The sequence below is a fragment of the Glycine max genome, chromosome 13, assembly GCF_000004515.6.
Source record: "Glycine max cultivar Williams 82 chromosome 13, Glycine_max_v4.0, whole genome shotgun sequence".
Lineage (NCBI taxonomy): Eukaryota > Viridiplantae > Streptophyta > Magnoliopsida > Fabales > Fabaceae > Glycine > Glycine max.
This window is the reverse complement of record NC_038249.2, coordinates 24886729-24958817: the sequence shown is the minus strand read 5'-3', so window position 1 is coordinate 24958817 and position 72089 is coordinate 24886729. Positions and strand designations below refer to the sequence as shown.

Here is a 72089-nt window from a genome sequence, read left to right as displayed (position 1 = left end):
TAACAAGCAACATAGCAAATCTAAACCCACAACAACACCATCATCATAAACATAGTAACCATCCACGAACCTGAAAGTGAGAGCTATTGAGGCAGCGTGAAATCTGTCTAAAAAGCGGAATCATGCATCGTTGAAACTCCGCGGCTTGCGTGGCCTCCAGCACCTCCTCAAGTTCTCCAAGGAAGAGAACCTCCTTCTGGCAATTGGTAACCGGCCAATACTTCAACAAACCCCTAATCACGGTATCGGCGAGCTTGAAATCCTTCTCCACAAACTGAGTAATGCAGTAAGACAACTGCTGATGGTACATCCCCACCGATTTCGGCTTATGCAGAGGCAGAAGCGCCCTCACAAGAAACAGCTTGTGCTCCTCCTTCATGGGCAAGGCAAACCCATTAATAATGCTGCCCAGAATCTCCAGAAGCTCCCCAATACCAGAGTGCCTCTCAGTCTCATATATAAAGCGGTAAAAAATGTTGTTAATAGCTTTCCTAATAAAGGGCCTATGCACCATGAATTTCCCGTATATACGATGCAGTATGGTTTTCAAATACTCCCTCTCCCGTGGGTCCTCAGAGTCAAACAAATCGAGCAACTTGAGAACAAAGGAGTGGTCGATGTACCGTTTCGCGATTTTCGTATCGGTGTCGGAGGAAACCACGTATCTGAGGAGAAGCTCGTAGACGAGCTGAAGGTGGGGCCAAGAAGGGTCCAAGGAAGGTTCCTCCTCTTCGGGATCGGTGGGTTCTTGGCCTGTGTTTTCGTGCGACGCCGGCGGGAGGCACCGAAAAATGTTGACGGAGATCATTCTGATCATCTCTTCTTGGCAGTTCTCGCTTATCTTGCCGGAGCCGGATTGGATGAAGTCCACGAGGTCCATGAGCGCCTGGCGCTTGATTTCTTTCTCCCTAACGTTCTTCAGCGTGTCGGAGAAGTCGAGGATGTAGCAGCACACGTGGAGCTTCCGGAGGAAGAGGTTCTGCCGTTCCGCGACGGGCGCGTCGCGGAACGGAGGCACCGGCTCGACGGAGCCGCCGGAGGAGAGCGTGAGGGGGGTCAAGGAGACGAAATTCACGACGACATTGGCGGAGGGCGCCGCCGGAGCGCTGAAGTTGGCGGCGGCGTACGGCTGCGGAGCCGGATCACTGGCGTCGGACTTGGAGGGCTTCTTGTGCCCGCCTTTCATGATTTTCTTGAACATCCTGTCGCGGTGAGAAAAAAACCCTAACCCTAGGATTGGACGATGATGATTTTGTGGGAGAGGAAAACGAATCGTTTCGTGAGGCGCGTGTGGAAGAGGTTTTCATCGAGGTGATGCTAATCCATGTAGTATCAACGGTTCGTTCGTTCTCTCTCCCGATTTTCGCGTCGGGATTCGGATCTGGAAAGCAAGGAACAAGAAGAAAAAAAAAGTGGCCCGGAGACTGTGAGAGCTATGGATCCGAGTGAGGAATCATCGGAGTCAATGCCGGAAAATTGATAGTTGGATCGGTCGGAGAAGTGTTCCGGCGAAGGAGAAGCTGCGAACAACGGAATGGCGCACACAGAGAGAAAGTGAGAGAAAGAACGATAATTAAGGGATGTGATTAAGAGAGTGTGGAAAGTGAGTGATTATAGATTACAATAATCGCTTTTGGAAAAAGTCAGTTTTTGAATTATGATCTATTTATTTATCTGCTGTCTATTTATATTTATTTATCTGCTATCTATTTTATATATATATATATATATATATATATATATATATATATATATATATATATATTGAATAATAATTGAAGTTGGTTTTGTTTTCTACTTTTTGGAGTGCTTTACACTTCATATAACTATTTTTTGTGGGTTTTTTTTTTTTTAGATGGCTGAGTTTGAACTTTGAAATGGATAAAGGAGGAAAATGGATTAAGTGAGTGAGATGATTGAAAGGCACAGGAGTGTAAAGAAGTGTAGTTGTTGGGGGTATAATATTATATTATACGTGGCTTATAAGTTAAGAATGAGGGATTGTGAGCTCGCCACGTGGCATGTTAATGTCGTATACAGTACTCTTTGTGGTTAACTGCCACATGTTTCTGTTGTTTGCTGCCATGTGAATTCCTGGTGTGAGAGGTAATAAAAGGTTCATTTCAAAAACAGCATCATCAAGAGAAACCCTATAAAGTGGTAGTAGTAAGATTCTTCATGGGGGTATCTATGGTGAAACCAAAAAGTCTATATTTGAAAGGTTCATTTCAAAAATGTTGGATGGATTTAAACTAATCGTTCAATTGTGTAACGGGTGTTTTAATTTACATACAAGAGTTTTATTTTATGAAATATGATACAAAAAAGTAGTATCATAATATGCAATTATGAATGAGGTGGGTCACCATTAATGTGCTCAAAGCTCATAGAGCTATGGATGATTGTTTCTACAAGTCTATGTTTAGCAAATCATCAATTTCGGCACTACTCATGTTACAGCATGTCCGCATCACAAGGGATGTAGATCAAGTGGCACACTTCTTGGATGCCATGTTTTTGGACATTAAAATATAAAAAATTGATATTGTTTGGATGACTTTGTGTTCAAACTGCAATATTTATATTGTTGTAATGTTATGTGTTTTATATTATACTGAAATTCATTTAAATAGTTTATCTCTCAATATTTTTTTTTATATAAACGATTCGAAGATTAAATTTATGATTATATACTTAAAAAATATGATTATCTATCAATTATATTATATCATGTTGATATATTTTTATAGTATTTTATAGTGTTATGTATATGATTTTTATATAGTGTATTTTACTTTTTTCATACTATTTTCACAATATATGTTTGGTTTGAAATTGAGAAAATTTGGAAGATTTTTGTTTTAGAATATTTAGCATATTAATTAGTTTTATAGATTGTTATTAACAATTTTTTAATGTGATTTGACATAAAAGATAAAAAAAAGATAGTAAAAAAATTCTAATAAAATAAATATTTTAATAAAAATTGCAAAAACCAAATCAAACAGTAAAAAAATATTTTGTTGGTTTGATTTGGATTTGAAATTAAATTAAAATCAAAACAAATCAAACCACTTATGATTTTTATGTTTAATTATCGTAACTTTTTAATAAAAAAAATTGAACCAACCACACGGCTAACATTCCAAGTGGAGAGTTGTGCTAATTAGCCTACTTCTTCCTTCTAAAATTTTGGATGATTGATTTTATTTCTTCTAATTGTTTTCCTTCTATTTTTCATCTCTCTAATTTAAAAATATATCATTTTTCTTATCCTCAAAATAATTTAGATAACATTTTATAAAAGAATAAAAAGTAATTTAGACAATGCTAAGAGATAAAAAGTGGCACATTTTAAAATTAGATGGCACATTTTAGTCAATAATCAAAACTTATTAAATATGTAAGTGTGAATATATAACTCTTCTTAAAATAGATTTGAGTATCAAGAAGAAGAGAAAAATGTATAGTAAAAAAATCAGTAGTCATTGAATTCTAATGTACTTTTTGGTTAGTTTAAGTTAGAGGATAACATCTTATTACAGAATGTTATCTAAAAGAAATTACCTGTTACCGAAGTTGACAGATTTTGAAAGGATTGAGTATCTCTTATACTCTTCGTTCTCTCTTAATGAAATTATTTTTTGTTGATTAAAAAAATTAATATTTAGAATTCAATCTAAAACTTAAATAGAAAGTAGCATATATCATTTTATTCTAAATAGGACAACTTAATATGAAAGGACTTAATTGAGTACTAAATAAAAGACTCATTTACTTAAATAATATCTAAAAAAAATTAGCTTTACTTAAGAGCATCTCCAATTAGTGTAATTTAAGCTACTCATTTTGAGTTCATTACTTTATGTTAATCAATTCCTATAATATCATATCATAGTTAAGCATTTCATATATATTTTGTTTTAATAATATAATTTTAAATAAATCTTAAATTATTTCTTTAAATGATCTTTAAATGATAAGAAAATATTTTTGATTCATACGCAATCAGAACTTAATTTTAAGTAATTAAATATGACATATAAGTGATATAACACAGATAATTTTCAATAATAAAAAAAATTAAGAAACAATATCTAAAACTAAGTAATTCATTAGGCAAACGAGCAAAGCCAAAAGCTGTAGTTTCATTAAACATTTATTAGCATCAATTTAATTGCTAACTATGTTAAACACACTTTTCTGATATCCCCGCCCCCATTTATTAGAAGTAGGGTTATAAATTTATTACATAAATATAGTCATTTTCTGATATCCCGCGCCCTCAATATTAGCAATTCGCTGGTGATTTTGATATGAGAAGGGTGGGATTTAGGGTTTGTGTGGAGATTAAAATAATAAAAGGAGATCAAATGGGATAAGATAAAAGAGTTTGGATAAGAATGTGATAAAATATGAGTATGAAAAGTTTTTATATCATTCAATATTTGATACCGTAAAATAATATATAAGAGAATTATTTAAAAAATGCTAGAGGATAATTTAAAATTATTCCTTTTTTAATGTTAAATAATGGGCTATCACTATCCGATCATTTGGTGATAAATAATTTAATAATTATCATACTTTCTATCATGGATATTAGATAGTCAAAGACTCAAGGTTCAGGGTTGCTGCAATTGCAAATTATAATTGGTAACTTCCCTATGATAGAGTCTCTAGTTATCGTGGATTGGGTCTTGACCTAGCAAACGTATTATTTTGGACTTGAGATATTTTTCTAGTCGGCTGTTACTTCCTACACCATAAAATTCCCCCTGCACCTCCTTATTTTTCAAAATTTCAAAATTACCCCCTCCTCAGATTCTCCGCTTTGTGACTCCTCTACTTTCTAAATTTTGGATCCCTTCAATCCGTTCAATTTGTCGTGCACTGTTTACATTCACTTGGATGTCATTGTTTCCTTCTGCATTCAACTTTGTGTCGACAACTTGACATATATTTTTATTCAATTTTGGAACACATTTTTACAAGCACCCAATAATATGTCAATTCCAAAATACATTTTTTTAATTCCATAATGGTGTTCCAGAACACATTTTTACATTTCCGGAAATGTATTTAGGAGCAACCAATCCAAAACGTTGAAAAAACCTTCTGGAATATACTATATATTTTGAAATAACTATTTCAAAATGTATAAAATAAGGTGTGATTTTTTGGATTGAGTAATCCACAACAAGAAAATCATTATTCCGGATTATGTTTTCTGGCTTGCAATTTGTGTATTCCAAGATGAAAATAAAAACATATAAACGAAGGAGGACAATTAAGAGATTTTGAAAATTATAAAATTATAAGAGGGTGTAAGATGAAATTTGTAGGGTGCATAAAATAACAGCCTTTCTAGCCTTGTTTTCTCTCGGACCACATTGTCTTTGTCTTTTGGGCTTCTTTTTACCATTATTAGTGTGAAATATTTACCAATTTGACTGATGACTAATCTATGCCGAGGATATTGACTGACTATCTTTGGTGGGATCTTTCTTCCCAATCATGTTTTTCTTCATCCACGAGACTCAAACTCAAGACCTTATCGAGTCCAAAATCACACCGACCAAGACTTTTTGATCACATTAGTTCAACAAGGAAAAAAAACAATTGAAAATCAAATTGGTGTCCCGAGGGAAGAAAAAACAAACAGAAGAAAAGTGTTGAAAGTTAAAACATTTTCACTTTGTCAAATACGAATCAGTCACTTTAGTATTAAAGATATTATCAATATCCATTAGCTCAAATCCGGAATCATAAATTTTATATTTAAATGATTTGTGTAAAAGGTTTTACTAAAAGATATTTAGAGTTGTTTTAATAAGTCAAACAAAAAAGAGACACTTAGTTGAAAGAAAGAAACATTAAGTTGACATTAATCACAATAGTATATATATATCATAGGTCTAAGTCTATAGATATTTTCAAATCTACTAAGTCAGACATTAATTTTGCTCACAATGTGTGATTATTACTAATTCAATAAAATTTTGCACATGTAAATAATTAAACATGAATTTTCTTGTTACATAGATTGTTTCCTCGCACGTGAGCATAATGAGTCTTACACCAATGTGTGAACCCTACAAATTAGAATAGCACATATAGATTATGTATATTGCACAAAAATTTCATCCAACATAAGTTACATCTTATGTATATTGGAAATAATAGTTATTTTCAATATGTTTCTATTCTATCATGAATATAAAACAAATACAATGCAACAGTGAAAACAATCAAATTTAATTAATAGTGAACAATGTTAGTAACATACTTTCTAGCACACTCAAATTGATTAATAGTTTTAAGCGTGACTAAGTCTCACATCGAAAACTAATTTCATAATTGACTCAAAGAACCAAAGCTGCATGTGAGGATACCTAAAGGTTCCATCGAAAAGCTAAGGACCCTAATTACAATGGTTACAAAAAAAATCTCCATAATACATTCTATTATTAGTTAAAATTGATTAATAACTAAAAAATCATGAATGAAAATCATTGAAGAGTTTACCAAGTTATGCATTATCAATTTAAATTCAATCAATAAAAAATGACCATTGATGTAAGACTCACTACGCATTATCAATTTAACAATAATTGCTTTTAAAGTAATTATTGTTAAAGTCAATAAATTTATAATACACAATAATTTGTGATTGAATGTTAGTATAAAATTATTTTACGATGTAAGTGTATAACTTATTTTCTCTTCATAATAAAAAAGTGAGTCGCAAAAATTTATAATTCTAATATATTTAATTTATAAAACAAAATGTGTTTGTCAAAGTGTATTAGAAAATTTTTTGCTAGCATTTCTTGACTATGATTATTAACAAGTCACAACTAATGAAATAACAATGATAGAATACAACTTTAGTATGGATCCCTTAGGAGCTACATAAACATATTTTTGTCAATGGTATTTTTCAATGTTTCTTTTTAGAAAAGTTGGGATTGAACTTAGCAATAATAGGGTGGGAATAGCAATGCCCATGACAAGATTACAAGTTTACCCTAAGATTCACTACACCTACATCTATTCACATTTTATCCACTAACACTATAAAATATTTTACATCGTCATTTAATTATAAATCATCATTTGAATTAGTTTAAGATAATTATTTTAAAAATCAATAAATTTTTCATAAATTATATGACTATAAAATTTTTACATGATGAATACATAACTTTTTTCTCTTCTTTACTTTGGGAGTGAACTTAGCTTAATTGATCCAAACATTTATTTTACTATATACAATCATTTTGATTGAAACAAACCAATGAGGAATGAGGTATCTGTCACTTTTTATTCTTTACGAATTAAACAATTACAAGAATGAAGGACATAATCTCAAAAAATGTTAACCAAAAAAGACTGAATATCTCTAGTTCTCTACTATTATTAGAAAAAAAAAAAAAAAACAAATAAAGCAAGCTGTTAACGGAAGTCCAACTCAAATTCACGTGGTTGATTACAAATCCCAACCCAAATCTAAATAAAAACAAAACGAGGATAAACAAATCTCAATCTAAAAATCTGTCCAATGGTGACAGATCTTGTAAGGGTATGCGTGTATAAGATTTCTGCTACCGCAAACATTAATTTCGACAAAATGAGGAGAAATGTTCTCTTTTTTGCTGAAAAATGATTTGAATCACTTCCTGCTAAAACAAAATGGACATACAGACATCAACCCAAAAGCTAAATAAAAATTAAAGAAAACATGCAAATCTCAATCCAGATTGTGAAAATAAATTCCCAACAAAAATTCAAGGAAAAAAGAAAAAGAAACTGAAATGCTAAGCAAACAAACAAATTTTAAGTTACCAAAAAACAAACAAATTTTAAAATCCAAAATAAACATTAAAACTAACCAAACAAAACTATATAAGGTTGAGTTAAAAGGAAAACAAAAAGGTAGAAAAGGGGCTGAGGATGATAATTAGTGAGAAATTATACTGGAACACAATTACTTCTCAAATAAACAAATGTTGAAATATCGTTTTTTTTTTTACATACCATAATTATTTTCACGAAAATAACATTGCTTGAGTCAGGAAGAATTATTATAATTACTAACATAACTGCATTTTCGAAGTTTAAATTTGAGGGTACTGATCAAATCTGAGACTAAACTTTGATGTCCATAAAAAGCTCAACATTGTTGATGCAAAATAATTGCATGATTGTTTATAGACAAAACTTGTAAGAGGAATATTTTTTTTACTCAAACCAACAAGTTAAACCAAGCAAACATAAAGCATACATTATTTCCTATTGATTTTATCTTGTTCTTCCACGCGGTTTGTGGTAGTGGTGGTGCCACTAGTGCTGCCAAAAGTTGGAAGACTCTCTCCTGTGTCTAGTTCAAGAACTCTGAACTTCTCATAAATGTCACCTTTGTAAAAATTTCTAGTCCTCAACACAAGAATAAAAGAAACAACACATCCAACCAAAGTTGAAGCAGTGATAATGAGAAAAGCCATCCTATAGCATTGCACTCCAACGCAAGTTAGGTCCTTCCCCTTTTGCCTTATGAGTCCCTTCACCCCCAACTGCTTCAAAGCCTCTTTATCATACAAATAACCAGTCACTTTCACATTGAGAATGTAAGAGCCAACAGGGCTTGCCACTGCCCCAAAATTGTACAAAGTGGAGTAGTATTTGAGGCCAAATATTTCAGATATGATGGCAAACATTAAGGGCCATATGGCCCCAAAGCAAAACCCAATAATCACTGAGGAGAAGTAAAGAGAGTTTGGGATACCAAAAGCAATAAGAATGTGGCCAACACAAGAGAGAAGCATGACTAGAGTGAGCAACAAGGGACGAGGGAACTTGTATTTGGTCAATAAGTACTCAGAGGCAAAGCCAGAAGATGCTCGTCCCAAATAGTTCCATATGCTCACAAGGGACACAAAAGTTGTGAGGCTCTTTCTGGGGTACCCCAATGAGTTCCCAATCTGTCCTAAATTGTCAAGTGCTGTCAATGTTCCACCAACACCAAAAACTGTTGCAATGAACAGAATCAGCATGTCAATGCTGAAGAGGGCTTGGAAGATGGTGTAGTCCTCACCCCTTTTTGGAGGCTTGAAAACGTTCTTCAAGCACGAGTTGTTGTTTTTCCTTTCTGAATGAGTTGGTGCTACTGCATGTGCTTCTTCTGGCTGTGGCAATTCAACAACTGAAGCAGCACCTGCATGATTAGTGAATGTTTGGTTTTGGTTTTGGTTCTTCCAAAGTTTGAATTCTTCACTAAACACAACACCAAGTGGGAGAAGAAGTAATAAAAGAACCACCATGCCATCCCCTATGTACTCCACCCTTGTGAAACTCAACTTGTTTTGTATAATAATCAACACCATGAGAAACCCTGCAACCCCAAGTGAGATATAAAGAAGCTGGTAGAAAACCTTGATCTCTTTGGGTTGTGGGGTTATACTCAACACCCTAACCGTTGGAAGGAAAACGAAGGAAATAGCAGCAGGAAGCCACCCAATGAGGAAAATAAGAGCCTTAGAGTCATCACCATAGAAGGCATGGTAAAACTGAGTGAAAATAGCACCACTTAGACCCACATAACCCTTAAGAAGACCAATGACACTTCCACGACTTCTTGGGAAGCTCTTGACACAGTTAACCAAAGCACCAGTGTTGGCAAAAGACTGAGAATTGGCACCAATGTAAAAATACAGACACATTTGCCACACTTGGGGTTTGGCAATGCGTGAAGTGACAGAGAGCCATATCATGAAGTAGCCAATGAAGTTCATGGTGGCTCCCATGGCTAGTATCACCCATGGAGGGCTTATCTCATTGATCAAGCCTGAGAAAATTCCAAGGTTGGCACCAAGGTCCTTGAAGAAGCTTATCAAGTTGAGCGTTGACTGGTCATACCCCAGAGAGGTTTTGACCTCGTTTGAGTACAAACCAAACATGTAGGTTGCTCCAGAAACAGCCATGATGAGACATGATGCGAAGATCATGAACCAACGACCTGTGATAACATGGTGTATGAAAGGCAATGATAGCATGATGTTGTGTATAGATCAAACAAAGTAACAGTCTTTTTGTTGTTGTGGATTTGGAACCACGCTTATGTGATGAGTATGTATGTATGTATTGCGCACGGAGCTTGAACTTTGAGTGTGGGATAAGAACATATATACTTGGAGGATGCAATTAAATGCTATGACAATGAAATCAAACATAAATTAAGGTCACTTTATGATAAGTAGATTCTCCACCAAAAAGTGCATGGAACCAGATTCAAAATCCTTGGGGAAAGAAATTGTGTATGATTTGAGAAAATGACAAGCACTAAAGAGGATGCTTGTTGAACCAGCCGTTGAGTGAAGAGAAGGGATTCTGTGGGAAACTTAGGGAATATGAGGAATTCCAATGAACATGGTCTTCTTCTGCAGTTTATACTCTTTTTGTTTAAAGCAGGGAATATATATATATATATATATATATATATATATATATATATATCTGATAATGGTAGTAAAGCTCTATATTAATTCGTTACTGAAAGGGAAAGCAAGTAGTATTTACTTATTACTTTGTTTGATTGGTTTTCTTTTTGGCATGTGTGTAGTTTGAAATGATTGATTAACTAGCATAAATTAATGAATCTTTAATTGTCATTTATCATATCATTCGGTGGTATCATAATGTGTATCATGCCATATTATTATATATAAGGAGAAGGGTATACATTGTTCTGAAACAAATTACAGCTGAAAATAATTATGGATACAATATATATAATACAAAAAATTGTGAATTAAAAGAACTTTGACCGTCTAACAAGAAATTAACCGAGGAAATAAAAAATCTAATTATTATAAAAAAAACTGATATAGAAATTAAGTCCTAATTAGTCTCATATACACAGAAGTAGAACGGTGGTAACTTACATGAATTGTTGAAATTTTATATTTGATGAGTTAATATTATAAGATAATTATATTAATTATTTATTATTATTAATTTTATTTTATGTGATTAAATTAAATGAATTCGTTAAATTATTAAATAAGATGATGTGAGCTTAAATGAATTATGATATTATTATTATTATTTTATTTTCCTTTAAAGAGTAATGAATATTTCATTGAAGAATAAAGAGATCCCAAATGAAAAAAATCATAATATTACTATTGTTCTTTTATAATGAATTTTCATAACAATCTTACAACAATTGTTACAACAATTGTTTAAGAACACTTAAATCAAACATCAATTATGAATCCATATATTTATTTTAATACTAAATAATCAAATATATTATAGAGGATTTTTAATGAATTATTCTAAGATAAGAATATATAAATTATAGCTTTGAATAAAATATGTAAAAGTAAGGATTAAAAACGAAAGATTTTTAACATGAATTATTAAATAAATTATACGATTAAAGAATATCAAAAGCGTAAGTCAACTTTTAATTTTGTACGTGAACAATAGAAGCGTCAAATTGAATAATATTTACTCAGAAATTTTGTCTCTTCATTAGAGATCCACAGGGTATATATTTGTCGTAACAAAATACAATCATGTGATTGCATTGGTGGCTGTCCTGTTTATGGATTGCCACGACCTATAGCATTCAAGAATCCAATGCGCGCGCGCGCGCATATATATATATATATATATATATATATATATATATATATATATATATATATATATATATATATATATATATATATATTATAATTAATTTTTATTAGAAATTATAAAATAAAAACATATAAGATGAATATTTTTCTCTCAATAAAATTTAGTCTAGACATAAAGATTAATCAAAATTTAAATAAATTTGAGTAAAAAACATAAATTAGTATCACTTATACATACCATTATTAATATCTAATGCCTATATGATTGGTATGTTATCTGCACTTTAATAAATTTATTTTTCAAAATAGAAAACTAAGTACCATACGAGATGAGACAAAGTATCTTCATGTGATCATATATAATAATTAACCAATTGTTCATCATAAAAATATTTCATACATACAATAGTAATAAAACTTATATATATATATATATATATATATATATATATATATATAATATTTTCAGTATCAATAAAGATTAATACAAATGATAATAATTTATATTTTCTAATTAAGTAATTAAGATTAATCATTTTTTTAGACCGGACAACTTTGTATTATTATCAAGGTAAAAAATATTATAATACTATCAGTTTGTTTGTAGCTCTGCAACTAATGGAAAGATAGGAAATAAACATGAGGATTGATAATAAGCGCAGTATCATGTGCATATACTCTTTCTTCTTTCTTTTTCTTTTTTCATCACAAAAGAAAGAACAAAGAAATTGCAGAAATAACTGGAGCCTCACAAAAGCCTATGTATAGTGCATCAATTAGAGAGATGGTTGATGAAAAATAATATTATTTTTTAATAATGATTGGCTGAATTATTTGAAACTCATATTATCTATTAAAACTTGTTTATGAGAATGACTCTTATACAAAGTCGAGATTCAATGGAGAATCTTTTATTTCTTTATAATTAAAATTATATTTTTTTTTAAATCGTTTGTTGTGAAGAAAACCTTACAATAAAATTTATTGATTTACTAACTTCAATGATCAATTGAATATGATTTATTTTTTATGAAAAAATTAAAGGTATTGAAAATTTCTTAAATTTTTATAAATGGACGAAGAATTTACTAATTATCAATTATTTCTTTAAAACTTATACTTTATAATGTTCTCTAAAATTCATAAAATCTTATAAAATCTTGTAAATCCATAAAATTCTTCTAAATTTATTAAATTTTAAAATACAAAATTCAAAATCATAAAAATCTTTCAAGAAAATTTTAAAAGTGATTACATCCTCACAAAATAGGGGAACCACAAGATTTTCTTGAAATATAAAAGAATATTTTGTTGTAATATAAAAGAAATCCACAAGATTTTTTATATTAAAAAAATATTTTAAAATCCTAATCTAAAATTGACTTCCTTTAGCACGCTCCTTATCACATCAATCCACCTATACTTTGTTAAATTTTGGTAAAAGGAAAGAAATAAAAAAGAAAAGAAAATTTGTAATTTAAATTGAGAAAAAAATGTTAAAATAAACCTTTTTCTTTATTTTATATTCAATTGAACGATAAAAACTTTTGAAATATGGATATATCTTTAAATATTGTGATGAGCTACTTTTCAAAAAAAAAAAGTCATGAGCTAAGTAAGCAGTAAGTACACGGGATGTAGATAGAATCTAGAACAAATTATACACAATATCCGTGAGTTTTATCAAACTACACATAACTTCATTCTATTTTATTTTTCACGTGTTTAATTTTATATTAAAAAATTGATTTTATGTTCAAATTTAATTTTAAGTTGAAACAACAATTTTATATAGTTTTAATGTTAAATGAACAATCATATGGAATTTTACGATTTTTTGAAATAAAAAACATATATTCCTTTACTTCAAAATTAATTTGAAACTAAGTTAACTTTAGAGACTAATTCTATTCAAAATTAATTTTGAAGTAGAGTGGGTTTCAGATCTGGTTTCGTAGAGAGGAAGGGAAGCGCGGCGCAAAGGACGGTGAGGAGCGGCGGCGTGGGTCACCATGGCTGCGGTGGTGATGGTGGTAGGGTTCGAAGGATTAAAACAATAGAAGTCAAAAAGTTCCATGATTATTTGGTGAAATTAAGTGTAATGATGTTAATGCAATCATTTTTTTAACATAATTAATGTAATCATTATAATCCAGTGTCTCTTCCAACCAATAATAATCCAGATACAAAGATGTGGGAAATGGCCAACCCCCACATTGTACGGTGAGTAGCAAATTGATGGTGACATAGTGAATTCTTAATTGTTTACTAAGCGAGTAGTATAATAAGTTATGTAATAGTTATCCAATCATAACATAATCATTTTTTTAAACAAATTTATTATATTTTATAATTATATCAAATTATTTTTTAATAAATTAACAGTATAAATTTTTTATACGGAAAATACGTTACCGTTAAACTAAAAAATAAAAGCAATCTGAGAACGTCACCCTAGTTTTGCTCTTCTATGCATTTATTATAGTTTGTTAAAAGTGTTGTACTCTTTTTTTTTTTGGGAGAAGTGTTATACTCTTAAACACTAAGGTAATAATGGAATATTTGAATGAAATTAATTCTTTTTTTTTTTATGGAGAATGAAATTAATTCTAAACCCTTTTATAATGACTTGTTATTATTCTACCTACCATATAAAATAAGTATTTGGTGTGATTTATGTATCTAAACTATTAAGTATATTCATTTTTATATAATACTTGGTGGTTCATGGGTGTCAAACAAAAATAAATAAATCTTATTCTTTTATAAAATAATATTGAGTAAAGTAGTGAATAAGATCAAATATACATAAATGCCAAAAAAAAGATCAAATCTGCATATACAACTTTACTTTCTTTATGCGGTTTGTGTGGAAAATAAAAGAAAGAGGATTTTGAGTAGGAAAAAATTGAAAAATAAACAACAAACCAAATGATAAAATGATTAAAAACAATTATAAGAAAATTCTAACCCAATGTTTAATCACAATTGTAGTTATTAAGATATTGTTTTAACTTTTAAAGATGTGTCTTCTTCTTCAAAAAAAAAAAAACTTTTCTTGGAAGGAAATTTATTTATTTTTGAATTAAACTAAAAACCTTTCTATAATGTTTATTATTTATTATTCTACTTAATATAAGTAATCGTATTTAGTATTTTTTATGTTTTTAAAATATTTAATTTATTCATTTTTATTCAAAAAAAAATTATAAAAAATATTGAAATATTATTAATAAAACGATATTATAAAAAATATACAACACTAGTATGTTATGTTATACGTTATATAAGATAATTGATCGTTTTTATATAACTAAATTTCTTAATAAATAAATATTTTGAATATATAGAATATATTTGAATTAAAATCCTTAATAAATAATTCTTGATGATTTTTTTAAATAGTTACAGAAGTAGTATGTAAAACACATTTTAAGAAAAGAATAAACAGGAGAGAAAATATATAATTGATAATAAGTTGTTGCTTTTTAATATTTTGCATAATGAATAGATGAAAAGTGCTAACAACATATTTTTTATATGATCTATTGAAAATCATAATTTTATTAGGTTTTATTTTTTATTTAACATCTTTCTTAATTTTATAATTTTCAATAATTCTAATAAAATTTTCAATAATTCTAATAAAATGATGAGAATGTGTTAGGAGGAATGTGTTTTAGTATTTCTCATGAAGAGATACTCTTAGTTTTTTATTGGAAAGGATATGTTTAAGAGTCAACTTAATCAAATGACTTAAAAATTTAAATATATTTTTTAGTTTTTTTGAATTTGGAATAAGTTTGTTTTTTATTTTCAAAATTTAAAATTAATTTTTTTATTTTCTGTAATTTGAAGAAAATAAACTTGTTTGAGTCTTTATGGCTAGATGACCTCTATCCAAACACCATCTACATAAACAGCAAAGTACACATGTGACGTGCGGTAGTGTTTGATAATATCAAAGTGAAATCAAAATATTTTAATGCGTAATTGACACATAATTTGTTAGTCACATCAGGAATATCTTCAACGATGCTTAGGTTTGACGGATTAAAGCTTTTTTTTTTTCAGAAAATAAAAAGTTTAGTTTAAAATTTAGGGAAAAAAAACTTACCTCAAATTTAAAAAATTAAAAACACATTTAAAATTAACTTCAATAAACGTTTATATACTTTTATTATATAAATATATCACAAATATTAGAATAAACTAAAATAATAATAAATTATATGAAAGCCAATTAATATACATTGAAAGCATGACATTCATAAGTTATCTTTATAATTTCAAGTAAAATTTGCGTAAATTCTTTTAAATGTTCTTGGTTTGATAATACTCCAACACTGCATTAGGACAATGACTGCTCCAAAGTTATTATATTAAATTATAATTTTGATCCTTCAAATTTAAATACTTTTGTGATTTTGACCCCTCAGGTTTGAGTTTTTCATAATTTTGATCCTTTTGTTAAGTTGCTTGAGTTGACCGTTTAAAAAAAATTGACCACTCATTTAATACATGTATTTAGTCTTTAATCCGTGATTAACAGAATAATTAATGGATTTTTTTATTAATTAAAAATTTCACTTTTTTTTTATAAAAAAAATACAATGGTATCAAAACACCCCAACAACGGGTTTCCACAGAACCTCCGTGGCTCAAAACACCCCAACGTCATCAACAAGCTTTTCCTCTACCGCGACGACGTCAACGCCACCGTCTGCAATGGCTTCGTTGCCGCCGCAGATACAAACAACACCTTTAACAACATAGTTCCTTGATTTTCCTTAAATGACGAAGGACCTGTCGTGAATGGCTCAGGTGATGTGGGCCTCGCGAGTTCAGAGACGTTGTACGGAATGGCTCAGTCTTTTGAAGCTGTATTGCTAGTCTTTCATGCGTGCTGCACTGGAAGTGAATGAGCCAAGGTTCTGGTTTAAGCATGAGAATGCGGTGATGAAGGTTGGGGACAAGGTGAATCTTGAGGTGGGTGATGGGACGAGCAAGGGTTATGGAAACAACCCAATCAGGTCTCACCCACTTTGAAGCCAACGCCTGTCAATTCATTTTAAACAAATTATTTAGGTTCAATTTCATAATTTTAATTTTTTATATAATTTTAAATTCATTATTTTATTTTTCTTATTTTTAAATTAAGACTTTCTATTTATTTTGTTTTTAAAATGATTGAAAAGCAGTTTAAAATTAGTTTTAAAAATGGATTTAAAACCACTTTCAGTTAAAAATTAGTTTTAAAAGCAAAAGTGGTTTGCAAGTGTTATCTACTATGGGCGTTGGATAGTGACTTTGGTGGGAGTAGTAAAGCTTCAATATCCTCCATTGGGGCTGAGAATCTGAGTGAATGTAAGGATAGACTTGGAATAAGAGAAAATATTTAAAAAGTTAAAATAGGTCAATCAATTAATGTTTTATAATTTATTTAATTGACAGGTGTCGACTTTTAAGTGGATCGACACCTTATTCGTCTGTTTCCTTTCGGTGTTTATAGCATTTCTCAAAAGAAAGAAAAAATCAACGAATCCTGCTTTTGACTGCACAATCCCCTCAACCTTTTTCTTTGAAAAATATGTTGTTTTGTTTATTCCTTATTTTTATATGAAAGTTGCAGAATAAAAGTGGGACCATTCTCTCCCATATTAATAAATTATCCATTTTTAATAGATTTTAAACACCATATTATCCAACTTTTGAGTGACATGTTGATGTTGGGATCCTAATATTATTGTAGTAGGCTCTCCCAAATAACTAAATTCATCTAGGAAAATATCTCTTCGTTGGTCTAAATAAACACAAGATAAACAAATTCAAGTTTAACTTGATTGGGAATTATCTTATATCCGAAGTATATTCTTTGAATGAGTTTTGGAATTACTTTGGATTAAGTATGTTCTTTATTGATTGAGATTTGAATTATGTACATAGTAATAACTCATCAGTGATGTTATTGTGCAGTAGATGAGAGTCTACTCCTAAACGAAAAAAATGTCCAACTTTACTCTCGGTGAATCAATACAACATTATAACAATCAATAATAACTGACTCATTTATGAATGAACATCACTAATCATGACTTGTTACTGCTTCATTATTAACATACAAAAAAAAAATGATTAGCTCAACCAAATGTTCTTTTGTGTCAAGTAGTTGAGCATATTAAATGCGACGTTACTAAAATTAACAAATCAAATCATCACAAATTATAGCTAAAGATTCCTCACTCTTATCTAACACAGTTGCAATTTTCTGGTAACCGCAATTTCTGTATGATCTAACATTAACAGGTCAATGATATATTCATGCAACTTGTTAGGAAATTTATTTATACTAGTAGACATATTCATCGCATTTCATCAACTTTATTAGAGGTTGCATTTCAGTTCTCAAACCCCTTTGTTAACAATGATGTTACCTTTCGGTTCTCAAACCCTTTTGTTGATGATGATATTTTTTCGTGCATTATATATATGATTTTGATGGTACTGACATTGTTCTTATGTTAACATTTGATTGTCAATAACACATTTTTGTATGGTTTATACTTTCCCTCACTTTCACAAGACAATCACACAAATAGATACATAACAGAATTGAGATTTCACTATGTCCTTCAACCTAATGGATTCGTGTTTTTGTTGAATCTAAATGAGGAAAGAACTCACTGGTGTCAAAGACAACAACGAACACATAAATATGAATAAAAATGGCGAGATGAAAAATGAACGCAATGCCACAAAGCTACAGCAAATGGTGAGGATTGAGTTGAGTTTGGTGGGAGGAGAAGCTGCTAGTATAAGGGAAGATCTGTGGGTGGAAGAAGAGGGTGAGAGGAAAGCTGTGGGTGAGCAAAATGGAGGAGGTTGAGGAGGTGTTGGAAACATAGCAAGGGAAAAAACGTCTTTTTCTTAGTTTTGGTAAAAGAATGAGGTGGGAAGAGCATTAAATAGGTGAGAATAGCAACACCCGTTTTGAGATTCCAACACTAACACTAGTTGTTGACAAAAAAAAAAAAATTCAACACTAAGATTGGACCCAAAAAATAAACTCACGTAAGAGAAATTCCGCTCTTGATAAAGTACGAACATATCAAACAAAAATGTTGCGAAATTTTGGTAAAAAAGACAGAAAGAGGGATTTTTGTTCTGAACAATTATCAATTAGATTGCGTACTTACACGGTTACAGCAATTCTGGTTTCTGGACCAAGAAAAAGAAACAAAATATTGGCTGCACTGATTAACATGATGCACCCACCATCTTGTTAGCTGCTACTTGCTACTATTATTTTTTTGTTGTTGTTTAAAACGTTTATGATTCAACTATTTTATCTAGAAATTTTGGCACAAAACTATTGTCTAGTTAAAATAAATGCAATCTAGACACCCACCTGAAATAACATGACAAAATTAAGGCATGTGTTTCACGCACATTTTACAAAATAAATTGATTTTACTTAGACTTGATTAATTATGTTGAGAAACCAAGGCGAAATGGAATCATTTATGATTTTATGTTTTATAGATTCTTCTACCAAAATATATACTCAATTATTTTAAGTGTATACTCATCCTTGATCATGAGAATAAGAAGTGAGAAGTGAGAAATGAGAAAAGTATGAGTATTTTATATTCTTAGAAATCAATAATGCCCGAGAATATATTTTTAAAACTTAAAACAAATATGAAAATGTGATATTCCCATATTTATATTCTCGGAAATAATTGGTGATGCCTTGAAACAAATACAACCTTAGAAGACTCCAAAGGAGATTTTTTAAGTTAATAAATGATAAGAATTTCTCAGTCAAATGAATGTGGATCCATTCTCTGTCTTTCTCTCCAAGGACCTTTTTTCTGTCTCGTGTGGGACGTGTGTGTATATATGTGCATATATATATATATATGTGTGTGTGTGTCCTACACCTTTGTGTATTGATAACAAGGTTATATAGTTTGGTTCCACCATAAGAGAAAAAAGGGCTGGAATTGTGAATATTCAGCCATGGATGAAGCCAAGAGAATGGAAGAAGGGCTAAACACACCCCATAATGATTACCATAAGGGCGAATTGAAACAGGAAATTGAAAAAATCAATGGTGAGGGAGATTCCATTGAGCATGACAGAGACACAAGGACTACACAAGAGGGTGAGTCCGTTCAGCAAATAGTGGAGCAAGAGCAACCATTGGTGAAGCAAAAGACAAGGAGAGTTGCAACCCTCGATGCATTCAGGGGCCTCACCATTGTGGTTAGTGTACTACTAAGATAGTTTTGCAAACTTTTCTACATAGCTCTTAATTTCTTGAATAATCTATGACTTTAAAATAATTATTATAAAAGTTAATAAATTTATCATATTAGATGACACCGTAATACTTTTTTTTTTTATCGTAATCTATATACATTTTGAATAGGAAACAAGACTAAAAGCTGTTGTATATAACTGTAATCGAGTTACCTATATGTGCAGTTGATGGTACTAGTAGACGATGCTGGTGGAGCTTATCCACGCATTGATCACTCCCCGTGGAATGGATGTACATTGGCTGATTTCGTTATGCCCTTCTTTCTTTTCATTGTTGGGGTTGCAATAGCCCTGGCACTAAAGGTACTACGGATTACTAATTAAGAGTTATATTCTGTGTTTTATGTAAAGTTTCCATTTGTCTAGTTAACATAGTCCTGTTATAAAATGTTACTCCAAACTGTTTTACTTTTGAATAAATTGTACAAAGGTTTAATGATCATTAGTTAATACTTATTGCTAGGATCTTTCTCTCACTTCGTTACATACTCTGTCATTAATGTATTAATTTTTCATTCTGCGTATATTAATTTATAGTATTTCTGAATTATTTATTTATTCCATAGTATAGCAAAGCACTTTAGATAGTCAACATATCATGTAAGTTGGATAAATAATTATTTTTGTCTCTTAACATATAGAGTGTTGATAAATTCATTCCTGAAAGATAAAAATTTAAATTTTAGTCTTTAAAAATAAAAAAATGCAACAATTTCATCTCTCCATTAACTTTAGTCCATTACGGTTAATGAAAGAGTTTATTTGATACAAAAAGACGAAAATATCACAGAAATAAGTGTCAACATAACTGCCGAATAGTAAATGGATTTGTTATAACTTATGTTTATTAATCAATACATAGATTTTTGTTATAACTTATGTTTGTTTCCCTATTTTTTTATGTGTTTCTTGTAATATTATGTTTGCAAGAATAAAAAAAAAGAAAAGATGAAGATTAAATTAAATTTTATCCTTAAATAAAATAAAATTTGGGATATGAAAAATTAGTCAAATGAAAACTTACTATCATTTTGGTCAAATGGAAATTTGTTGACATTTTGGTCCAATCTATTGAGCAACCTTGTTGGCAATTATTTTTGTGATATTTTGGTTCTTCTGTACCACTTAAGCTCTTCACTTAAGCTCTTTCATTAACGCTAATATACAGAAATTAATGAATTTGTCACACATTTTTTACTTTTGGAGATTAATAGTTGAATTTTCATCTTTCGGAGATCAATTTGTTAACATTCTACACATTCAGGAATGAAAATGACTATTTACCCTATAATGTAATGATCATTTATAATGTTTTGGTTGTAATTTGTGACAACACAGAGAATCCCCAAGGTTAAGTATGCTGTGAAGAAGATAATCCTTAGGACATTGAAGCTTCTCTTTTGGGGCATACTTTTGCAAGGTAAACAAGTCTCCTCTAGCTCACTGTTTTAATGTACATATTGTAGAAGATCAAACTCAAACTTGGCAACATAGATTATAAGCTTCTAGAGATACTAGACCATTTGCCAATAAATGAAACTTCGAAGGATTTTGTTATGGTTGCATATATTTAAATGTGTACGATTAATGTCACTTGGAAATTTCAGTAGGATGGTCTGATGGTCAATGTATATCATGCAAACCCAAGTATGATATATATATATATATATATATATATATATATATATGTGTGTGTGTGTAAGTAAGAGCACTGATAAATTTGATTTGCAGGTGGATACTCTCATGCCCCTGATGATCTATCATATGGAGTTGACATGAGATTTATCCGATGGTGTGGCATTCTCCAGGTTTGGATAGAGTAATACATGCTGATCAAAATTACATTATTAAATTCTTTAGTAACCATGATTCTTTATATTAAATGTGTGTTTATGCAGAGAATAGCCCTTGTATACTGTGTTGTAGCTCTAATAGAGACATACACCACCAAGCTTAGACCCTCTACCTTGAAGCCAGGACACCTGTCCATTTTCACTGCCTATCGATGGCAATGGTGAGAAAAACAACACATTTCATTCTCATAACTCAACTAAAAATATGAAAAAAGTTTAACTATATTCTTGGTGCTTAAAAATGATTTTTTTTTTTTTTTACTAAAGAAGCGAGTCTCATATCCTCAAAGTGGTGCAAATAAATTACTTCATCTCGAAAACTTAAGTGTATAGTTTGTTTGTAGACAAAGCAATCGAGTTGTTCATTGCTTAACAAGGGCATCTAGATCTTTTGTTCCTCAATATGTTTTTTATTCAAGTCCTATTTGTATTGAATCTCTCATTTTACATGAAATAATATAAGTTTGTTATGCTAAAAAAATATTTTCTATTTTAGTCTCTTATGACTCTATTTAATTTTTTTATTTTTATTCTTTAAAAAAAAACACCCACTTTTAGTTTTTATTGAAATGCTAAAAAGTACTTCAATATCAAGACTAAAATAATTTAAATAAGAACTAAAAAAAACATATTTTGTTAGACTAAAACAATATAAAATATAACAATAGAGATTGTGAATTTGCTTTGACAATGGCATGCATATATTATGTGTTACATAGGTTGGGGGGCTTTGTGGCATTTGTCATTTACATGGTCACAATCTTCAGCCTCTACGTTCCAGATTGGAGTTTCGTGGATTATAACAGCGACAAACCTAAGAGATACACGGTACATAATCTCTCCCTCACTCTCTCTATATATATTTAAATATGTCTTTTAGTCATTTAAATTTAAAGTTATTTTTTTAATCTTTAAAATTCATAAAATATTTTTTTTTTTTTACTTTCTACAAAGTCTAAATCAAACAAGAAATAAAAAATTCCCAATTTTTTATTGTTAGAGTTTAATTTTTTTATTTTATATTTTAAAGTATGATTTTTTAGTAGTCAATAAAAAAATTAAAGTAATTTTTAAAGTGATTAATAAGTTTTTAATTTTTTACCGACTTAATTAAAATAATTTTTAACTACCAAAAGTGTACTTTAAAATAAAAAATAAAAAATTATAGCTTAACAGTCAAAAATTATAAATTTCTTATATGACTTGTGTCATTAAAAAAGATTAAAAAAATATTTTATGAATTTTAAAGATAAAAAAAAGTTACTTTAGATTTGGAGAACTTTAAAATATATATATATATATATATATATATATATATATATATATATATATATATATTATTGTTATGTAGCTCCGTTCTAATTAATTGTCAGATTTTGACTTGAACACTGAGGTTTGCGATGGTTGTTTTGCTGAAGTGACTTGCTCTTAATTACTAGGTGGAATGTGGGATGCGAGGACACCTAGGTCCTGCATGTAACGCTGTTGGATATGTTGATAGACAAGTTTGGGGCGTTAATCATCTTTATTCCCAACCTGTTTGGACACGCTTGAAGGTCACAATATATTTTTAGTGCTGCTCACTATTTTTTTAAAAGTTTATATAATTATATTGAATTTTTGAATTTAATTTGTTAAATAGGTAGACCTAACAAGTTTTATTTGTAGACTCATGCATTATCAGTTTAATCCATCTAAGTATGCAATTATTATTAGTTTGTTATGTTAAGATTTTGATCTTTAGATTGATAGTTATTTTGTTATGTTTAAAATGTTGATATATTTTAGTATGATAAATTTTAGTTTAAAAATGAAATCAATTTTTTTCTTTAAATTTTATACATTTTTTACTTTGAAAAAAATATTTTTTAAAATTAATATTTGAACTCAGGGACAAAATCTGTTTATGGGTGAGATTTTACAGGTCAGATATGAACTTTCAAAAATTCATTTATTTCAAGGATCAAACTTATCCAAATCATCTAAAATGTAAACTTGAGGAGCTTAAACAAATCACATCAATCCCAGTAGCATTCCTAGTTTAATCGTCCCTCACTAGTATCAGTGACTACTAAACAATGTGTTTTAACTTACAATAACATTATATGTGATCCTTAATTTTTTCAATTATTTATCAAATCATTGATTTTAAATTGTTTCTATGTTGTTATTATTATTCTGACTAAAGTGACTTTAATATTGTCCTTTTTTTTCATTTTTTTTTTCCAAAATGATTTGCAGGCATGCACACTCAGTTCTCCAGCTGAAGGCCCTCTTCGTAAAAATGCTCCAGCTTGGTGTCGCGCTCCCTTTGAACCTGAAGGCTTTTTGAGGTTTTATTTCGAAATAGAAATTCGTTAACTAATTAATAAAAAGAAAACTTGCAGAGGTTTATATATATATATATATATATATATATATATATATATATATATATATATATATATATATATATATATATAATTTATCATTTTATAGTTTATATCAAATGTTGATTATATGAAAACCCTGTTTCTATAATGAATTAGACAACTATTATTAGAAAGTTTTTTAATAATCAGTCATTCGGTCTAAACTTTCAATATATGTTTAAATTGTCCTTTGTTTCTTTTTATCTAGTTCCGTATTAGCTATCCTCTCTGGCACCATTGGCATCCACTATGGGCATGTCTTGATTCACTTCAAGGTTACAAACTTTACCCATTAAGCTCCCATGTCTAGTGCTTGTGTGCACACACTAAAATTTTACTTTATAAATGCAAGTTAGTGAAGGAATGCAACATTTTTTACAGGGTCACTTTGAAAGGCTCAAGCAATGGCTCTCAATGGGGTTTGTGTTATTGACCCTAGGCCTCATCCTTCATTTTACAGATGGTAAGCTAGTAAAAAACTAATTAATGTACCATTTGTTAAGAGTTAAAGACATATACATTAGTGTAAGATATATGTTACAAATTAAATTTCCATGGAATAATGCAGCTATCCCGATTAACAAGCAACTCTACAGCTTCAGCTATGTTTGTTTCACAGCTGGGGCAGCTGGAATTGTCTTCTCTGTGTTCTACCTACTGGTAAATGGAATATTAAGTGATTAAAGTGGAAGAATAATGTATTGGTCATTAATTGTATTTTATTCTTATTTAATTTTCCTCAAAAATCATACAGATCGATGTTTGGGGGCTTCGTACTCCATTCTTATTCTTGGAATGGATAGGAATGAATGCAATGCTAGTGTTTGTTATGGCAGCACAGGGCATCTTCGCAGCATTTGTAAATGGATGGTATTACAAAGACCCAGATAACTCACTAGTAAGAATCTTACCCTTTGATTTATTTAAAATTTAAAGAATTACTAATAGACTTTGACTATTTCAAAGACCATTTAGAAAAGAGAGGAATACTTTAAAGATCAAAATTGAGGGTTTATTCTTTTAAAAATAGTTGTTTTATTCCTCGTATTTTTAAAATGTGGTGAATTTCGTTTATGACGCTTCAATTGACTTAATTAGGATTTTAAAGTTACAAAGACTAAAACTATCATTTTTAAAATATAGGAACTAAAATCAAATTTACCTAAATTTGGAGAGACATAACCATATCTTAACCTTTTTTTCTTCAGTTTTATTTTAAGTAGTTAGGACTAAGGTCATGTTTGGTCACCAAAAAAAGTACAGATGAAAATAAATTTTGTTTGAAAGCTCAGTTTTATAGAAGTAAAGCTTAAGTTGCTTTTGCAAACTCAATTTGTAAACTTAAGTTTGATTCAAACTTAAGTTTGCAACCTTTAGTTCAAACATACACTAAGAAGCTAACCATTTTTATGTGGCATATCATTAATCAGGTATACTGGATTCAGAATCATGTGTTTACCAATGTTTGGCACTCAGAGAGGTTGGGAACTCTGTTATATGTCATCTTTGCAGAAATCACCTTCTGGGGTGTTGTTGCTGGCATCTTGCACAAATTAGGAATATACTGGAAACTATAAGCTAATTACAGAATCAACCATGTTAATTTAATAGAAGACCTACAATAGTGTAATATATATCAATTCTTCTATGCAATGATTGGTGGTTTTAATTGGTTACTCTATAATCTATACAATCAAAAAATTGTCCTAATCAGTTTTTTTTCTGAATTTTCTCTCCCCCAACTTGTCAAAAAGAGTTTCCACAAAGCTCCGTATGATGGTCCAAATTCTAAAAGCAAAGGGAAATCAAAACTCAAAAGAACACGTTGCATTGCAACCTGTCGTTGTTTTTCTTTTTGGTATCATTCAGCTAACCGTGGATGGACCCGTGCAATAATTCACAAGTTCTTTTGTACTATTTGACAAACAAACTCTAAACAATGGTTAATTGGTAATTAGCCAACTTTACAAATGAACCAATAATGCAAGCAAAATATGAACGTAGAGCACCAAAATATCTTAGACAAACATGAAAAGAATCATGTGATTTGTACCGTTGCACATCACGGAGCCACTATATGATCCTGACATTTGGGAATGAAAACAATTTTTTTTTTTGAAAAATAGCAGTTTCACATAATTTTTTATATTTTCATTTTTTATCAACAATTTGAACATTTTTTTTATATTTCCTTCTCTCATCTTTGTCATTGATGATTTTTTTTATCTAAATTACCAATTCAACTATTAATATACATTTAAGTTTGCTTTCTCGAATAGGAGGCATATAAAAAAAATCCATGCAGTCACCTTTATAACATAATAGTCATAAGTCATACAAATAAATTTGATATACAATAATTTATTTAGTTTAACAATGATGTATTGACTATCTAAAACAATTTTACACTGGTATTCAATTACAATCACTATTAACATACTTTTTAAGATAATAGAAGGTAGGTTTTCTGAGAAATATCCGTCGGCAAACAAATGACTAAGAACAGTTGGAAGCGTATAACAACAAATTAATGAATTATCACAGATTTAAGATCTCTGAATGTATGGACCGGGAAAAAAAGATATTTGAATATGACTTGATTCTTTCTTTGATATCCCTGTAGGGGACAGCTGATGAACTCCAAGTTAAGACCCGCCAAAAACTTAATATCACAATCCAAATCCAACCAACTTTACCCTTCAATCACTATAGTCCCATATTAGAAGGAAAAAAAATGAATAGATGTTGTCATGTTATTTTTTGTTTACCGGTTTTTTTCACTATAAATTTTACGATTATTATTTTAAATTAATCATAAAATTTAAAGATTTTTTATGCATTTAATACTCATAAAAAACAATATGCAAAACTTCACGTTATTTAGTTATCATTAAGGGGTATGCAGGGCGAAAATTTTACATAATTAAATCGTATAGAAAAGCAACATAAAATGTTTCTCTCTAACAAGTAAAGGAACAAATTCTCGAGTCAATTCAAATAATTAAGTTACGAAATATAAATTATAAATATATAAATTCAATCTCATAATATATTGTCTCTTTTTTATTGGCAGTGGCAATCACACACTGTCAACTGAAAGTGGGTGAAAGAAACATATTGAGAAATAACCTATATTTCAAGAAACAAATAACTGAAAATTTCTCTGATAATCCAAATAACTGAAGATTTGATGCTACAAATTTCACTGTAAAATATGTGATGCATATCTTCTATTAAAAGCCTTGTGTTAAAAACGAAGTACACTTCTAAGCTTTGATGGCATATCCTATATTAAAAATTTAAAAACAAAGTATGCGTGTACGCTTTTATTTTATTTCTTGATCCTAAGCCATAGTGTATTAAAAACTCATAATGAATTCTAATTTCAGGCACTTATCCATTCATTTTATGCAAAATTATGCTAATGAATCTTCAAATAATTTGTTCTGTCGCAAAATTTCCTTGAACCACTGGCAGTCACACATCGCAAGTAGGATTAATCTCTAACCCAGTAAGTTGAGAGACACCCATGATTTCTGACTTAGGAAAAAAAATTTGCTCTACTGCTTTTATTTGTTGGTACATACTACAAGTATTTTTTACAACAATCAATCATATTTAAGTCAGATAATATCTCTATAAGTTGTCACTCTTCATTTTCAACCAAATTGAGTGAGTGCACTATGAAAAATTAAAAATTGAAAAATGCAGGACCAAAAGTGCTGAAGTTAAGGTTAGAGGTTTATTATTGCTACCGGAACAGGAAAGAAGTGGTTATACTAATCACTTTACAATATTTCATTTCATTTATAGTAAAAAAAAGCTCTAAGCAAAACCCCCCTCCTCCATAATGTTCTACTTGTTACTGCTTTCTCATTTATATACATTAAGTTAGAATTACAAAAGCTCAAAAGTATAGCGTGGCAAAGACTACCATTTTTGCACACTACATATTTCACAATTACTCCTAATAACAGTAAACTATATGATATTAGACCATGTTATCTGTACACAGGTAGAGAGGTTCACCTAAAGGGTATGATGCCATGATAGCAACCATGCATTACTCCCAACCCATCAGCATTTTCCAAACTCCCTCCTCAACCTTGTTCCGTGGAACAGATAACCCCTCCCCTTCATCAAGCAAGATTCTATATACCTCCCACTCACGATCTCCGATCAAGTGTCTCCCAATTTTAGCCTGTTACAACAATTAACCACAATATAAACACATTGTCTGTTGAAAAACAAGATAGAGAACAAATTATGAATAGCAAGCGAACACAAATGTATCAAGTTGCTAGAGCAGAAAACAAAAGTATGTGAAATCTGGTAAAACTGTCTTCTGCTAATGAGCAACCAAACATGATTCAAGAAAGTGAGAAGATATGATATTGTGCAAAATCATATTATGACTTCACTAAATAGTAGGAAGCATATTAAGCAGATCTCAGTGATTACCAAAAAGATGCAAGTGTCAAGCATTTTGAGAGCAAGAGTGATATCATAAAAAACAAGAGGCCGGCCCTTGCCAGATAATTCCACCGGATTTGATACCAAAAGCTCGGTATCAGGGCCCCTACTCACAATGGCTACTCTGAGTGGTCGAAGTAATTCCATTCTAAGGCGTGATGACAAAGAATTCTGCTTGTTGGGGTCAACTATCTTCTTGCCATCTGCTTGCATGATGAACAAGTCAATCTCACATTTTCCTCTAGGTTTTGCAGTGAAACGCCCATAAGAAATCTGGGTGAATGACAAATAAGGTTATACCCTTAGGATACTGAAGATGACTAAGTATATGTATGCCAGTGTTCAAGAAGCTTTGAAAAACAAATACAAATCAGCATGAGTAGAAGGAAAGTGATAATTCATTATGAGGTATTCATGTACGAAAACTGCAAATTTGAGATGAAATGAAGTTTATAGGCTTACCAGTTTTAGCTTCTTTTTTTTTCTTTTCTGATGACACTCCAATTTATAGCAGCATAAAATTAACTTTAACAAATATAGTATTATCTAGATTTCAAATTTCAATACCTGAATGTTATAGTCCTTCAGAGTTCTCATGATGTCATAAAGAAGACCTTTGTGGTCCTGGCACATAATTTGGACAAGAGTGTGAGCAGGACTAAGCAAGTTGTCCATCGTGATAGAAACATAATCTGATCTGAGAGTTCCACCTCGAGCCAAATCAGGCAATTCCAAATCAAAGACATCTTCTGTGATTGCAGTTGGAAGGAATGGAGGAGCCTGGGAACAAGCTGTAATTTCAGGGCCAACCAATTCAATGTCAATAGAAATGATGGCATCTCCCATAATCTCGGTTAAGTATTCAATTGTTTCGTCCTTTCGCTTCTTTGTATGTAGAAGTTCCCTGATACAGATGTGAAATAAGGAGTAAACTACATTAGTAAACCCACCAAGGAGATGGAATTGTCATCAAATGGGCATTTGTACATCAGCAAAGCAACTTCCATTCTCATCAAACACATTGCAACATTCTCTAATGAAACATGTCAGCTATTCAAAAAACTTGATCTTGGAGTATTAGCGCATTTCCCTGAACAAACTCAAAAATATTTTTTAACAGAAACAAATAGGATGACCATCAAGATGACAATAGTTCTGCACATAATTTCACAAGTGACTACATGTTTTTTTCAACTCAGACACTGTACATTTCCATTCAAAATCAATTTGCATTCCAATTCATCTGCAGTCTTAATCAATAGATCAAGAAGTTTCAACAGAAATAAACTAAGAATTACAGGAAAGCAAATATAAACCTGGTATCTGTGATGAAAAACAGATCTATCACTTTGCCATCAGGTGTAGTAGATACCTTCACTTTCTTTATAGTAAGTTCTAGCTCACAAAGAACCTCAGTAACATCTGCTACCATTATTAAGACATTCAGTCATTTTGTTCTGTCTACCAAATCCACACAACATCAATGTCACAGAGCAACAATCACATAAAATCAGATAACTTCCAATCAATATATCCATGAAGGGAGGCAAAATGCAGAACAGGTATAGTATATGCATTGTGAATAGTACACAATGAAGCTTTAGAATCAGAATTCAGAATGCATTTTAGAATATGACATCGATGGCTGTTTAAGACAGCCAGTTTCATTTTCCTCTTTGCATGATTTTCACAACAATCAAACCAAACCCTATGGTCCATATACCACTCCCCAAACAAAGTTAAGACAAAGGGGTTTGGGGGAGTAACACTAGAAGTTGGAGAAATTAAAATTTCAAAACCATCATCATATCATGAAGCCCCAAAGTATTGATTCTTAACCTATAAAGAAACAAGAACAAATTACACTAAAACTCGTTCAGGTTTCTTGAGATTGCATATGGGTACATAATGTAATGTGTTTCTTGGGTAAGAGGGGTGTAATGTGAAAACAATTAAGGGAAACTAGTCTAATTTACCCTAGAAGCAATAAAGAAAAGTTATCAAACAATAACATAGTCTTAGACCAACCAATGGTGTTCTTAAAATTCGGACTAAAGCCTAATTCAACCCCAAAAAAATGACTTGTGCAGTGATGATTGCCCAAGCTTTATATGCACTACTTAGCCCTTATCTTTAGTCGACATGGGATCTCAATCCCCTAATAGTCAATATCCCGACAGCTGCGCTTCACTCAAGCATTTAATAGGGTAGTAGGTAGCCCTTTTTGAGACATTGGCAACCAACTCTGATTGGTACCAATTAAGACAGGCTAAGGGTGACTGCAATTTAAACAGCTTTCCATTAAGTGTCTAGACTCTAAATCCTAGAAATATAAGGTGGGTTGGATGGTTAAGGGAGAAGGCAAGAAGGGAAAAGGTCGCAGGTTCAATTCAATCCCCTCTGCTAACAAAAATAAGTTTCTAACAAAAGCTAAAATTTGCCGATAAAAAAAAAAAAAATTCTAAAACCTATCAACAAAAGCAAGCTAACACACACATACAGATTACAGAATGATAATAACTCATGAGTTGGATGATTCGCAAAGTAAAGCATCCAAAATTACCATGCAACAGGCCCTTCCGATCGTGACAACAGAAATTCAAAAGAAAGACATCAGAAGGCTTCGACGGCTGCAGGTCAGATCGATAATAAGAGATTCCAGAGGCAGAGGAGAAAGAAGGGCACGCCTCAATGAGCCTCTTCTTCAACAAACTCCACCTCGTCCTCTGTTTCCCAACCACCCAGAAAACTATGTAGCACCATTTCCCATCCGTCGACACATCTTCATTGTACATGCAGCAAAAAAAAAAAAAAAAAGAATAAGCTTCAAATTCTAATTAAAACAAGAGATGATTAGGTTAAATTGATATGATGATGGGTTGGTTGGTTACCTCCTCTGAGTATGTTGAGGCCGAAGAACAGTATGATGCGACACAAATCGCAACCCAGACCGGTTTTGTCGGGGCAATTGACAGTGAGGAGAGTTGGGTCGCCATCTTTTTCTGGCGGGCTTATGATCACTACGTCGTCGTACAGTATACCCATCAATAATCTTGTTGTTGGGGGTGTGAAAAGAATCGTTTTAGGTGTGTGAGTGAGTCACTGTGGAGAGAAGCAAAGTAAAGCAGAGGCAGAGGTTTGTGTTGTGTGTGTATTTTAACTATGTAGGATGACGATGGTGTTCAATTGTTGTCGAGAAACCCAGAGGAATTCGATTATGAGTGGTCGACTTCGATTATGAGTTGTCGACTGTTTTTATTAACTGTTTTTTTTTTATTTCATTTTTTTTTGGAACGTGCAAGTTTTTTTATTTCCTCGCGTACTTGTTTGTGAAATTTTGGATTTATATAGGAAGGCTTTTTCTATATGTTATCTGAAAAGAGTTTTATTTCTGAAGTATACTGCTATTTTAGTACGTGTAACTTGTAACATTAATATTTTTGTTTTATATATTTAAAATTTATAATGATAAATATTTTTAAACATGTAAATTACATTTTAGATGTATGATAAATAAATTATATTCCAGCATTCGGTTATAAACAAATTTTATAATATAAATTTATATATTTTAAAATAGAATTTGATGTTTATATACTGATAAATGTAAAACAGTTTTACTTTATTATTTAATTATAATTATTATTTAAATTATTTTAAAATAATTATTTTAAAAATAAGTCAATAAATTTATTGGATAGTTATGTAAAATATTTTACACCATCAATATATAACTTTTTTCTGTTTAAAATATTTATGCACTATATACCAAATCAAAATTATATTTCTCATTCTTTCCGTCAGAATATAAACATCATGCCCCATACGATGAATAAGTAAAGTATATAATGTGTTATAATGCAACAATGGCAATGTGGGTTTGAAGAACTGTTTTTATTTTGGTGGGTTGCAAAATGTAAAAAGGAATAAAGTAGGAACACAAAAAAAAACTAAAAATTAAAATATTTTTAAAACAAGATAACTCTTATGATCTTGAAAGTGAAATTTTATTTTAAGACTTAAAATTTTTTACAGAGGTTTTAACAATTGAATCAAAATCAAACTTTATGATATTGAGTTTTTTTTAAGGAATTTAATTATTTTTCTAATGCGTGCATAATTTATAGAATAATTTAATATCTTCATTTCATTCATAACAAGTTATTGATGATTAATAAGAGTAAAATTAATACATTGTAGCATTTTTTTAAAAATCAAATAAAGTTAACTAATATAACTATTTTATTTATTTATGCAATTCTCTTATAAATGTCTTATATTGAGATTCAGATGGAGTAATTGTTTGTTAAAAAGAAATTTCAAGAGTTTTATACTCAAATTAAATACATTATCATAGAGTGCATGCCGGTAAATTCACTTACTGATGAAATGATATGCAACTCATCAATTTAGTTTATGTTTTGAGTTAAATCATATATATTCATTGTTGTGATTATTATTATTAGACTTAAATATGATTTTAATTTATGTAAATATGACAAAAGTTTAGTTTTAGTATTTTTTAAAAATTATAAATTATTATTATTACTATTTAGTAATGACGTGACATAAATTTAAATATATTGTATCAGGGTTCATGTAAAAGTAGTTATTGGCAAAATATGTTTAATAGCACACCATGTCATTATTAAATATTAACAATGGCCGTTTAAAAAATAATAAATTTATGAGGAACAAAACCAACAGTTTTTTAAGTGCTGAAATCCTAATTTGCAACATTTACATTTAGAAACTAAAAACATATGTAATCATCATCATTATAGGTTATGTATTTGATGAGATCAATTTTACTACAATAATTTTAAGATGTTTGGACTATTTGTTAAAATTGCATATTTTTCTTATTTAGTTGTACTTTTATTTTATCTATCTTGTATACAAAATACAAGTTTACTGCATGTAGGTTATTAGTTTATATAAGATATAAATTTTTTTATAATTTTAAGGTTTATTTGGATAATTATAAACTTAATGTGAGTTTTTTTTATCATGATTGATGTATCATTATAGTGGTCATTTTTGTCTCTAATAATTAAATTAATGTTATCCAAATGAGAAAATGTTGAATTTTCTTTTTTTTTTTCAATTAACATTATTGAATTATTAAAAAAATAGATTACTAAATATTAGTAATTATGTAAATCAATATTAGGTATTTAATTATTAGAATAAGTATTTGCTCTTAGAATTTTGATGTGAATGATCCTTGTTACATTATTGTTTGGTTCAAAGGAAGGGAGGAAAAGGAGATGAAGAGTATGAAAGGAAAGTAATGATAAGAATTTTGATTAGATATTTTGTTTGATCAAGAAAAGAAAAGGAGAGATAAATTAATTTTTCTTGTTTAGTTCACAAGAGGTGTTTAAAAATAATTTACTTTTATATTTTATAATTTTAAATTTTAAAATATAAGTATGAATATTTCAGTCATTATGCTTAGTGATTTAATTTTTCTCCTTTCCTTTCTAAATTCTTGAATATTGGAGGGAAACAAAATTTGAATGAAAAGAGACTTTCTTCCTTTCTATTCTCCTTCCTTCTTCAAAATTGAGTCAAACAACACAAATTTATAAATATTCCTCCCCTTCCCTCATTTCTCCCCCAACCAAACTACGTATCAGTGTTCAATGAGGAGTCTTTGCTCATTTGATTGTTTAGTGTTCACAATTATAGGAAAATTATAGTAATTAGATAGAAAATAGTTTTCTCTCATTTGCTGTCCCACAAAATACTATAGAGATTGTATGCAAGGTTCAAACTTTTCACCAAATACATACATTCTAACTAAGTCATTTAATTAAATGATAGAATTAGGAGTGTGTAAAAATTAATTTGATAAAAAAATAAAATTAAACTAATTTTAAATCATTTAATCGGTTCAATTTTAATTTCAAACAATCAAATTATTTAAAAAAATAATAATTCAGGTGAAAATTGATTCGATTATAAATTGATTGGGTCAGAGGATAACATTTTTATGCAAGGTTGGGTACTCCTTGTCCTTGTACCCTTATCTTCTTTCTTAATAAAATACTCTTTTTGCTGATAAAGAAAATGGTGCAACGAGAACATATTATGATTTATCAATATGTTGATCCTTTTTCTCATAAAATTCTAAAGAAAAATAAATTTAGGTGTTAAAAATAAAAGGAGGTTATGCTATTTTACCAAAAAAGGAAAGAAAAAAGGGATTTGTTATTGGCTATTGCAGTCCCACCATCCTTTGAATGCTGTTCCGCTGTCATGATCTAAAGCCATTGGCACCTATTGTTCGCTTTTCGAAATTCATATATAATAATAGAAACCCAATTTCTTTTTTTATTCTTATATTATAGGATAAGAATGTTTGAAAATAGTTCTACATAGAATATTTAACAAATTTGATAAATCATATTCTGTCTGGTGGGTGTCGCCAACTTTCGTTTTATGGTGAAGGTTTGAGGGAGCGTGTTGAGAATAGTCTCACATCTAAGTTTTAACAAATTTGATAATTATATAGTTGGGTAGGTCACTCTCTCATGAACCGATTTTTAAGGGGACCTTTCGGATTTCTTTACATCATTATAAATTTAATAGAATGACTAATTTGCTTCAAATTCAAATTTTAATTAAAAATATATATTTAAAGCAGTGAACCTAAATTGTCTTGAACACATAATACATACTTCCTCCAAGATTCATGAACAAAGGAACCATCTTGTAGTATATCCCATATTGTCTCGTATCTAAGAGCATTTATGTTTATATTATACCATTAGGTATCTATGATCTATCCACCCAGTACCAACTACTTGGACCGAAACCAATCGGCTGGTCAAAGCAACAACACAAAACCACAAAGAGAAAATAATAACAAAAAGAAACAGAAGGGTGAAGCGTGTCATTTTCAAGAAAATAAAAATAAGATCTCCTCACGTGAGAGTATCAGAAGAAAGTGTTAACTGGGGATTCAAGAAATGTTCATTTCTATGGGTACCTACCACTAACAAGGAAAACAGGTAAAAAAAAAAAAAACATTACTTTTATCTTCACTCACGGATCCAGGATCCTGAAGATTGTATCTTGTAAATATCATACTTTAATTTCTGATTTTACAAAAATATTGATATTTTAATCTTCAATATCAATAAAAATATTTCATAAAGATGAACTAAAATAAATTTTACAAACCTTAATATATAAGAATTAGAATAGCTATCTTGAACTTTGAATCAAAACATTTTTAGGAATTATTTTTTAAAGAAAATGTTTTTTAAAAAAATTCTTCGACGAGAATATTTTAATTTTTTTTTACATTTATTTTCTCTTTTAAAATTTATTTATTTTATTTGTAACAATAAAAAAAATTATATCAACTAGTGGTAGGTTTACTCTATTGTTCTTATGCCTCACCACCTCAAAATCACATAGACTAAATTACCGGCCTTTCTGTTTTGTCTTTCATTTTTGTACGAGAAGGTGGAAGAGAAGCAAATTTATTAGTGTTTGTTTTATTTTAATATTTTGTCACTGACACGCTTTTACATGCTCAGTTATTTCTAGCAACTCAAAGCGGCAAAGCATCCTTCAACTTTAAGGCTTCAATTCAATGTTTGCTTGTCACAAACACACAAAAAAAGAAATGAATCTACAAAAATAATTATTCAAAGTACGAATGTCAATCAATATATGAAATAAAAATATTAACATAGTTGTGATCACGACACAAAAATATTTGTTAGAAGAAGTTAATTTCTTAAATAGATTTTAATATTTTAATGATTAGTTCTTGAATTTTGATGGAGAGATATCATAATTTAGAAAAATAGAATAAAAGTTAAATATGTTATTTTTAATAGTTCGTTTAATTCTTTTTTTTAATCAAAATTCACCTTTAATCTAAAAATAATAATTTTTACTATTTTTAATCTTTATAATTTTTTAGTAGTTTTAATTTATTACCTACTATCAAATAATAATATTAATTAATTATGTGGCATTCATATAACTTCTTACGTGATCAAGAGATTGTGTGTAAATTTTATTGGTAAATTATATTTTTAATTTCTTATCTTTTTTATTAGTTGACAACGTCATATTAATTAATATAAAAAAATTACATTTGACACATCATATTCATTAATAATGTGTGAAGAAACATGTCTAATAATAAAAAAAGTTGATATCAATTATAGAAGTAAATCTTCAACAAATTCAATTGATCTTACATTAAAATTGAGTGGAAAAAAAAAACTTACCACAGCATAATTGATTTTTGTTGAAAATCAATACCTTCCATATTGGATGTTCAAAGTCAACCGTCAAATTAGAATTTCAACTGATTAAAACAAACACACACTTACACAATTCAAATAGTAGTACTTCATAATCCAATAAGCAACAATTCATTGATTTAACTGATTTTGGATTCGATCTTATTCTAACAATAACCTAACAATGAATAAATCGAAATGACATTTCGAAGACCCAATCATCGAGAAATTAAGACGACATTCATGGGTACAATACTCGGAATGGGCTTCAAGGATGTTCAATAGCAGAGATAAAAAATTAACGTTTCATATGTGACCCAGAAAGAAGAAGCATACGTCGTAAGCAATAATAGCTAAAGAGCATCACTCACAGCTAAGTAACTTTTTTTTCTACCTAAACATATGGTATAAAAGCATAAAGATCCATTATGTAACTAACTTTAAATCCATTCTTCCCTCCACCTAATTCCTAGAGTGTCGAAGTGATTGCAAGTTCGATATCACCACCAGGATTCTTGTTTGGCGTTGCCATAGTCCACCATTGAAGGAAACCTTCTCAAACCAACTCATCTCATCTCTAGATAAAACTTCTGAACGGGATCTCCATCTCTTAACTAAACAGGTCTTTTAAGTAACACATCGAATTTGAATCTTGTGAATAGAAAAAATATGATAAAAAAGACTCACTAGATATGATCAATCGAATTCTTTGTCAAAAATTATTCATCAATAGAATTAGTTATATTTTATATCAATATCATAATAAAAAAAATTAGTTGTAATTCAGAAATTTTATTAAGCAATGTAATTATTTTAGGCCGGAAACGAAAACAGTAGGTGGTTGTTTTATGAGGGAGACACGCATTTGAGAATCTATCTTTTATCATGTGCATCTGTTTGAAAAGCACGTTGGATAAGTGACTTTTAGATGCTTAAAGCACACAACAAAACCAGACTTTCTTATGTCTGATGGGAACACAACCAAAGTTACCCACCCACGCTACTTATATTATTAGTGAGTCCAATTAGCACGGATCTGTGACCGATTGTCCAAACATTAGGGTGATAAAGACACTTAAAGCACATGTGGTTTACACATTAGAGAATATACTTTAGCTATTAGTAATTTAGTATTACAAATTGTCCTTATCTTTTTTGCATTCTTGATTTACTATAATTACAGTGGTTGACTTTGTCGTCCAAAGTTTTGTTTGTTACGGGCTTGGTTTGTGGGCCACTCCTTATGATAAGATAGGGATGGGCCTGCAAGGAATGGTGGGCCAGCCTCATGAGTTGTAAATGAGAATGGTTGAAGACATGAAGGACGAAATGAAACAGGTTTCTCAAAAGGAATCCAACGTGGGTACAAGAGAATTTATATCAACCCTCCCCTATCATATTTAATTAATTGAGTTGGATTTTTTTTATGTATATATTTATATACATCAATAAGATTTCGGATTTTCTTCTCTTTTTTAACATTTTTTCTTACACAGATTTGTACTTCTTTTAATAATAAAACAGAGAAATATATTTTTAAATCTATATGTTCAAACATATGTATAGGGACAAAAAGTAAGGTGCAAAAAGATATTATGTAAAATAGTAATATTGAATCATTTGAATGATATGAATACAAATTCATAATTTCTGTTCCTCTAATTGTTTTCTTTCACAGCTTAGATTTTTCTGTAAGTGTTATGTAACTCGTGCATTTTATTATTCTTGATAAATAACGCAACCATTTGTAGAATCCATTTATGTTTCCATTATGTAAAATTTTAAATATTTTAATAATATTTATTTTTAGAGATGAGAAAAAAAATCCCTATAGCTGTACGAACAGTTTTTTTGTTAAATTTAGTTTAGTTTTAGACTTTCAGTGCAAAATATAAGTTACTTGAGAAAATCAATTAAAGATTCTTTAATGATATGGATAATATGTAATGCAATGACATTATGAAAACTATACATTGATGATATATTAAAAATATAACTTTTGTACCACGATGAAATTTTATGTAGTATTGAATTTTACTACAAAATTATTTTTAAAAAAATTAAATATAAATTATTCTTTTTTATTTATCCATAAGAAAATCTCAAATATCAGAAAACTTACACTTGGTTAAATATAAATTACTCTACTTCAATTTAATTTAACTAAAATTAATTTTATAAAACTGAATCTATAACTGCTCACCCAAACCATTATAAACCACTCATTATAAAATCTTAAGATCGCATTTCGATTTGGATCAATTGAGATTGAGACTAAAGTACATAAGGACTATCTCTCACCTTATCTAATGTATTAAGAATTAATTCTTCCAAATGCAAGCACAATGTTAACTTTAATCTTAACAATTAGGGCAACCTTTTGAGGTAAGTACAATATTTCTTCTAAAATAACAGAAACATGCATTAATCTGCAATGCACAATTATAATCATAACCAAACTAGCTAGAAAACAAATTAAACGAACGATCATGCATTTCACGAACCTTTCATATAAAGTTCTTGTACGTACGGGTGTTCTTATTTGGTTTGGTATTGAAGAAAAGGGTAACTCTTTAAATATTTAAATTGTATCACACTATGGTCAGAGCTGTATCCGATTTGGATAAGATATAACTACAGTATTAATCTCCTTCCCCCGTGGGAGAGGAAGATTATAAGAACTACCAGAATCATATTAGACAGGTTCATATTCCACTCCTTATTCCACTTGTTTACATTCATTATTTATATTAAAAAAATTAAGTGAGTTGGATCTCAAATTAAAATTAATAAAAATCTAGACTTAACAAATACTTATAATAATATTTACGTATTATTTTTTTAACATCATTAAATCAGCCTATTCTAAAACTAATAACGAATATTCAACTTTAATCCTCCTAGCAAATTCCACTACCCAACTTTGATGGCGTTAGTTTACTATAATAATATACCATTATTGAATTAAATAATGGAATAGAATCTTAGGCCGGTTGCTTTGTCGGTCGTATACCACAGGTGGGGCATGACCACCAAACTGGCCACCGGCGGCGCCGGTGAACACAATTTAGGGCATGGCACTTCAAAACAGCATTAATATTTAAAGGCATCTCCTGTTTTTGTTATTTTTCCTTTTCATTTCCCACCCATTCAATTCGATCAAATCTTTTTGGATTATTTTAAAACACAGAAAAAAGTGGAATTGTTTCTTCCCTCACTGCCCAATGAATATAAAATAATATACTTAGTTAAAGTTAAAGCAACAATATATTATGTGCTATTTAAATTTATAATGATGGGAAGTACTTAGGACCCTCCAAATTAATTAAATAAATAAATAGAAAAAGAAACGGTAGAGTGGTAATATGGATTCCATAGATTCATTTAGATACTCTTACATATTTAGATACTAATATTCAGTGAAATTAAATTATTCGCAATGTAATGTACCAAAAGAATATTCGCAAAGTCATGGCGATGCATGTATACTGCATATGGGGTAGGCTAATGTGGACGTTTGTTCAACTTACATGTCAACAGCAAGCGAATAAATATTCGAAACACTGTATTCTCTTTAAAAGAAACTATTAATATAGGGTGTAGATTAATTATATCTTTTTAGAGACTATAGTTACCCTTCATAAGATAATTTTATTCAAATTGAGAACATCTACAACATCATGAAATTAGCTTTTTCAATAAAAAAAATATTTTTTTATATACCAAACTTGACTCAACACCTTACTTAAAGTGAATTAAGAATCACTCCTGGAACCAATTACTCATTGGTGGTAGACTAAATATATTGTTTGTCTCTTAAAAAAATATTGTTTCTATTGTTTATTCGGTGTAACAGTTGAATGTTCTGCTAGATTTGTTGTCTCGGTCGATAAAGGAGCTAGAGAGAAAAAAAAAATGTGGCCCTATAAAAGAGTTTGGCCCATTTTGTTTGATGGGTTTATTTTCAATTTATGAGCTGAAACAAAGTGAAAGATATTGCGGACTGTCTTTGGAAACTCAAGCTAACTGTTTTATTTTGCTTTTCCAATTAAAGGAAAGAGAAATGTTGTAAAAGAAAAACAAATTTTGTGGATAGCTGAAAGAAAAAAAAAATTGTGGATACATTTTATTGATTGAAATATAAAATCATAAAATTTGGCAAGTCTCTAACACTAGTTATTTAATGAGCGTTCATAATTTTATAATTTTTAATAAATTTTAAGTAATAGTTCAAGGAATGTATGTTAGAAAGACTATGTTGCTAGCTAGCACTCCTCTAAAGGAAAAGCCTCCTTTGAATTGTGCGAATTCGACAATTAGCATGTTTGGAGAAAACCCCTTACCCATAAAAATCAAAATAAAAGAGCAAATATAAAAGGTAAGAATTTGAAGGGGTACACTTTTTAAGGTTTACCTTCATGATTTCACTTAAAAGTTATAAGAGTTAAACATCTTTTTTGATCCCTAAAATATATGATAATATTTGTTCTTAATCTCTCCTTTAACCAATGTTAGTTTTTGGTCCTCGTTGACATCCCTTTTACTAACTCTGATAGTATCACACATTAATGATGCCTAATCACCCAATATTATATGTTCTCATACTATAAGTGGCATCTTGAGGTGAAATGAGAAACCCGCTCTAGTGGTAGTTTGGGAAGGACAAACGTGACAATGCCATAAGTGACAAATCCAAGTATGATTGTAGGTATGATTATCAAACTCTCAAGTTAACTCGTTAATTTTTATGAGTTTACGAGTTCACTTATCTTTTGCGAGTTGACTCTTGAGTAAATTTTTTTTTTTAGTATACTCTAAACTCTAACTAAATTCGATGAACTCTCGAGTTTACTACTGAGTTAATGAGTTAACAAGTTAAAAAAATTAAACCAAAATATAAGTCATTTTTTATTATTTTTTGTTTAGCATTCAACATACCTTCATGTTATTCTCAAATACAAAATCCTCACCTTTAATAATATCAAACTCTTATTCTCTAATAACATCAAACTCTCAATGAGAATGATCTATCACTACTATAACCTCTGCAAGTTATTGTCTAGTAGTGATGTATTATTACTAGACTTGGTTATTTAAATATTTTAAACTTTATGATTTACTGTTTTGTTTTATTATATTGTTGGAATATTTAATTAGTATGTTATTTATAGATATTTTGTTATTGTTTTTATATGAAGTAGACTCTTACGAGTTTATGAGTCAAGTCTATAAAACTCTCACAAGTCTGCGTAAACTCTCGAGTTTGATAACCTTAATTGTAGGAGTATAGATACATCCTCTCGGACTTCGAGAAAAGCCAAGTATATACTTATTGTTCTTATCTTTTTGCTCCTCGTATGTTTATAATTTAAACATGTTGCCTCTATTTTTTCAACATTGTCAAATTTTGTTTTTGTTAGCTAATTTTTTTCTGAAGTTTTGTTCTCTTTTTAACTCACTAGATACTTTTATGATTTAGTTACTTGGACATTTCATTCCCTTTTTAGCTCATTACACTTGATTTTAATATTTATGTCATTTGTTTTCATATGTATGATAATAATAAAACATATTTTTTTAAAATAAATTTTTCTTGCAAACTCAATGTTCTCTGGATCCACCACTGAGCACCATCGTTAGCTGAAGAGAAAATAAAACATGGGGACTTTCATGCATGCAACTATGCTAGTGGAAAGCCATTAACCATGGTGTTCGTTACAAAGCCTATATACTTAAAAACTTTATTCATACATACTTCTTTGACGATGATGAGTGCCTCCAACTTATGTACAACCTTCAAACTTTCCATCATTGGCGTCGGTGTTGATATTGATGGGCTTTTTGTATGAACTGTTTGCAACGCTTTCTTTGTTGATTTATAAATGCTAGATCTTTTCATCATATCTCCTGTTCGATCGAAAACCTAGTTCCACTATTGGGAAAAAAAACCACCCACTTCATTTCTTTAACATGTGGTGATATTTTCCTTCAAATTTGGTAACATTAATTACAAATTTTGAATTATGCAACTAAAATTTATTTTCTTTTCTTAATATTTGTTTCAATAATTATATTTCCTTTTTTTATTACAATTTTCTATGTCGGATTTGTTTGAGCAAAATCCCTTCTGAAAATTTATTTAATTGACAACAAACAATCAAGAAGCAAATTTTAAGTCTTCTACACTTAAGATCCTCAATGGTTGATTTGCTTTGAGTCGTGACTATAAGAACAACCCTTGATCAAGAAGCATGGAAGAAAGTGAAAAGCATCAATCTCAAGTATGTCATATCCCCCAAAAACAACATCTACGCAATCAAAAATAGGTCCACCAAAAGGTAAGCATACATAAATTAATGACCATGCCTTTAGAAGATCAAAGTGCAACATATCAGAAATTGCGTATGATTAAAAGCATTATCCAAAGTGAATTCAATCAAAGATAATATTATGATAAGCTACCACTATTGGAAAAACTATGTTCCATTATGTTTTCTGATACATTTAACAATGATTTTGAACTATTTTTGAAACTAACGTCTTAAAAAATCTTTTCAATTCAAAATCATCTTAGAATGTTTATTTTAAAAAAAATTGAGGATTTTAAGATGATTTTTACAAAAATTATCTTAAAATGTAGACTTTTTAAGACGATTCTTTATAATTTTTCAGAAAATTGTCTTAAAATGTTTTTTTTTAAATTAAAAATTTTAAAATAATGATACAATCAGTTTTATGTTTTTATCAACCACTTATGAAGAAAAAACAGTGCTGAAAATCTCATAACAGAGCGACATTGAAAATTAAAACTTAAAGCAAAACCAAATAAATCAATAGGGTGAATACAACCACGTTCGAAAGTAGCAATTGACTACCAATGTATCATTTTTTCTATCCTCTTTCTATTTCTACATTCAATGCTTCTATTTAAAATTCTTGATAATTGTGTAATTGTAAGGTGACCTATCTTACTCCAAAAAAAAACTACACACACAAGTGTATGTCCAAAAACAACCAAAAAAAATTGCTCTATAAGTAGGCATTGACCGATCACAAACCTCAAATACACCTCCAATCTTTGTGCATTTGTCAATAGTTATATTGTTGACCTTGCCTGCATATTGTTTAGAAATGATTTAGTTACTTTTAGCCTTTTCATCAAGTGCTAAGTAACTGGATAGCAAATAAGAAAAGGAAAGAAAGAAGGACTTACCTTGAATTTTCAAAACAGAGTTTTGGCATCCATAAAGAAGAAAAATGAAAATGAAGATTGAAATTTACCTTGGCCGAGAAGAACCAGAAAATAGTTAATGAAATGGAGAAAAGTAAAACCAGAAAGTCATTACCACAAACCCAGAAGGACAAAGCCTAGCAGAGATACAGAGTATATATCATCAGTTTAGTGATAAAGTGATATTATTATAACCATTAATAATGTTAAAAAAAATCAATAATGTGACGTATCATCAATTAACCAATGATAGAGACTCAACAAAAATTTTAATATATAAAAAATTTAAAACAAAAAAAAAACTTGTTACCAACCCAGTCATTTTATCAAATACCTTAAACATATTTAAGCCTTTTTAAAATCTTAACTTATACTCTATACTAATTATTATTCCTTAGTACACGTTTGGGTTTGCATTCACGAAACGCAGTTTGAAGGCCCCTTCCAGATACTTAAACATGCTTAGTTCTACCTTATTTTAAAGTGAAGACACAGTCAAAGTCAAAACATAACATGTTAATTCAATTTTGTCTAACATGATATTTGAAGAACAGAAGAAAATAAAAGTATAAAAACAATCCGAACACTCTTGCAGCTCATTGGAGAAAGGCACATGAATTTTGCAAAATTCTCAAGGCTGAGAAGTCCAAAAAAACCCGTGACTTATTCTCTCCCTCTACATTCAACAACTAGTGTTTTTATCATAAAAACACTGGTTATTGATATTCAAATAACCCAACCATAAGCAACCCTATTTTTATGTTCTCCATTATATCCACACATCAAATATTCCCCTAAATGAATAGTTGGTTCGGCAACACTACGCTGACGGGTTAAGTAAGCATTAATAAAAAAGGAATGAAAAAAAAAATGCCAATACACACGTATACAATAGAAACCTAGTAGAAGAAAATTTAAAAGGAAAAAAGGAACCCCAGAGACCAAATTGTGACGATACCTCACCGATAACCAAATTCTTGGTTGTATTTACCTTAAGTCCTCAACATAAACTTTTCCACCAAACAATTGAACCAAAAGATAAATCTGTGGTAGATAATTTTCCAGGCACATTGCAATTATAAAATTCTTCCACAACAATGTTGGAACGGGGTAACCAATAAATATTTGAGACATCTACTTCTATAGTGAAAATACGGACTACAAATCAGTTACAAATGACAACAATCAAATTTGGAACATACATTTAAACTTCAAGAGACACTGATATATTCTCCTCTGTCAGATATTGAAACTGTGTGTACATCTAGTCTCAATGCATGTAAGTGTATTTCTTGTCCAAACTGATTGCCAATGACATCTTGCAGCTGTATAACTCCCAAGTCCCAACTACCTGTTAAGGTCAGACATTATCAAAAGCTTAGAACATTTCGCACGATGCATAAATTTATAAGTATATATAAGATGTTATAGCATTAGAAAACACAACATGTATTAAATATGGCAAAGAAATGGTACCGAAATCCTCTCTCGGGTATAGATGAAAAGCTTCAGAACCGCTTGGGCTTGGAATCTGCTAATGAGACTCGTATAGCTCTGCCATTCAAGTCCTGCAGCCAATATCAAATGATCAGATTTTGGTGGTTAAATACAAAATTGAAGATGGTGTCAAAGAGAACAAGGTCTGCACAATTATACATAAACACACAACAGTTTATTTATGACACACATATTTTCATTGATTGAATTCCAAAATGTAGATTTTCAAACACTGATGAAAGCATAACGGAAGATTTTTATAAAACAGCAATTATATGAAATGCTTCTTATCAATTATTTCCTGCCCAGATAACTAGGACATGTGAATTTTGAGAAAAGAACAAGTCCTGCCTCATTTACATGTGCTTACCACACCATCTAAGGACTGAATTGCACTTTTGACCTCATCAGGGCTACCGAAAGTCACGAATCCAAAGCCTCTAGATCGTCCACTTTCCCTGTCATAGATTACCCTAGCTTCCAAGACCTTCTTCCCTTGTTCACGGAACAAAGACTCAAGTGCTACATCGTCAACACCCCAAGCAAGATTACCTACATGAACACGGTTTTCACTATCTGAAGGACCACCACCTCTGGAACCGAAAGAAGAACCACCTCTAAACCGAGGAGCACTCTCATTCCGAGCAGGAGGTGGTCCAGAATTCACTCTCAATGATCTTCCATCAAGTTCCTATGAATTTACAAAAGATTAATTCCTTAGATGTGATAAACAAATATGCAAAGACAAGCATAACAGACAATGACAAACATATCAACATTTCGCATCAGATAAACTCAATCTCTGACAACCAACACTGTTAAACACTGCTAGTTGACCTTATTTTAAGTAAATTTTTACATGTATGTTTAGTTTCACGTGGAAAAGTTGACTCTGAGTCCATAATTAATTTTGAATTGAAAAATTTATAATGAGATTTACTAATTACTTGCTTTTAGAATAAAAACATTCAACCATAAATCCCGTCACTTCAAAATCAATTTTGTTAATTTTCATGTAAAACACTAGATTTTTAAAAACATACCCAATACTTATTGTTATACTTCACAATCAATTATCCAAAAAACACGTTCAAAACATAACTCCCACACACAACTCAATTTAACCAACCCAAATCCTTTCAACATCAACAATTCCAAAAAAAATATTAAAAAAAAAACGAACCCTAAACGGAAAACTAGAATTTTAAACAAAACCAAATTACAATAAACTCACATAGCCATTGAACTGCTTAGCAGCCGCTTCAGCTTCCTCAACGGAAGACATGGTCACAAACCCAAACCCCCTGCTCCTCCCAGTAGTCTTATCATAAATAACCTGCAAAAGACAACAAAACCAAATCACGACCCATTTCAATTCCCCCCATATGGTACCCAAAAAATCCATCAAAAACCAAACTTGCAAACAAAAACAGAAACATCACCTCAACCACCTCCACATTCCCCGCACTCTCGAAGAGCTCCGCGAGCCGCGCACTGTCGACACTGAAGGGGAGATTCCCGACAAAGAGCTTAAGGTCGCGGGAGAAGCTGGGGCCGTCTCCGTCGCCGAAGGTGTCCTCCTCCTGCTCCAACACAGAGACATGGGGAACGAAGCGAGACGACAGCGACAACGGCGACGACGACGACAGCGTTGTTTTGAGGAAAACGGCGGAAATGGAAATGGGTTTGGAGTTAGGGGTGAGGGAGAGGGACGAGGAGAAGCATTGGGGAGAACAGAGAGGTTGTCGAGTTCGGAGAGTGAGGGTTGGGAGTGCGAGAGAAGCTGCGGAGGTAGACATGGTTTGGTTTTGGGAGGATAAGGGATAAGGTTTGAGAACAAAGGGAAGTAGAAGTAGGGTTTATGGAAGAAGAGGGGATTCAGAGTGAGTGTGCACTGTCATATTTATGCACAAGAAAGGAGGGGTGAGAATGAATCAGAGAATCAGAATGCATATCGATAAGGTAAGCTAGACTCATCTATTTACTAACTTATCCTTCCTATGTCAGATATTTTGTTTCTTCAATATAAATAAAGAAAAAATTACCTGAATACATTTTACTTTAACAAAAAAAAAAAAAAACCATCAATTTTATATTTTCTAAATAAGCACACCTTCATTTTGCGAGTTATGTATCATATATCTGCCCATAAGTCGTTAGTTGTAATAATATTAGATTCGATTCTCTTTTATAGATAAAAAAATATGATTAAAAAAATTCTACTTAAAAATAATCCATCAGAGATTTTTGATGGAGATTAAAAAAGTGTAATCATGTCCCTTGAAAAAATAGTATGTTGACAATGGTTTAATCATAATTTTTTTCTTGTTACTTTCTTATTATCGTGGTTTTTTTTTTTCGTTTATGTAACTTCTGTTATTAGATGTTAAATCAACACGGATGAATTGAAATTACACAGTTAGTAAAGATCAAATTCGTAAACAAAAACAAAACGACAAAATTTGTAAAATGAGAAGATAGAGATCAAAAGTATAATTTAGCATTTATTTTTTAAAATAATAATATTAATTAGACTTTTCAATTATAGGTTTTATTTATTTATTTAGACTCCTGGGGCTTTTTTCTTCAAAGAATAAATTTAACGGAATGGTTTTTTTTCAGTTACGAATTTGAATATTCGATCTCTTCTTTTTATGTGCAGGGATATTTTTGGCAGCAAAATGTTTGTACACGTGGCCATGGTGACGTTCAGATATTTTATCAGTGGGTGAAATCTACGCAGATATTTACACTTAATGGGCTTGGGTGAAAACTGAGGAGAATAGTGGCACACGGCGTGGCCCAAGTCCAAGTAATTGATCCAACATCCAAGTGGAAGTGGGAATTGGGCAAGTGTGATTTGTTGTTTTTGTTTGTTTCTTCCAAGTAGGACCAAACCAAAGTTGGATTTCTTCTTTTTGGTCTTGCATGGTCACAAAATCATTTTGTGCAAACATAACCTGGACCCCATGTGGCTTTGTCCCATACTCACTATGGTCCTTTCAAGAATTATTAAATTTTAACTTCACCCTAAGTTGGGTGTTCTTGACTTAATTCTTTGGTCTCATACGGAGCAAGATAACTCAATGGAGCTACTTGCATCCCCAACTTGTTGTCATGCTTCCCAGCCTATAAAACCAACAGAATATTACCTATATTACAATTTTAAAAAAGCTTATCTCAATATTTAGCATCTAACTAAAAGGTATTACCTTTTGTCATGACTCCATGCTTAAGTCGAAAATTAAATCTGAGTCTTTGATTAAAATATGCAAGTGTCTTATAAGTAATATTGTATAATATCAAATTACAATAAACAGACTTTTTAACTTTTATATATGCATAAAGAAATAAATTATCAAGTGTTAATTTACTAGGATTCACTTAGGGGTGAAGGAGTTTTAATAATTTGTACCAAATTTAAGTTTAATCTATGTTGTTGTTATTGTATAAAAATTTACATAATTATTAGTAACTTGTGTTTGTTAACCAAATGGTTCAGAATTTAAATTTTGATCGATTCTTGGATATCAAATAAATTATATTCAAAGATAAATATTTATCTTGTGTGTTTACGGTCTTCGACAAATTTTATACCAATACTATCATGAGGAAAAAAATTGCTGAAAAAATATAAGAATAAAACAAAATAATTTAAAGGAAAGTATAATTTGCCCCAAATAATAACAATAGGGTGCAAATTAAGTACTATTAAATAAAGAAGCTCAATAATTGTACCTTCAAATTCATAAAAAATATTATCATCTCATTGAAGAAAGATTCCCCCAATATATTATTTTACGTTTTATAAGATAGATTATGCATGTGAAGAATTGCTTAGTAACCTTATAACTACCTTTTTTTAATCATCATATATTGTAAACAGCAGGTGCTTCAATCATTAAGTTGACTTTAACTGATGCCTGCCATCTATATATGCATAATTAGCCCATATATAGAGTGTGGGAAGGAAAGATCATGAACCCCTTTTCCAATCATGAACATGAAGCTGAAGAACTTATGATTCAAGCTCCTTGTGAACTCATCTCATTCCACTTAATTTAACATAACTAAAGATATGTTTGGTATAAGAAATGAAAAGAATATGAAAGTAAAAAAAAAAAATTGAATTAAAGTAATCAAATTATTTTTTAAAATTTTCATCTTAAATACACTTAAGATGAAAGCAATCAAACATTATCTAAGGGCTAGATGTTTCTAGAATTCTATTTAAAACACTTTGAGTATCCTCACAATAGTACACTAACATGTCATTTGCGGTCCCTCTATTAGGTTATCCTAGACTATCGCTTGTCCATGATCTTGATCAATTTTTATGTGACATATGTTTAAATTTTTTAATTTAAAGGAAAAAATTCATAACACTTAATTACGTATAGTAACAAGTAAAGATTAATAGGAACTGTGAAGTAGATAATAATCTAGGATCACTTAGTAAAATCAAACGATTAAGTGCATTTCTGTTTTGACTTTGAGATAGAGAATTTTTATTGCTGCTAGAAAGTCCAAATGAAAAGAAATTAACAAGACAAAAACTCCAGCACAGATACCTAATGACCACCCCATATATAACCTATGTTGCTAAATTTGGGTTATTTTAATTTGGAACTTACATAGAATCATGTACTGTTACCTTAATACCGTATGTACATACTTGCGACTTATATTATTAAGTAATAATTTTAATTTTTTATACTTATTTTTTATATATTTTTTCTATCTTTCTCTTCCTTTGCTTTTTTTTTTTTTTTTTATCGGCCTCTTTCTTCCTTTGTAATCATATCAACCAGGGCTAATCCGACATTAGATGAGATCTAAAATAAATTTAATAGAAAAATTTATTAGTTTAAATAAAGGTTATATGTTGAGCCTTCTTTGTCAATATATGTAATTTTTGTGCACATATAAGACTTTTTTGTTTTATAAAATCTAAGAACAAATAAAATTTCTGTGAGTTTTAGTTTTGTTGCTTTACCTTTGAACAAATTCTAATATCATATGATATATTTATCATTTTCTCACTTTTTTCTTCTTATTTCCCCCTTCTCCAGGTAGGCAGATATCCTTAAGAGTTAAGAGGAAGGTTAAATTATGTTTCATCAAATAAGCCTATACAAGTTTCGTATTCAGACCCCTGTGCATGTCCATCTAAAGGAAATACGGGCAATTGCCAAATATATATTTGATGAAAGTGCTACGTCATCTAAAATTAAGATAAGCGTTAAAAGATAGTGACATAATTTTAATTCTATATCTCGCCGGAAACTATAGATTGACAAATGAGTAGTAAATATAATAGGCTTTGGAAATCCTATGGTATACAATATATATATATATATATATATATATATATATATATATATATATATTATTTTATCATGTATACTATGATGACAAAATAAAAATATTATTCAACTTGTTCAGGATTTTATGGTTGGATATTAGTTGACTTTTCACAAACCTTCGTTTAGTATATATAATTTAGATATTTAGATACCTAATCTATATATAGAGATATTTTCTGTTGGGAAAATAGTAGGGAACTAAAATCCTAAGAAAATCTCCATCAATAAGCTACAATAATAAACTACAGAAGTAAACTTACCACATCTAATATTCCAAGATTCTAAATTACCACTTATAATTAAGTTGTTTAACCTACTTATACTTAGTGCATGTTTTATTTTCAAGTAAAAAAATATTTTTGAGGCATAAATAATTTTATCAAAAGATCATGATCTTTACTTTTATTTTTATCCATTAAATTTACATTAAAATACACATAATATTTTTAACTTCAAGCACATGTCCTTACTCACTGTGAAACTTCTTCACATCAGATACATTTGTCACTTCAACACCTATAATATACCTACAGTGAACCGGTGAACAGATTGATGATATAAACCAGGCATTGCCATATTATCCACTCCTGTATGAACTTCAACCTAAATTGTCAGCATACGATTACAATAAAAATGCTTTAGAATCATGACCACACTCATGAATCATAAACCAAAGCTACTTAGATTAGACATAATTATATTTCCAAAACTGTGGTAATGTCGACAAAAGGGACGGGGTCTTATTAATTAAAATTATTTGAGCTAGGTGCAGCAAATATATGTGTACATCTAATTAAGTACAAGCATATAAATGTATATTAAAATTAAAATATGTTGGAAATTAACAACAATTAATAAACTATATGGTATTTTTTGTAACCAATAATAAGTTTTGATTATTAGAAATAAAAATATAATTAATTAAGTATAGTTTAATTAGTCATTTGATTTTTATAGTTGTATAAACTTTATCTTTTAATTCTTACACTTAAAAGTTATTTGTTTTAGTCCTTATACAAGTACTTTCAATTTTATTTTAGTCCTATTCTTTTAAAAAACTTAACATTGTATATCAATCTCATTTGTTAAAAAAAGCTTAACACTATATATTAATGGGTGCTAATCTGGTAGTAACATGTACATGTGTTACACTTTTAGTACTATACTTTCACCAATTTTACACTTTGGTCTCTATAGTTCATAAATTTTACCTTTTAATTCCTACACTTCAAAACCACCTCTTTTAGTGTTTATACAAACACTTTTTGTTCTATTTTGATTGTTACCATTAAAAAACTTATAACATAGTCAACAATGGATTACGTGACATTGACATGTGTTGTATCGTAAGACTACTCGTTTTAGTCTCTATATAAGCAATTTTTTTATGTTTTAGTTCCTATTAACACTTAATTCTCATTGACCCTAAGTCAAATAGTTTTTGAGGTTGCAAAATTTAGAAGTGTTTTTTTGGACAAGACGAGCTAGCTTGTGAGGGACAATTTGTGTTGACACTTCTTGCAAGGATGATGATTGTTGCACAATACACTTAGAAACATGAAAGTTGCTATAAAGTGTAAAGTGTAACACATGTCAACAACATGTTAGTGTCAAATTAGTGCCATATTAGTACCCATTAATGACATTAATTATTTTTAAATGTCGGGGACCAAAATGAGATTTTTAAAAGTAAAACTTGGACCAAGTCAATAATTAAATCTTAAGTAAGTTACAAGTGTTAATATAATATAATAAATATTAAAATAAAGAACAAGATGCATGTAATATATTTTAGATTTAATTACACTTTTAGTTCCTTGGGTATTATTGTACAATTTTTGTCCCATAAGCATCCATGGTGCAAATTAGGTTTTTACAGGTATCGTAATATAACAATTTTTATTCCTCTATCAGTCTTTCGTTAAATATTTAATAAAATTTTCTGGCATAACACAATATGATGGCGTGTCGATGACGTGACAGTTGACATGTTTCTTAGCATGTATGCTAACGTATTTTAACTACATTTTTATCCTTTTGGTATTACAATCATAACATCCCCGATTTTGGATAATAGAAATAATGCTATAATAAATGCATGGTTTAAGATGTTGTCGGGTGTTATTACTACTATTTTCCCTTTTGTTAAGATTTTTAGGAAGATATTAGGACACCAATAAGATGCTGAGGTCGAAGACGGGTTGAAGCCCACCAACCCTCCACATATACTCATAGTATAAATAAAAAGGGAAGGAAGAGAAAAAGGAGGGGAAGAAAAGAAGAGGTGTGGAGCAAAGAACGGAGATCCATCCCCTAAAGCTTAGAAGAGGTGTGGAGCAAACAATCCTTAGTGGTTTCTCTCCTGGGAAGAACATAAAATAACAAGCAACATAACCTCATTAAAACAAAATTATCATCTTATAAATGATCATAACCATTACAAAATCATTAAAAAGAGCAGAATTTGAGAATCAAAATTAACAACAACAAAAAAAGAAATTCAAATTCATCTCAACACATACACTTAGTGCTACCACCACTCTGGCACCACCACATGTAACAACACAAGGCACCTCTTTGCCTCTTCAAATATTCACTCATCCCAATAGATTCAAGGGACAAAAAATTTATAATCAAACATATCCTTATTTTTTATTAGATTTTGAGGAGAAAATAAAATAAATAATGCAGTTATTATAATTTCTCATGTTGTCAAGGAATAGAAAAACAAGAACAACAAAAGTTAGTATAGAATAAGTAAACGATAAATTTTTTATTCACTGTTTTCCTTATTATTGTTTTGAATATATATAAAATTCATTAAATGTGAATATATTATAATGTTTCTTATATTCTTTATTTAATTTAACTGTTGAATATAATCAAAAGTTTTACCTGCTTATTACAATACAAATATAAGTCATAGTTATCTTAATATGATTGATTATTTTTTAAAAAAAAAGTATTTTTACTAATAGGCCTTATATATATATTTGCGTGTTGTTAATTTCATGATTACATTTATCTTTACTTGTTCCCATAACCCCATTTAAATATTTCAAGATCAAATAGTAAAAAACATAAATCTTGATTATCTTTGACCCTTATTAATTATAAAAATATAGGAACTTAATTAAAATTAGGTAATCTATTGCTAGAAGATTCCGCGTCACTTGTATAATTATAGTTGTTTTATCTTTTTCTGAATATATATATATATATATATATATATATATATATATATATATATATATATATATATATATATATATATATATATATTTGGATAAATAATTTATAGTGTGATGCTGCAATGTTATGTCTAACTATTTGATAATTTTATTTTTTTTAAAAGTTAAAATATAGCTTTGGTTCCTTATTTTGCCAAATTCATAATTTGGTCTCTTTATTTTAAAATTTAAATATTTGGTCCCTTATTTTAAAATATCTAAAATTCTGATCTAATTCTTAATTTTGCTTACATTTATTTTTTATTTCTTAGATTTTTATTTTTTTATCCATAGAAATAAAAGATATGTATAAGAGAATTTATGACTCACACATCTTGATAAACTAAAGGTGGCATTTTTCTCTTAGTTTAGCATGATTTATTTTATATTCAATATCAAAATTCAAATCTTGAACTATTATATCAAATAAAATAATATAAGTTATTATCACTTGTATCAATTAATATTGATTGTATTTAAACATTCACAATCATTGAAATTCAATTAAAAAAATACAAGATTTATTAAATCAAATAAATTGACAAAAAAAAAGGTGAGTGATTTGAGATAGTCTATTTTTCTAACTACTTGTTAAATTAAATTAAGTTTTTGCAAAAAAAATACACATTTTATTTAAACACTTGTTACGATGGAGTGAATTCCTTCACAAACACACACTAACAAATAATAACAAAAGTTACCGAGATTTAAATAGAAAGTAACCAATAGCTAAACTTTGGAAGGGGTTTGTGGTACCCTTGTACCCATTTTTAATATATATTTGCTTTGCCGATTTTTTTTTTAAACAAATAATAACAAAAACACGTTTTGACCTTTTTAAAGTCTAATCAATATTCAGCTTTACAAAATCTATCCTCACTTTTCCTGCACGTTGCCGATACTGAACGGAAATGATACAATTAGTTTATGTGCGTTCATTTTAATTTTTACACTCGTCCCGTCATCCTTTTTTTTACCACAACATTATTTATTCTTAATTTATTTAAATTAGGACCAAAAGAGAAAAAGGAAAAATATAATAAAAGAGATACATTATTTAGACGAGTAGAAAAAATACAAAAATACTTACTTATTTAAATGAAAAAAATAAAATAGTGAAAATAAATAAATTTAATACATAAAAATATTTTTATATTAATTAAAAAATAATTTTTAATCCACCATTTTTAACATAAAATTATTTATTATTTTAATAAAAATGAATTAATGAAAAAATCATTTGATTTTTAAGAAATTAATACATAAATAAAAAAGAGGGATCATTTCCTGTATTTCATAACAATTTGGAAGAATAATTTTTTGTAAGTTACTTAGAAAACAACTTATTCCTTTCTTATTTTTCTTCTTAAATAAATAATGAAAATTAGTTTTTATTACATTCTTTATTTTTATTTATTCAACTCTATTTCTAGACTGAAAAAACATAAAGTTAGGATATATACACCTTTAAGAAAACAAAATATTAACTTTCAATATATATGTTATCCCATTATGGTCCAATGATGGTTGGAAAAGAAAAACCTAGCTAAAATATATAGTCAAATCTAACATGAAAACATCAAATCTATAAATATTTTATTTTATCAACAAAAGAAAAATATAATATCTACAAGATAAGAAAACTACTAGCAAACAAGATAACTGGTTAATGTGGCCGTCAAGGCGTGAAGATTGTCAGCATCAGCCACGAGAGAAATCATGAACAAAGCCATAAAAAATACGGGAAGAAAAGTAATTTAAAGCGGTAAAGAGAAAGAAAGGTCCTTAGATTGCATGAAAAAAAACCCCTACTGACGTTAACGTAGAAAGATTTGGATCAGTATATAGGACTATAGGAGTGTATAGTTTAAAAAGATAAAGGGAAGGATAAGTGATATTTATTTAATTATAAGAGTGTTGCACATTCCAATTAATTACAATGTTTTCACGTGCCCACAGAGGTAAAATAGTTAGTGAAGAGGGAGAAAAGTCATAGATGATAAAATAAAACGTGTGTACAATGAGTAGTGTAAAGAATAGGGTGTAAAAAATTTGTTATCAATTTAAAATTACTCAATAGGAGAAACCAAGTAGATAAAAAGCAAGAATGAGCCAATCCATTTTACTAGAAAAATTAACCCAAATTGGCACAGTGGTTAATTATGAATAAGCCATAAGGTAAGAACTTCTATCTTTTCGACGTGGATTCATTTTTCACAAAATCATTTTTTCTCATTTGATAGACAAGCTTTTCTAAGAAAATCTCGGACCAAACAGCAAAGGGCTATTTGAATAGTTACAGTGAATTGAAATTTCTTGCGATTCAATAATCCTCTAAATCCTTTAAATAAACATTTACTGACAATTTCATATCTCAACATGTTATTGGTATCCTATCTGATAATATTAAAAGTGTCTTTTAGTTGTACCACTTAATGACAAAATATTTTATATGAATAAAAATCATCACTAAAATTTGTGTGATGATAGTATTGATAAGAAAAAAAATTCATCAACAAATTTCATCACTAATTCATGGAAAATTATAACTGTCCATCCCGTTTTGAGGTTGGGGTTGAGAGAGAAAATGATAAAAATATAATATGTGATGGAATGAAAAATATAAAGAGGGTTAAAGAAAATAATGGAATGTAACTAAATTATAAGAGAATAGGATAGGATGTATAAATATCATTACCTAATAATTCACTAATATTTTGTTGTGTGTGGATCAGGAGAAGAAGAAAAAACACAGCTTTAGCAGAAAATCACTTATACCTGCTCTTTGAAGTACTAGACAGGAAAAAAAAAATTCATCTACGAGAATAAGGCGTGTACAGTATACATATGTAGGTTTTTTCTTTTTCTTTTTCCCATCTACAGTTTGGTATTACTGTAGGGCTCCACACGAGTTTCATTCAATGATGCACATACCCTTTTTTACAGAGACACGTGCCAATTCACGAGTTGGCCCAACTAGTTTTGGATAAGATGCGTTGAACGAAGTCACCCTTAAAGCACTGATCAAAATTATTTTATCATTTAATTTTCTTACAAAAAATAAGATGTTTGTTTTTAATCGCAGATAGTTTAATTATGTATATTTCTTGGCCACAGATCGAATTCACAGTGGCCCAAAATATCAATCTAGGTCATGTAAACAAATACACACGCGCACATATACTAAATTCTTGGCAACATGGTGATTTGGACCATGCTGGTTACACATGGATCCGTGTTGTTAACCCCTTTCAGTGATAAAGATGAATCGTTCTGGAAGTAACCCAATGGGTTATCGCGGTGTAAAATCAGTTATTTAGTGTGAGAATTATTTATTTAATGAGTAAATATGTGTTTTAATATGTGTAAAAAGAAAATTGAACCAACGATCATAATATAATGTATTACGAGTAAAATTAATCTCTAATTTAATGATAAAGAGTTATTCATGATTTCAGACTTAAAAACAAAAATAGATATCAGAGTATATGATTTTGTGGCTTCAATTGAAAAAACAAGTAAAATTATTTGATTTATGAGTGGAAGACTGTGCATTACACTTAGTAAGCTAAGTTCAATGAGCATATGGCGTGGATCATATGCAATTATGCGATGCACTGAATGACTAACCAACAGGATATAGATGAGAGAGATTGAACCGTCCATGCATTGGGAGCTAATTTGTTAACCTAAAATACCAAAACGTGAGTACTTAGTACTTACTAAACCAAGCAAAATATTGAAAGCAAGTCAAAAGATGGAAGAATTTGAGAAGTCGTTTCACACCATGAGAACAATAGAAAGAAGATATATGAAATGAGTGAACAATTTTGTTCGAGAGTTGAAGAAATAAGTATTGGCTATTGCATATTATGGTATATTGTTGTGTGATGAAAATTAAAATATAAAATTATAATTTTTTTAAAAGACATTATCACTTGTTCCTTTAGCTGATGTATGCTAATGCTAGCTAGCCAAATCCTTAATTAATCGTTTCTCTCTTCTCCCTCCCTCCCATCTCTATGAATAGTAATAGAAAATGTATTAATATTTCTCTTAATTTTTCTATTATGATATTTTCTTTTTTACTTACAGTCAAAATTAAATTAAAGCACGTAAAAGTAAAAAAAAAAAAATCTTAAAAAGTTCATATTTGATATTTCTCTTTATACTCATATATTTTCTTACTTGACGCAAGTTTAATAGTAGTTTTGAATTCAAGTTCTAAATATTAAGAGAAACTCTTTATTGCATTCTATCTGATTTGATCATCATTACCTCCCTGCATAGGATATATCTATAGTTTCTTTTAAAGAACTCGTCAAATTTCACAAACTCAACGAAGGAATATGCTATTTGACACAAAAATTATGATAGTCACAAAAATGATGCGGCATTTCAAAAGCAATTGTTTTAATCAATATGATCAATAATCCTCATCGTAGTCACGAATATTGATTTTCATTCTCGGTTTGTCCTGTAGAATGTTTCGTGAATATAGTGATAGCAAACCTAAAGCCAACAAAAAAAAAAATAGACCATGAAATTCGAACGAAATCATATCAAAGGTCCAATGTCAAGATTGCGTGGCGAATTTGTTGTTATGGAAAACATGACTCTTGACCTCATCAGTAAAAATCTTTGGAGAAACTATTTTACAATTTAATGTTGACATTACATTAATTTATGTAAAAGATTTATAATGAAAGAAGTCTTAAGATAAATAACTTGTGTTGATAAAAAAAAAAGATAAATAACTTGTGATGGGACACATTGGTTTAGTAGTTAACATACTGATAGTCTCCATAGTCAACACTTTTAAGAAAGCAATATTGTTGATATACACATTTTGTGTTTTTTATTTGGCCATATAGGTAGAACTATTTTGGTTGTGGAAATAGCAGTCACTCATTGAAGTCATTTTAATTTTTTTTTCAGGACTAAGTCATTTGTAATTAAATACAACACTTTGCAAATCTCTAATATCGTTCTTCAGCTTTTACAGATAAAAAATTACAAGACTTTACAAAAGATTTTTGCTATATTCTAATCTAGATTAGAATAGGAAACATGTTCATATTTTTGTTAAAGAAATTTTATTTGTTTGTTGACTAGAGCATTATATAAGATGTTATCTCCAATCAATTTGAGTTCAATATGAAGAGCATTGAATTAGATAACGTACGTATATATATATATATATATACACACACACACACTAAAGGGCAAGCCAATGCTAGCTAGTAGCAACCATGATTTTAACTAGATTGGCACCAAAGTTGCTACTAACCTCTGAGCGCAAAACAAGCCAGAAAATATCATCATTAACAAAATAAAAAACTAACAACAATAGTATGGGGGGCTAAACCAAATCCATGCATAAACAAACTATGTGAATCTATAGTCTGGCAATTAATATCTATTCCTATGGAATTCAGTAGTGATAAAAATAGGGAGAGAATTCAACCAGGAGAACTCGCAAAGAGAGTGGGCACGGGAGGCAAGCGTATCTGCAAAGCGTTGCCTTCTTTAAAAATATGCCCAACAAAAAAAAACATAGTCTTTGTAGCATTTATAGAAAAATATAATGTTCTTCATATTAAACTCAAATTGAATTGAGATAACATCTTATTTAATGCTATTCATATTAAAGATGATCCTAGTTAACAAACAATTAAAATTTGTATAACCAAAATATGAATATGTTTCCTATTCTAAGAGTAATTCCATACATGATAAGAAAGATATAAAGGAAAAAGACAAAAAAGTCAAAAACTGAAATAATCAATTCAATTTAAATTATAAAAGTTTCAATTGAATTATTTTAGATTTGATATTATTTCAAATTGGTGCAAATCAAACACCAAGTTTTTTTTTATCATTTAAATGAATGGCTTTTCACTTCAAAAGTTTTATGTGGTGGACCATAACCTAAAAAGATTTCTAAAAATCTTTATCCAATGAATTGTCTACTGTTAATGGATATGATGACAAGAAAATCACACTTGTTCATTTTCTTTATCGAACCAGAGAAATTACTTTTCTTATTAAGAAGACCTTAGCTTTGATTAATTTATAGTATAAAAAAACTTTAAACTAATACTCTTTATAAATTAAACTCGTTTCTAAAAATTAATTAAGATATACTGATAGTTTAAATGTTTTTATACTTAATTGTTGATTATCATAAATAGTACATGAATTGTTTTTAAATCTTTGAACATTTTATATATATATCTTTGATTTTTATAAATAAGTAAAAACTCCTTTAATTACTAAATACGAAACTGTCTTTCGCAAGTACAGTTTTCCATATTGCTGCTAAGAAAGAGTTAATTCTTAAGGGGAAAAAAAAAATATCGTGATTAGGACGCTCAACCCTCTCAATATCTAAGTTACAAAACTCTAGTGACTGTGTTTTAATACTTTCAACGACGGGGGAACAACAATAAATGCTCTCATTTTTATTTACTCTAATGAAGTATTCATGCATAATAAACAAATGAGTACAAGCAAGGCGGATCATGAAATGCAATGTGTGTGTAAGTTTTGTGCAAGGTTCCTCCAAAATCAAGTTACTTGTGATATCACGTTGGATTAAATGTGACATATAAGTTAATCACGTGTCATTTGACATGACATCATATTTTAATTAAATTAGAACGAAAAAAATTAAAGATTAAGATTCCTTATATGAAAATGTTATCGTTTGAGAATATAAGGAAGCTTCTGTCTTACGTGTCTTCTTCCCACACTGGTTAGTGATCGCGATAGAAAAGAGCAGTACGACAGTCTAAGATTCACAGTGGTACACCTCCGTATAGTGTTGGGTTAGCTTCGTTGAGGGGTGTTTGTGCATGTCAAATGTCTTCCAATCCAGAGAAGAGAATGACATGCATGATAACTTCTTCTTCATCACTTGGGTCCCTTTCTGTTAGTCGTTGGTGTGACAAGCGATGATTCAACTAACATCTTGAACCAAGAAGCATCTAGACAAGATATTTTGGCGATGTACTGCGTGGAATGTAAGAAAATTCTACTTTTGACATAGTTGGTTTTTGCTATATTTTTGTTTCTATTGTATTCTATTTTAGGGTTCTTAGTGACTATTGTATAATGTGCAAAAAGATAGGAGGTATAAATTTTGGGTCTTGGATGATGATTTGGCAAAGCATTTAAACCAAGGTTCTCATTGCAGTGATTTGAATTTTCTGGTTTCTCTCCAAAGCTAGTTCCTTTATCCAAAAGGGGTTTCTAAAATGCCAATGTTTAAGCCTCCTTGTAAGAGGGATGGTGTCGAAGGACAAATTCTAGATCTAGACACGATGGCAAAAGATGGGGTTTTGGGTGGTGGTGTTGATTCTGGGGTTGGTGAAAAACTGGATCTTGCAAAAATGATTGAAGAGTTAGACTTGGGTGAAGTTTCCTCTGTGTTCATTTGCTCAGTTTCCCTTGAGCCAATATAAGACCCTGTGACCCTTTGCACTGGCCAGACCTATGAGAGGTGCAACATCCTCAAATGGATCAGTTTGGGCCACTTCACTTGCCCCACCACAATGCAAGAGCTTTGGGATGATTCCCTCACTTCCAACACCACCCTCCACCGTTTGATATCCACTTGGATTTCTCATAAGTAACCTCTTTCTCCCTCCCTCTTAATCTTAATTAATATTTTTATTCTAAATAATATTTGCCAATTATTTTTTTAAAAATAAAAAATTTATTTCCTACGTGAAATCCCAGCTCAGACATAGAATACATGTGACATCATAGGTAGCTTGTCGAGTTAACGGTCATATCACCCATTAACGGATTACTTCTAACAACAGAAACCTCGCACAAATATTTATTAGAGACAAAATGTAAAGTTCGAATATATATCAGAGATCAAAAACATATTTAAACCATATTATATATATATATATATATATATATATATATATATATATATATATATATATATATATATATATATATATATATATATATATATATATATGACCAATAAATTATTCTTAAATACTTTGTCTGCAAAAGTATATAAGTAAAATATATCAACATTAATCTGAACATAAAATTATACAATTAGGCATTTTGCTTTAAAAGTTGATGGACCCGTGGGTACGAATGAAGTATATGTGAAGAGTTTAATTGTATTTTGTTTTAATAACAATATATACTTAATGTTAAATAAAAAAAATAGATGCATGAATAATATAATTAAAAATAATAAATTATTGACAAATATTGAATGAAAAAATAGGTGATGTATTCACAATATTTTTTTTTACATCATCATCTAATTACAACTTATCATGTATAATAAATTTGTTGACTTTTACTAGGGGTGTTACAATACTAACAAAAACTCAACCCGACTCACTTAATAAAGAGGTCAAGTTCGTGAGATTAACTCACTTAACCCACTTTAAAAATATAATAGAGTAAGTTGGATAACTACAATTTCATCGTGACATCTTAGAATTTGGATGATAAAATTTATAATTAAATATTCTAGTTGTTTAGGACTTAGTAATTTCAATGATCTATGTTGGCTTTAACAATTTGATATTTTTAATTTTAGCCTTTAATGTTGTAGAATTATGACTAATGTTTAGATGATTGGATTTTATGTTATGGTTTGTTAAGGCTTTTGAATGATATTTGTGTATTTGAAACATTTGAATGGTTACTTTAACGATAATACTAGATGCTTTAATGGTTATAGGAAACATTTGTCTATTAGTTGTATTTGTATTTCCATCATTTGAATGCTTTTGATGAAAAAAATGTCACTTATATTTTTTAAAAGACAAAATGTTGTTAATTTTTTAATTTTATTTTTCTCAATTTGGTTAGTTAACCCACCTAACCCATCAACCCGTGGTGGGCTAGGTTGGGTTGGTATTTTCTTGACTCACTTAAAGGAGAGTTCGACTGGCTCAACCCGTTTAATTGTCAATCCACGTGGGTCAGGCTGACCCATTTTTATAGTATTAAATTTTACAATAATTACCTTAAAAGTCATAACAACACTAATTTGTGATTGATTGATAGTGTATAATAGTTTTACACTATCAATGTATTACCATTAATCTCAAATTGAATTATTACTAAATTAAAATTAATTAACAATAAAAAGATGCAAACATAAGAAAATTAAATATTTATAATTAACTAAATATGTTGATAATGAAAAAGAAAATAAAATATAAGTTTGTAAAAAAGTTTACACTTCATGCAATTTGTGAAGTGTACTTTTCATATCATAAAAATTAGAAGTTTATTTGGCTTAAAACATAAAGTTATAAGCACATTGTTGTTACTAAAGCTGAATATAGTAGTATGATAAGAAACTATGCATGATATGAAGAAGCACCAAAAGATGCAAGACTAAACAGAGAATGGGACACAAATGTTTGTACTAATATGAAGCATATACACCTCAACAACAAGCTCAGAAATAAAGTCGCAAGTATTTGAAAACATAAATTGCGTAGATCATCAAGTCTTGATGAAAACAAAGCAACCAAAAGCAAGGAGGATTGTTGCACAAGCAATGCAACCACCAGAATTAATCTTAAGAAGCATCATGTAGTAATCAGTCTTCATAAGCAACATTTATGACAAGGACCAAAGGTTGTCATAAGGTAAGCCACTAAAAAGCTAAGAAGCATCAACTGTCACAATTTCAAATTCAAATTTTGCAAGTTGTACACGTGAAAAGGAAGTAGAAGTCAAAATGGAAAAAGTTCAAAAATAGCACATTAGATAAAGAAAACAATAAAAAAAATCCAGTTGTGTGAAAATGACACCTTACACATGATTTGATTGGTTTTCAACACTCTACAACCGTCATAAACAATTTACCTTAAGGCTTATGAAAGGACTCTTACTCTAAGGAATCAATTTCAAGGAAGGAAAACAATAAAGAAAGGGTAAGGTTAGAAATATTGAGTTGTTCAAAGGGAAAATCTAGTTTTTGATATAGAATCTTCCTTAGCTAAAATACCATAGGATTAGAGTCAACTTTATATTCATCTTGAAAAGTGTGTATAAACATCCAAACTCTGTGTAATCTTATTGAAGTGAAAATCCAAAGGGTAGCATTTGAGTTTGTCCAAACAAAATCCTATGAGTAGGAAACTAGAAGAGTAATCGGGGGACTATTGCTTCTAAAATGGGTTTTTGTGTATAAAAAGTTTATTGTGTGAGTTTACAACGAGGTTGTTGTTCGGTTAAGCTTGAAGAGGCATGTGAAATAATACTTTGGTTAAGTGTGACCCATAGAGGTGAGAAAATTGACTAAAACCAATAGAGACTAGAATACTGAGGTGAAAAGCCTACAAAGGCTAAGAATGTTGAGGTATACATGCAAAGATAAGAATATTGTCCTAGAAAGGAAAGAATACTTAGTGTAAACTTAAAGGTGAGAATACTTGGAGTTGTAAATTGGAGAGATGAGAATACTTAGTGCAAACCTATAGTAGTGAGAATGTTTTGTAGATAAATAGCTTAGAGAGACAAGTCTAAGAAGGCTTGAGGAGAAAGAATACCCTGTCTATTTGGTGCTTGTTTTAGTGAAAAATCTTAAAAGTGTAGAAACTGGATGTAGCCTAAGGTTATTGGATGAACCAATATAAAGTTAGTGTGTGTGATTGCTACATATTTATTTTAGCAACTGAGAAAGCTTAATGTTAAAACAATACTAATAGTCATGCATGAAAATATTTTTCAAATAACTTTCAATTTTAGAATCAATAACAATGTTTTAAAAATATAAAAGTCAAATTTTGATGCTTTGGAATGTGCATATTTCCCATACCTATCGGGAAGGTAATATTTGTGTTGATGCTTTGGCCAACTTAGCTTGTAGCATAGAGAATAGATTTTTGATGTTTGATCAACCTCCTAATGTTTTGAGGTTGTTACTTTAGCTGATAATATCGAAATTCCTTTGTCCTAATTAATCTCGTTGTAGTTCCTTTTTTGGGGTTGTAGGCCCCGTTTAATACCAAGAAAATGAACAAATATGCTTAAACTATGATTTAGTAAAATAATAATGAGTTAATTTTATATTAAGTTTATTAACAACATTCATTAGTTTTGTAAAAAAAAATCATTAGTTATGGGTGTTACATTGTTTGGAAAGTGTACCAAATTAGTGTAATATTTTCGTAATTGAGTACAAAAAGTGTCTCCACAGGAACCATGTTTGTATTAAACTATTTGTAAATCAATTTCTAGGAAAAAAGATATTGTTTTGGTAAAAAGAGTGTCATAATTTAATTCTAAGCAATAAGCTAAAAATAGGGTAATTTTCATACAAACAATAAATCGAACAATTGGTGTGTAAGGGTTGAAAACAACAATTAAATAAACTATTTGGGATATTTGGTGCTACTAGACAAATATCTCGTTAATATCAAAGGTTTTTCTTCATTTAATGAAACTCTAATGTTGTCTCAACTCACTATTATTTTCTAACCTTGGTCCCTAAGTGAGAGAAGCTAAATCACTTAACCCCACTCCTAATCCCTTAGCTAGTGTAGTTAAATGATTTGATAGTATTCTCAAAACTTAGTTTTCAAAGCATTTCCCATTGACAGTAAAAACTATAAGATGAACAAATGGTTGATCACATCACAAATTAACATTAAGAATGAATTTGGTGCAATCATGGGATTGGTGGGGTGCGTTTATGTCATATTTATGGCAAATTGCGATGACAAATATTTTGTAACCACTATTAGTAGACTTTTAGGGGAGTTTAATTTGTTTTATCTATGTAAAGGTATGTGTTATACCTCTTGTTCTTTTTATATTAACATACAAGTTTTTTGTTGATAAAAAAACATTTAGAGAAATAGTAACAACATTGAATAGATGGTGAGAATAATTACATGAGCGTTGTTAGTACACCAAATTCCCAACTACAAGAAGATTACCTCCTCATTAACATGAGAAACCACTAAAGATTACAAAAATAAGAAAAAAATGAAGAGTAATGATAAAGAAATGAAGAGACAATGTTAAAATGAGCTCCAGTTGCAAACACAAATTAACAAATTAATAATTAATATTTATCGATAAAAAATAATAGTTTTTCTTTAAATGTAATGAATTATTTACAATAAATAGTAAAATCATAAAAAACATAATTTTTATATATTTTTATGTATTCAAATTATATCTCCATATATTTAAATAAAGTCGTGGAATGTATTACATCTAGGAAAAAATATCTATATTTAATGCTAATTCGATCTCAAATAAACTCATCTATTCTTAAAAATATCTTTCATAGTAAATAATTTAATTTAATTCGAACGTATTTAAACATTAAATATAGGCATCTCTTTTCTTAAAGATTAAAAATGAGATTTACCATTTTAAAAAAGATTAGTTCATATCTAAATTTAGTTTTTTTATTGGTTATATTATGTATTCATACGTGCATATCTTTTATCATCTAATATAATTAATCATCATATTTTTTTAAGTTTAACTATAATATAGTAAATGCAAATGCAGAGATTTTTATTGTTGAATAATTAAAAATAATTTAAAGGATAACTTTGTCCACTCTGATTCATCATTTCATTATTTCATAGATATGCACAACGCACACAGTAACAATTTAATAACAGTGATCAAAGACACCTCACTGTTTTAAAACTGCATAACATAATCCAAAATATGAATCTCTGTAGAAGGAGATAGGGTACTAAGGGTAGCAATTTCTAGTTCAGGATCATGTCAACAAATTCAGCAACAACAGTTAGTTAGATTATTAGAAGAAGACCAATAGGAATAAGAATGGCTACAAAACTAGGCCCTATCGGTAGAGGACAGAGAGAGTGAGGAACAAGAGTATCAGAAAGAAACCGCCACCATAATAATAAATAATTATTTATTTATAAATATATAAAAATATGGATAATACTTTTTCAGACAACCGATTTAATTATTATCTCTTTTAATTGAAAATTGAGGTGTGATCTGGTTTAAGAATGAAGTCATGAATATTTTACCTTGAAGAGCTTAACAGACAATATTAATTGAATACCAAATAAAATTCATAATATCTTGTTATGCTAAAATAAATAAATAAATTTGAATGAAAATGAATATAAAAACAAATAAAGGTAAGAGAAAAAAAAATACTAGTTGGACTAAAAGACTGTTAATAGCAATTTTTTATAGAGACTTTTTGGAACACATTTATGAAATGAAACTTTTCTTTCTTTGTTTCTTTTCTGGCTTCATTCACTCATGCTTTCTCTCTCTTGAATGTGGCCTAGAAAGTTGAAACCCTTCACCCATGTCATAAATTTTCTTTTTTCTTTTCCTTAGCTGCTCTCTCTCCATGTTCACATAAGTTAGTAGTAGCACTTACATCATTAAATATGCTAAATTATTAAACAATAAATTAATATATAATTTATTTAATGTTTATATACATGATCCCGTGAGATCTACTTTGCAGGAGTAAATAGCATAGCTGGGATAGAGACTTGTGGCAGCTGAAAAGAAATTCAGAGAAAGGTAAAGATTTCAGAACCCTAATAACCACTCTCAGACTCTTTAGGAACTGTTCTGTTGTACGGTCTTCTTAATTCATTCTCAGTCCTGAAACCCCCATCATCGTCCTTGTCGAAATTCGTGCAACTGTTTTTTTTCTTCCTCTTTTCTCTTTCTTCTTTCTTCTTCTTCGTGTGTTTCTTCTTGCAACAGATCCACGCCAACGCTTTCAGTTCCTCTTTTTATCTATTTCATGACCGTACACGCCGTAGGGTTTTTGTTTTGTTTCTTCGTTTCTCAGCATTTTTTTAGCGTTTTGTTTTCTTCTAAAGATCTATTTTGTTGTTGTTATTACTATTTATGATTATTATAATTATAATTATAATTATAATTATTTAACTATGGTGGATGCTGTAATTTGTTGTTTTGGTGGTTTTTTTTTGTTTGTTAAAGCAAATTCAAGAAAGATAAAATGATTTTGTTGCGTTGGTTTTTTATTTTCTTGTAATCAACCGTTGTGCTGATGAATTTTTAAGGTATTTGTTGTTTCTATTGGTATGGTGGCTGTGTTATTGTTGTTTACGTGAACTAATTCGATGCAGGATTTGAGGAGTCCAAGGAGGTTGATTTATCAGGGGGTGCTTTGCTGGATTAGCATTGAGAGTCTCAAGAGGGTGTTTGGTTTGGGAAGTTTGAGATGGATTGGATTGGCTTTCAGTCATGTGAAGGAGATGAGTGGAATAATTTGTAAGACTGTAGTGAAGAAATTTTGGTATGGCGTGCAGGTTGACTTTAGTGATAAGTCAGATTTGTGTCTGACATAGTATCACAGTTAATGTTGGAACATCACTGGCTGGTTGATGCTGGGATACGAGGTGGAGAAGCTAGTTGTTGAATTGTTGAAGGTGTCTTGGACTGGCTTGCAGGTTGAAAGTCCTTTGTCTTTTAATTATCTTTGAAGCGGCTAACATCTTGGTGATGACTTGTAAATTGTAGTAGATAGAATGTTTGCTAGTAATAATGGTATTTATCTAGCAGTAATATAATTTATGTCTCTCTGAGTATTGGTGCTTCCAAGTGTTTCTCCAAGTGTCATAAGCCTTAATCTTGGTGGTACTAGTAGAAGAGTAAAAATGGAAGCAGAGACTTTGAATGCAAATCACCCTCCCGGTTTTCTTCACCGGTCGCTCCCCGCTGTTGTGCCTATCCTTTTGATTTCAATAGGATATGTTGACCCTGGAAAGTGGGTGGCAATTGCTGAAGGAGGTGCACGATTTGGGTTCGATCTGATGGCCTTCATGCTTATCTTTAATTTTGCAGCCATCTTCTGTCAGTACATATCAGCAAAAATTGGTGTTATCACAGGAAAGGATCTTGCTCAGGTATTATACCTTCCAGTTCATGGATTTATATAATTTTACTGTTGATGCAGTACAATTGTATAATTTGAAAATTTTTGCCCCCCACCCCCCGAAACAATAAAATGAGGTTTTGAACATGTGATTTTGTAATGTTTTGTCCTTCGCATTCATGGATTTATATAATTCTACTGTTGATGCAGTACAATTGTATAATTTGAAAATTTTTGCCCCCCACCCCCCAAAACAATAAAATGAGGTTTTGAACATGTGATTTTGTAATGTTTGTCCTTCGCGTTCATGGATTTATATAATTCTACTGTTGATGCAGTACAATTGTATAATTTGAAAATTTTTGCCCCCCAAAAACAATAAAAGGAGGTTTTGAACAGTTTGTTGGTTTGTGATTTTGTAATGTTTGTCCTTGACCCCTCTCAAGTAAGTAATTGCACAGTAGGAAATGATAAGATGGAAGGCTATTGAAAAGAAGGTTCTTATCAAGAGATAATGGAGCTAGAAAGATTTTTTATGTTTCCCCCACCTTTTTATGTTTCTAGTTTTAGTTAATCAGGAAACTAAGAATATTGATGATTATTTCCATCCTCTGTCAGTGTTTTATTGACATATAAGTTAGAAGTTTATAAAAATATGTTGATTGATGGGCATTTCTATTCTATCTTAATTCTACCCTTGTAGATACAACTTGGAAGTAAGGACATTATACTTATTAATGCTAATTGTTTCTTTCATCCTGAAAATTAAAGTAAAGGAATGTGTCTGGCCATATGATATACTATGTTATGCTAGAGTTATGGGTCAGATCGTTTGGTGTTTCTTTAATTTGCTTGTTGAGTTGATTACTAAGTTGGTAGTTGGTTTCTTGCTTTTCTCTATCCCTACAAACCCACTCAGATACACACTCTAGTAACTTCATGCATAATCTTAAATCAGTGTGTTTTGCTTATGGGGCTTCACTTTCTTTGTGCCAAAGATTTGCAGTGATGAGTACGATAATTGGACATGCATGCTTCTTGGAGTTCAGGCAGAACTTTCGGTGATTATGCTAGACCTTAACATGGTAATATTTCTCACTCATGGTTTTCATGTCTCTTTAGCAAAGAATATAAATTATCAGTGCTTTAAGGCGCTATATACATGACTGAACTTATTTTGACATGATCATGTGATTTTACCTGTTTTGCAAGATATTGGGCATGGCACATGGATTAAATATTCTTTTTGGGTGGGACTTGTTCACTTGTGTCTTTTTAATTGCTACTGGTGCTGTTTTCCATCTCCTTCTTTTTGCCCTCCTGGTAAGTATCATTATTTGTTTATTCATGAATCTCTGTTGACCGACAATACACTTATGATATATCCTTTCTCTAGGACATTGAGAAGGTGAAGATCCTGGGCCTGTTTGTGTCAGGTTTTGTATTTCTTTCGTTTGTACTTGGAACACTCATTAATCAACCAGACATTCCATTATCCATTAATGGAATACTAACAAAGTTGAGTGGGGAGAGTGCATTTGTGCTGATGAGTCTATTAGGAGCAACTCTTGTGCCTCACAACTTCTACCTTCATTCCTCTATTGTACAGGTATTAGTTCCTGTCGTATTTAATTTTTCTAACATCAGCATCATAGCATGCTTCCAAGCTTATATCTTTTGTGTTCTTCTGGATATGTTTACATCCTGTGGTTTGCTTGTATCCAAATCAGAGTGTTACTTTTATCTGATAATGATAATCTGTTGAATATTGTTTCCTGCTAATTTGAATGGTCTAAAGACTCTAAACCAAAACATTTTTATTGTGCTTACCATAAAATAAGTAATCATAGTATCATTTTCGCCTGTATCTGATAATGGTATTGTTATTTGCTTATTTTGTCTGAGTTTCCTATTTGTTAAAGTTAGTCTTGCAAGTAGAGTTATAAAAGGACAATTATGCTAGTGCTTTGGAATATGGATTGGTAATTAGATATTACATGCTTGGGAAAGTTTGCTCATTGGTGGGTATAAATCAGGAACTGTTCTAAAATTGGGTGTCATGCAAAAACTAGAGGGAAAAACTAACATTTTATTGCTAGATATTTTTGTTGGGGAAATCTAGCATTCACTAATAGGCTCTTGAATTGACTTTCACATGGTGATACCCTTTGTGCTATTCAAACTATTAATTTATAATTCATTCTTGTTCTCAGAATGCATTTCCCTGTTTTTGACTATTTTCTGATTCTGCTCTAACTTCTAAGACTAAGACCCTAAAACAAAAAGCTTGATGAAACAATTTTATGGTCCAACAATGAGAAAGTTTGGGGGCATTTCAGAAAACACAATGTATTTTATAGATTTATTCTTTAAGGATGAGGTCAATACTGTAAAAACCATCTCTTCATGCAATAAAAATCGAGAATAGCTTAATAAGCTGATAGAAGCTTTGTTCATTGCCCTGTTTTACTTTAAAATTATCCAGAAATCATGTGCCCAGGATTGTTTCTGGAACCAATTATTGTGTGTTTTACTTTAAAAACTAAGAAGATTTCATGTTACAAATTATTGAAACTGATGTCCTTCGATATTGGCATACTGCTTATGCATATCTAGTTTATATGGAGCTGTGCGCCATCGGGAATACCTCTGCTAAAACCTCAGCTTATAAGCCTCAATGCTTCTTAAAAGCTAGGGATTAGGAGGCTTTGTACCAAGCAGGAATATCTCAGTTCTGTACATGTGAGAATATCTCAGCCCATGATCTGTGAGGACATCTTGACCATAATCAAGCTGCCAGCTGCACCAACCCCGTGTCTAATTAAAGAATGTCCCGTTGGGTGATCATCCTGAATATACAATTTACTCATTAGATGTCCTGTTAGAATTTCAGCAATCTCTCTAATT

General features: G+C 30.0%; 6 protein-coding genes across 6 annotated transcripts in view; 2 read left to right on the top strand and 4 right to left on the bottom strand.

Annotated features, from left to right (window-relative positions):
- Window positions 1-1642, bottom strand: part of LOC100814538 (serine/threonine protein phosphatase 2A 57 kDa regulatory subunit B' beta isoform) — a 7063-nt gene extending 5421 nt beyond the window's left edge. Inside the window, exon 1 of the mRNA XM_003542513.4 lies at window positions 71-1642. Coding sequence (XP_003542561.1) covers window positions 71-1201 — 1131 coding nt within the window. The 5' untranslated portion in view covers window positions 1202-1642. The remainder of the gene's footprint in view (window positions 1-70) is intronic.
- Window positions 1643-8185: 6543 nt separating this feature from the next.
- On the bottom strand, window positions 8186-10448 carry LOC100814000 (protein NUCLEAR FUSION DEFECTIVE 4). The gene has a single exon (XM_003541380.5). The coding sequence runs from the start codon at window positions 10053-10055 to the stop codon at window positions 8289-8291; it is 1767 nt and encodes a 588-aa protein (XP_003541428.1). The 5' UTR covers window positions 10056-10448; the 3' UTR covers window positions 8186-8288.
- Window positions 10449-19670: 9222 nt separating this feature from the next.
- LOC100809725 (heparan-alpha-glucosaminide N-acetyltransferase) lies at window positions 19671-25823 on the top strand. Its single transcript, XM_041007931.1, has 13 exons — window positions 19671-19916; window positions 20139-20276; window positions 21312-21393; window positions 21705-21781; window positions 21872-21981; window positions 22546-22654; window positions 23266-23382; window positions 24068-24159; window positions 24446-24512; window positions 24619-24700; window positions 24806-24897; window positions 24992-25135; window positions 25668-25823. The coding sequence occupies exons 1-13, from the start codon at window positions 19671-19673 to the stop codon at window positions 25812-25814; spliced, it is 1503 nt and encodes a 500-aa protein (XP_040863865.1). The 3' UTR covers window positions 25815-25823.
- Window positions 25824-28024: 2201 nt separating this feature from the next.
- Window positions 28025-32025, bottom strand: LOC100816138 (ACT domain-containing protein ACR10). The gene is made up of 6 exons (XM_003542516.4): window positions 31602-32025; window positions 31274-31492; window positions 30027-30132; window positions 29278-29614; window positions 28699-28983; window positions 28025-28438 (listed from the first exon to the last, which is right to left on the bottom strand). Exons 1-6 carry the CDS (start codon window positions 31753-31755, stop codon window positions 28301-28303), a joined length of 1239 nt encoding a protein of 412 aa, XP_003542564.1. The 5' UTR covers window positions 31756-32025; the 3' UTR covers window positions 28025-28300.
- A 13265-nt stretch (window positions 32026-45290) lies between these two features.
- On the bottom strand, window positions 45291-47589 carry LOC100812934 (ribonucleoprotein At2g37220, chloroplastic-like). Its single transcript, NM_001254017.2, has 5 exons — window positions 47154-47589; window positions 46946-47047; window positions 46082-46402; window positions 45691-45782; window positions 45291-45565 (listed from the first exon to the last, which is right to left on the bottom strand). Exons 1-4 carry the CDS (start codon window positions 47508-47510, stop codon window positions 45723-45725), a joined length of 840 nt encoding a protein of 279 aa, NP_001240946.1. The 5' UTR covers window positions 47511-47589; the 3' UTR covers window positions 45291-45565; window positions 45691-45722.
- A 19941-nt stretch (window positions 47590-67530) lies between these two features.
- LOC100801190 (ethylene-insensitive protein 2) overlaps window positions 67531-72089 on the top strand; it is an 8953-nt gene continuing 4394 nt past the window's right edge. The window contains exons 1-6 of the mRNA XM_003542488.4: window positions 67531-67688; window positions 67797-67855; window positions 68434-69213; window positions 70181-70267; window positions 70395-70505; window positions 70579-70791. Of these exons, the coding sequence (XP_003542536.1) occupies window positions 68965-69213; window positions 70181-70267; window positions 70395-70505; window positions 70579-70791 (660 nt within the window). The 5' untranslated portion in view covers window positions 67531-67688; window positions 67797-67855; window positions 68434-68964. The remainder of the gene's footprint in view (window positions 67689-67796; window positions 67856-68433; window positions 69214-70180; window positions 70268-70394; window positions 70506-70578; window positions 70792-72089) is intronic.

Excerpts from the sequence above, each read along its gene's own strand:
- LOC100814000 (XM_003541380.5), bottom strand. The coding sequence starts at position 10,055 with ATGCTATCATTGCCTTTCATACACCATGTTATCACAGGTCGTTGGTTC.
- LOC100809725 (XM_041007931.1), top strand. The coding sequence starts at position 19,671 with ATGGATGAAGCCAAGAGAATGGAAGAAGGGCTAAACACACCCCATAAT. Across the intron at positions 22,655-23,265 it reads ACAAACCTAAGAGATACACG|GTGGAATGTGGGATGCGAGG; the intron begins GTACATAATCTC and ends CTTAATTACTAG. Across the intron at positions 24,898-24,991 it reads TCTCTGTGTTCTACCTACTG|ATCGATGTTTGGGGGCTTCG; the intron begins GTAAATGGAATA and ends AAAATCATACAG.
- LOC100816138 (XM_003542516.4), bottom strand. The coding sequence starts at position 31,755 with ATGGGTATACTGTACGACGACGTAGTGATCATAAGCCCGCCAGAAAAA. Across the intron at positions 30,133-31,273 it reads TCGGAAGGGCCTGTTGCATG|ATGTTACTGAGGTTCTTTGT; the intron begins GTAATTTTGGAT and ends TAATGGTAGCAG. Across the intron at positions 28,439-28,698 it reads TTGACACTTGCATCTTTTTG|GCTAAAATTGGGAGACACTT; the intron begins GTAATCACTGAG and ends TTGTTGTAACAG.
- LOC100812934 (NM_001254017.2), bottom strand. The coding sequence starts at position 47,510 with ATGTCTACCTCCGCAGCTTCTCTCGCACTCCCAACCCTCACTCTCCGA. Across the intron at positions 47,048-47,153 it reads GGAATGTGGAGGTGGTTGAG|GTTATTTATGATAAGACTAC; the intron begins GTGATGTTTCTG and ends TGTCTTTTGCAG. Across the intron at positions 46,403-46,945 it reads CTAAGCAGTTCAATGGCTAT|GAACTTGATGGAAGATCATT; the intron begins GTGAGTTTATTG and ends GTAAATTCATAG.